The sequence below is a fragment of the Diceros bicornis genome, chromosome 4 (assembly GCF_020826845.1).
Source record: "Diceros bicornis minor isolate mBicDic1 chromosome 4, mDicBic1.mat.cur, whole genome shotgun sequence".
Lineage (NCBI taxonomy): Eukaryota > Metazoa > Chordata > Mammalia > Perissodactyla > Rhinocerotidae > Diceros > Diceros bicornis.
In genome coordinates this window covers 101,840,808-101,895,274 of record NC_080743.1, presented here as the reverse complement: position 1 = coordinate 101,895,274, position 54,467 = coordinate 101,840,808, and the positions used below count along the sequence as shown (strand labels likewise).

The 54,467-nt window shown below is 42.8% G+C and overlaps 3 protein-coding genes across 4 annotated transcripts; all 3 read left to right on the top strand.

Moving 5' to 3' along the window:
* The first annotated feature begins 5,382 nt into the window (after positions 1 to 5,382).
* On the top strand, positions 5,383 to 15,655 carry LAX1 (lymphocyte transmembrane adaptor 1). Of its 2 annotated transcripts, XM_058540296.1 has the most exons (6): positions 5,383 to 5,630; positions 5,972 to 6,167; positions 8,740 to 8,849; positions 9,284 to 9,394; positions 9,954 to 10,039; positions 11,877 to 15,655. In XM_058540296.1, exons 2-6 carry the CDS (start codon positions 6,079 to 6,081, stop codon positions 12,774 to 12,776), a joined length of 1,296 nt encoding a protein of 431 aa, XP_058396279.1. In that variant the 5' UTR covers positions 5,383 to 5,630; positions 5,972 to 6,078; the 3' UTR covers positions 12,777 to 15,655. The 2 variants fall into 2 exon arrangements, with proteins under 2 accessions (XP_058396279.1, XP_058396278.1); XM_058540295.1 differs by having other exon boundaries at positions 5,383 to 6,167.
* Positions 15,656 to 41,350: 25,695 nt separating this feature from the next.
* Positions 41,351 to 46,380, top strand: ZBED6 (zinc finger BED-type containing 6). The gene has a single exon (XM_058540291.1). The coding sequence runs from the start codon at positions 42,276 to 42,278 to the stop codon at positions 45,219 to 45,221; it is 2,946 nt and encodes a 981-aa protein (XP_058396274.1). The 5' UTR covers positions 41,351 to 42,275; the 3' UTR covers positions 45,222 to 46,380.
* A 46-nt stretch (positions 46,381 to 46,426) lies between these two features.
* On the top strand, positions 46,427 to 46,995 carry LOC131404994 (uncharacterized). Its single transcript, XM_058540293.1, has one exon. The coding sequence runs from the start codon at positions 46,892 to 46,894 to the stop codon at positions 46,988 to 46,990; it is 99 nt and encodes a 32-aa protein (XP_058396276.1). The 5' UTR covers positions 46,427 to 46,891; the 3' UTR covers positions 46,991 to 46,995.
* The last annotated feature ends 7,472 nt before the right edge of the window (positions 46,996 to 54,467 follow it).

Genomic DNA, 54,467 nt, shown 5'->3' with positions numbered 1-54,467 from the left:
CTCTAAGGTCCCCACTGGCTCTGAAATGCTACAATTCTAATTAACAAATCAAATAATCAGTGCTGAAATGACCCAAACTTGGGTGATGATGTAACAGCAAGTTGTGTGATTAAATACACAAGCAAGCCTAATTCAGATCCTGTCTCAATTGTCTCCCATTATAATTATCAATCTATGCAAAAGTAATATAGAGTAAAACTTAGTGGTTGTTGTCCAGCATGCTGTGATTGTTGTCTCACTGATTCTATTGTAGAAAGAGCAGTAGTTTGGAAATCCAGAGATCTAACCCAATGGATTGGCATAAAATTAGAGAGGAGAGCAACGCGGCTCATCTGCGCTCTGATGGAAGAGCCTGGACTGGAAAGCAGCAAGCCTGAGTTACCATCCTGGCCTTGCCACTAGTTTGCTGTGTGAACTAAGAGTCCTTCCAAGGCTGACACTCTTCCCATTCTTACTCGAGGGTCTAAAATCACAACTGATAACCATTGGAGAATGTCTCACTGGCATTTCTCTTTCATTGTGCTGTCTCCCCTGGATGTAGCGTTATCGTGCGTGCACTGAACACTACTGCACACCGGGGCGTGCACAGGCAGGCTTCACTTGGGGCTCAGCCACTTACACCTGCAACAAAGACAAATCGTTCCACAGCCTTTAACGCACAAGAAATCTGTTTCATTTCTTTTCTAAATGAAATCAAATCTAGCATCAAACTAGCTAGCACTCGCCAAGATCTGTGAGAGGTCTCTCGGTCGTTTTTTATTGTCTCGTCTCCTCCTCTTGGATACTGGTCTACTCATTTATTCGAGTATTCACTGTGCCAGGTACTGTTGTATGCAGTGGGGGTACAGCAGGGAACAAAACCAAGTCCCTGCCCTCTTTGAACTGTCTCATGGAGGAGAGAGAGTAAACGAATATAGAGCATGTCGAATGGTAACAAGGACCAGGGAGTGAAGTAAAGTGTGAGGGAAATAGGGAGCACAGAGCATGAGGATTGCTCTTCTATAAAGCGGTCGGGGAAGACCTCTGACAGAGAGATGTCTGTGCAGAAATGTGAAAGGACTAAGAGAGTGAGCTATGTAAACATGTAGAGGAAAGAGATTCCAGGCAAAGGGCACAGCAAGTGCAAAGGCCCTAAGGTGGGAGATCTGGATTGTTTGAGGACATGCAGGGAAGCCAGTGGTTGGAACTGGGTGACTAAGTGGGAAAGTGAAAGAGATGAGTTCAGAGATGGAGAGTTGGAAGTGGGGGCAGAACCTGTAAGCTGTTATGAGGTTGGCTTTCATAAAATGGGAATTCATTAGAGGGTTTTAACCGAGGACCACAACGATCTATCTTGCACTTTAAGGGGATTATGCTGGCTCTCATGTGGCTGCAATCTAGGGAGAATGGAAGAACAGAGCAGCTCTGTCTGCACACAGGCCGCATGTGGGCCCAGCCTAATACCAAGGGCCACAGGTAAACCCACGCCCCACCATCATGCTCTCCTATGACACACAAAAGAGAAAACAAAAGGCTTGCTCAAAAAAAAAAATTAAATTAAGACATGCTGCTTGCCACCCTAGCTTGTTTCTGACGCCCTGGTTAATGAAATGATTGAAATGATATTCTACTCACTCACACAAGAAGGGAGCAAAGAAAACCATCCTGACCTGTGCCTTCCCTGTTCCAGCCTCCGACTCCTGTTGGCACGCCAGCTGCCCTTGGTGTTTCTTCTGAGATGCGCTTTGCTCTCGTCGATGCCTAATGTGACTGCCCACCCTGCTCCCTCTGCTGAGGAGCTGCCTCCTTCCTGGAGCAGGGGACAGACGGGCTCTCTTCTGTGGGCTGGGGGAGGGACGTCCGGCTGAGACAAGACTAGGGGCTGTCAGCAGACATGTGCTCATCCAGACGTGCCTCCCAGCTGGCTCTACTCCGGCTCTGTGGTTGCCAGGACTCAAGTGGAGGCTGCCAGACATAGAACTCCAGAAGGACCAAGCAGGCAGAGGTCACCAGACTTAAGGGAAGGGTTCTCTTACTGTCAGCCATGCCAACCCCCCTCCTCCACCAGGGCTTAGCCTAAGTGGGGAACGGAAACCATCCCCTTGTCTGCTCACACTCCTTGCTTCCAAATTCTCCTCACTCTCCCCAAGGGCCTTGGGTGGAGCAGGGGCAGGAAGCAGAGAAGTGAGAGAAATATTTCTGTACTTTCTAAATCTTTCTGTCCTAACCCTGCTCTCTCAGAACTTTAACTTAAAGGGAAGGTATTCGCGGCCTTTGTTCTCTGTTTCAGACTTGTCTGCACTGGAGAAGGCCTCCAGGACACAGATGAACGAGTGGGTGGGGCTTGCCGCCATCAAGGCTCCACCTATCACCCTGCGGTGGTTGTCTCAGCTCCCAAATCTTCAGAAACAAAGCCTAGCTGGAGCTGTCTTTCACACAACGCAATTTTGGCATTTTTTGGCCTAGAAATACAAAAGCGGCTGTTAACCCCGTCCTGGAGCAAGGAGACACACCGGGCCTCAGGTTGTCCTTCCTGAGAGAGGCAGTGCAGGCCTGCCGTGTTCACTTGGCTGATGAGCGCACAGCAGGAAAACAGGCTAGACACTGATCGATTTCCCAGTATCTCGCCCCATTACACACCCAGGTCATAAATTCACAGCAGCAATAAGCACCTAGGAGAACTTCTTAGAGCCCAATTAACTCTTATGGTCAGGCACTGTGCCAAAAGCCAGAGAACAATAAATACAACACAGTCCCCGCCCTGAAGGGGTTCGAAGTCTACTTGGGGAGACAGACATTTAAACAACTAATCCCAACAACTGAGAGGTGCTATCACGCATGGTGCCGTGGGGACACAGAAGAGCAAGAACCCGGCTCTCAGGACGGGAAGGCTTCACGGAGGTGCTGACACTTGGGCCACATTTTTTTTTTAATAACAATTTTGTTTTTTACAAAAATTACACTTGATCTTTGTAATAATTCAAGCAATAAGAGCCCAAAGAAGAAAGCAACAAAATACCTCAAGCCCCACAACCCAGAAATAACCAGTATAAACTCTTAAAATGTGATTTTATTGGAATTTTACAAGAGAAAAAGAAACTGCTGTTAAAATGACGGAACTTGTCGTGCAAAGGCCCAGAGTATAAATGTGACAGCAAGCCGGGTCCGCCTGGAATGCAGAGTGAGTACAAGGCGGCGGCCAGCCGAGATGACCACTGCACGGCGGCAGGGACCGCGTCTGCCTTACGTGCAAAGCCAGGGCCTCTTGTGCAATGGGAGACGGCCCGCAAGTATGTGCTTCGAGACGGAAGTAACACATGGAAGGTCGGCGGGCTAAGCATCAGGCGAGGAAGAGCGAGCAGTCCCTTAAGTATAAAGAAATGAGCCTAATGCATAATGAGAGAATAACATAATAGCAGCCCCATTTAACGAGCTCTTGCATGTGCCCAGTCCTAAGCAAGCGTTTTTCATTGTTAGCCCCGTTATTTCTCACAACAGCATTGCCTACGCACTGTCATTACTGTCATTTTACATCCAAGGAAACACCCAAAAAGGTTGGAGGCCCTGCCCAAGATCAACCAAGTAGTAATTTAGGATCTGAACTCGTGCTGATGTTCCTCACCTAGGGCACCTGTCTTCCAAAGAGGATTCGGAAAGGTTTTGCTGTTAGCAACATCACTGAGTTAGCATGGAGCCCCTGCCCTCAAGGGGCTCTGCTCACTTGGGTGCATAGGTTCTGTCAATTTAAAGCCGGTCTTAATACTTTAGAATCGTGAGTCGCATTCAACTCCTGAAATCATTGAGGCTGGTGAAAGGCAAGTACAAGAGCACGCCGCTCTAAACACAGCGCCGTTTCCCAGAAGGAGGAATTGTCTTCCACACTATGATGAATAATTTCAGACACCTATTTTGTGTTTAGGTTGGTTGGTTTTGGCACCTCGGGAGGGAATGGAGAGCAGGGTGAGGGCGCAGCCGGGGCCTGGAAACCCGGAGCTTGGCCTGTAGCCTGCGAGCCTCCTTTGAGGGGCTGTTTCCCTCAAGTGTGGGGGCAGGAGGAAATCAGAAGACTGGAGGGGAGATTAGTCTGACTCAGGCAGGCTGGTGGATGAGGGAAGTGGGGACTCAAGATGGTCACACACAGGGGGACGTTCTTGAAAAGCATTTTTTTTAAGTAGCAGTCAGAGCTCCGAGGTTCACCCTTCCCGTGTACCACCTTCTAAGCTCCCGCTTCACACACCATCCCCTATTGGCACCAGTGGCTGAGGGCAGGCCTGAGGGCCTCTTTCTTCCACCAGTCCCGGCCACCACCCAGTGTGACAGACTGCTGGTCTTTTTCCCTGTGAGGTGTCCTAGTTGTTACTCAGACCTGATCCAAAGGAGAAGTGGGCAGAGACCCAGGTTCCAGCTCTAGAACCAGCTGTCTCTGAGCTTCCTGCCAGGTAAGGCTACTTGGAAGGAAGGCAGCAAGGACCTGGAATGGCAGAGCTCTGGGGGGCCTTCCTGGGCCAACCTGCAGCCCCCTCCCCTGGGGGCCCTGTGAGAGCCTAGACGTACATAGGGCAGGGGCTGACAGCTCAGGGAGGCCAGGGGCCTTGATGTCCACTGGGAAGAGGTGGGAGAGAGGCATAGGGAGGAGGCATCACCTATCTTCCCTACCATCCACCTGGGAATCCATTTCCTTGTGGAAAGTGAAGTCAAAGGCTCTTCTTCACACCCTCATAATAGTCTTAGTGGCCCCTTCTCTTTGGACTCTCCCAAGATGCAAAGCGAGTTTCAGGAGATTGGTGAGGGGAAGGGAGTTAGAAACAAATCTGGAGCAATCTTTGAAGTTTGGCACACTTGGGGTGCACATGGGGGTGTACAAAAAGCAGGCCTGGGATGGATCTTCTCCAAGAGCCCTGCAAGGGAGACAGCCAGCACTCAGGGGCCACTGCAGGCAGGCCTTCAGGAAGAGATGGCCTCCAGGGCCCCGCTAACCCAGCCTCAGCTCCACTCTGAGGGTCAAACCCAGAGCACAGGTTCTCAAAGGTGGAACACAGACCAGCTCCATTAAAATCACTGGGGAAGCATTTATGAAAACAACCTGTCCCCCTCTGGACTCTCTGCCCATGGAACAGCCGCAGGTGCCAGAGCTCTGCGTTTTTCTAAAAAGCGTCTTCCTAGGCTCCTTAGACCTGCTAAAAAACATGATAAACCTGGAGGTTTATAAAACACTAGACGTCTCAGAAACCCAGGGTGAACAAGCACAGATACCCCACCACCTTGCTCCAGCCTCAGTCACACTCCCACAGAGCACGGCACACCTGGCTGACCCAGGGAACAGGGGCACAGACAAGTTTTCTTCTCTTCGTAAGAGCTGAGCAGCGTTTCCTGTGCCCCACGCTCCGTTAGCACGTTGGTGGTGTCGCTTCCTGTGACTGACTCTCTGTTTCCATTCCGGCACAGTGTTTGCTTTTTTCTCTCTGCTTTGGGGGTTGGAGGAAGAGAAGCTTCTCACGGTGCCTCTCTAGGGCCTCTTGGCAGTCTCGCCCTGGTGCCCCTCACACTTCTACCAGAGGCAAAGACCACAGCTTCTCCCGGAGCCGCCTCGCCGGGGGAGCCCACGCTGGATGAGCCCTCGCCTCTGCAGTGGGCATTGTAGCCGCGTCCAGGTAGAACCAAGCCTGTTGTCTTCGTATGTTGGGTCAACTCAGCCTGACATTTCAGGGGTAGGCACAAAGCAGGGAGTTTGTTGGAGGAAAGAAAGTTCTAGAGAGACAGATTGGGAGCTTTAGAAAGGAAGAAATAAAAACCAATAGACTTTTTTTGTGAGAGACTTTGGTGAATAAAGATTTAAGAAGAAATTTTGAGAGTTAAGAGTTGTACATTAGGGAGGGTTTGGAAGACATGAAAACCAGGAGGATTTCTGTCATTCTTGTCTACTAAAAAAAGTGGTTATAGCACACAGTATGATATGTAAAACACAAACCAATTTTGCCTTTTCTGCTGGGAGTCAACAACTTAGGAAGAGCCAGGAAAGTGGCAGACATGCTGGCTGGCTGATTGTGATTGAAAGGAGGCTTAGAAGGAGGAGCTGAAGCCAGAGAGGTTCCTGTGACAATGGCTGTCACCACCCCAACCCTCTCAGAAATCAGAGGGAGGACGGCGGAGCCCGGCACTCTGCAGGTCACTCGCAGCAGCCTGGACAGGTGAGTGGCTCTGGGTGGTGAGCTCCACCCTCCCTTGATTAGACAGAGGGCCCTGCTCTACCCTGGCAGCTTCTACCCCAGCAGTGCTGCCACCCCTTGCAACCAGGCTCAGGTCCACTGAGACCACCAAACTCTAGGCTCAGAGAGGTTTGCTCAGGACTGCTGGGAGGAAAGGAAGAGGTGTCGAGGAGAAGAGGGAGCTGCTGGGGAAGAGGAAGGCTCTGACAACACAGGATTTTCTGAGAGCTGGCTGCCTGGCCTGGTGGACTTCTCTCCTCCCTGAGGTCCTGATAACTGTCCTCAGTCTTTCCTGTCCCTGATCCCACCAATCATTCCTCAAAAAACAAGTAGGTCCTGCCATGATGGAAACAAAAGGCCCACTTATCTCAAGGATGTGTTTTTAGGTCCTAAAAACTTGCCATGAATGAAAAATGTAATCATAGATACGATAAAGATATGTCTTTAGGACACAAAATCTCACAGAACTAATCATGGATGTAAATTTTACAGCTAAAACTTTCAACATTGGGCTAACAAAAATAAAAAGTCCATCAGCAGTTGAAAGGGTAGGAACACTAGTAGGTATAAATTTCAGTGCTATGATAACAGTACAACTCAACCGTAATAAATTTAAAATCACTCTAGTTTGGGGAAATAAATGTTATTACCATGACAAACACACACATGTCATTTGCAGGTGGACAAGAGCATTGATGGGGGATGAATTAATAAAGCTGTCAGAACCCTGCAGCCCTCACCCCCCAAAAAAACTATTTTTATATTCATTCACTCGTTTATGAATTCACTCACTTGTTGATTTAACAAATACTCATCAAGCCCCAATAAGTCCAGGCACTGTTCCAGGCACCCAGTGAGCAGGAGAGACAAGTCCATGACCTCCTGGAGCTGACAGCCAAGTGGGCAACTCAGAGATAAGCAGAGAAGCAAATGAATGTAGACTATAATGTCCATTGGTCGTAAGTGCTAGGAAGAAACACCAGAGGAGAGTATGGGGACTGACAGTAACAGGGTGTGGCCCAGGAGCACCTGTCTGAGGAGGTGCTATTTCAGGAGAGACCTGAATGAAATGAGGGCCCAAGCTGCGCAGACAGCTGCAGAGGAGGGCTCCAGGGAGAGGGAGCGGCAGGTGAGCCAGGACTGTGCTTTGCGTGGTCAAGGAACAGCCAGGAGTCCTGGCAGTCAAAGTCAGAGGGAAAGGGGTAGGAAATGAAGTCAGAAGGTCACAGAGGCCAGAACAGAAGGTGCTGGAATTCCTCCCTGGGGAGGGACCATGGGTGTCATCCCGAGTGTGATGGGGAGTCATGGAAGGTTGCAAGCAGAGGGGCGCGATCTGATTTACTGTTGAGAGAATCACGCTGGCTCACATGTGAAGATAGTATTTTGTGGCCAAGAGTGAAAGCAAGGAGACCCATTAGGGAGGCTACTGCAAAGGTCCATGGGGAACACACAGTGGCTTGGAGCAGGGTGGTGGCAGTGGAGGAGCGAGAGGTGACTGGGTTTGGGATAGATGCTCAGGAGTTGAGAAGACAAAATCTACTGGTTGACTAGAAGCGGGTCATGAATGAAAGGGAGCAGTCAAGTATGGCTCCAGGGTCTTGACCAAGCTACTAGATGATGGGAAACACCAAAGGAGGAGCAGCTTTGTGGGGGGAGAGCAAGAGTTCTGTTTTAGACATATTTGGTTTGAGATGTCTATTGGGCAGCCTGGTGGAAATTTCCAGTATAAAGTTGGGTAAACAAGCCTAGAACTCAGGAGGACAAAAACCTTCCCTGCTAGATGACCTGGTTTCTAATATTTGGGGGTAGCATGTCTGCTAGTGATTCCTTTTGGAACCTCGATTGGCTGCTTCCTGTTACAGTAGGCAAAGCAGAGCAGGAACTCCAGGCCTGCCAGAGAATTACAAGCAGCGTGGCCTTGCTTGGTGCATTTGCACTGGTTAAATTACACAGAACAGCGGAGTGCTGCTTGGAGACCAGCTCTCAGGTTGGTGCTGTGGGGGTCACTCAAGCACGCAAGCTGGACTCTGTCACAGGGCCACTCCGTAGCTGTAAGTTGAGTAATCCTCTCCTCCAAGCAGGACAGGAAGCCCAGGAGCAGGATGAGGGGAAGCAGGGGCAGATGGACTTGATGTGGCGAGTTTGGAGGACAGTGCGGTGCTCTGGAGCTAGCACAACCCTTGGGCCCAAACAGACCTAGACTCACATCCATCTTTGCCCCTTCCCACCCATGAGGTCTTTGACACGTTCCTCTACATTTCTGAGTCTAAATCTCAGGTTCTTTGGCCACAAGAGAGACAGGACTGTTGTAAAGATTAAATAAATTTCACATGCAAACCCCTGGAATCCAGTAGGCATTCAAAAGGGATAGTTCCCTTCTCCTGTGTCCAATTTCTCTCCATCCAAGAGATGACCCTCTCTTCCACCACACAGCCCACCCCCCTTCAGCTTTCCTTCACAGGCCTCCATCGCAAATCCTGGGGCTCTAACTCCTGAGGGAACTATCTTCTCCTCCACTCCCCTATGGCTGGGCATCGCACTTGTTTCCTCATAGAGATAAAGAGCAAAGCAGCAACATCTTTTCTGGGTTCGCGGGACTCCTCTCCATCCTCCTGGTCATCACGGTTTTCTGCGTCCTGTGGAACTGGAATAAACGGAAGAAGTGTGAGTCCCTTGTTTGTCCAAAGTTGAGACACACTGGGATCAATAATCCAGCCTGGCGTTTAAAGCCCAGTTTATTCTCCAGGGATAAACTATTGCACTGGGGAGGCCTCTGTTTTTATCTGACATGCTGGTCGTTGTCTCGCTCAAGATCCTAAGATCATGGCTCCCTCAAGATCGTGGCTCAAAGGCTCTGTGCTGACTGGAGTTCCATTTTGAGTCATTGCCCTGGTACCCCTGTACCCCTGTCTCCTCTTCCTGCTTCTGTGCACGAGTCCCCTATTCTTCAACTCAAATGGAAAGGGTCAAGTCTAAAAATGTACTTTTTATGATACCTGATGAGAGTGGGGAATGTCTCCAGGGACCGTGTCATCCCCGGGTCCCCACATCCTGTGTAGCCAGCCCACTGTGACTCCACCTCTCTCACTGCCTTGCAGGGCAAGCTCCTTATCTCCGCACTACTGCTGGGCCCTCGCTGACTCTGCCTAGACAAGGACAACGAGCCAAAAATACTTACGACCTCTTGCCCCGCAGGCAAGAAGAGCTGGGTAGGTTTTCCTTTCCCAAGCATGGAGTCCAGACAAATGACACTTCTGCCCCCAGATGCACATCTCACCACCCAGAAGCAACTTTCTCTGAACTTCCAGACCTTTCTGCCCTTCAGAGTACATGGAGAAGGGGATGGATAGACTGCAAGATACAGCTCCAGGGGAGGCCTAGCAAGCTCTAAAAAGAGAGCAGGGGGCCATCTAGGTTTGGGGTTTGAGTTTTTCTTGATGTCAAGGCAGCAGAGGACAGATGGGTGTGTCTAGAGGTGGGAAAGACACTCAGAAGGAGAACATGGCCGCCCGCATTACAGACAGAGACGGTTTGCCCCAGGAGCCCCATTTCCAGCCTCCCCAACCTCTACTCTCGTGTCCTCCAGCACCACAAAGTCTGAGGAGGGCTCAGAACACATCATCCCTGCAGCTCTGCCCTTCTTACCACAGAGCACCAGGCCCCAAACACCAGACAGCACGCACACCCACTCCACCCACAGTGAGGGGATGTTGGGGCTGAAGCACTCAGAGGACGGGCTATCTTCAGGATTGTTTTCTGTCCTCTCAGGGAGACATCAGCCGAGGAGTATCCGTATTTTCAGTACCGAGAGCCTCCTCTCCAGAAATTCTGACAGCCCTCCCTCTGAGCACATGGTAAGAGTCAAGTGAAATGACAAGCCCTTGGGAGAAATGACGTGTCTCTGGCAGAAGAACTGAGGGGAAAGAGGTCCAGGTCTCAGATCTTGTTTCGCCGCAAACAGCATGTCCTTTGGCAGTCGGCCTGCAGCCCTAATAATAAATTGGAAAGACTAGCCTCAGCATCTCCCCACTGCCCAAGGAGAAAAATTTAGAAAGATAGGAGCAAGTGCTTGGGATTTTAAGAAAGGCACCAGGGTGCATGAATTCAAGGACATGATGTTAAAACTGAAATGGATTGTTTTAACAAAGACATGATAACATACTTATCCAAATGGGTGCTGTCCCCTTCAAAGTCATCACCTCAGGAGGGTACCCAAATATTCCAACACTCCAGTTGGTGTGCAAAACACCCTTAAAACCCTGCTTTGGACTTACTTCTGGGGCCTGTATCAAATTGTTTCAATTCTCCTCAATAGCAGAAATATTCCTAAGTCATTCAGCACTGTAACTAGTGTAGAAAGTGTCTGATCACAGCAAGTGTCTGATATCCTTTGAGGTTCCAATTGTTATTAATTGGAATAATTAAACGGAAAAAAACCCGTGTGTCTCAGGATCTGGCTCTGAAGGCAGCCCCCAAGCAGGAGCCCCACACTGTTTGAGGCAGAGGCATCAGGGACAGGAGAGTGATTACTTTGAAGAGCAGGGTGTTCATTTCCATAGATAAGGTCTTGTTTGCTTGTTAAAGAAATAATCCCTTTGGTTTTGTGGTCATCCTTGGGTAAGTGCAGTCATGCTGCTGCTGATGACTCTGTTGTCACCCAGCCTCCTATTACCCAGAGGTTTAGGTTCAGTTACCACGCGGCCACCTCCACACCTCCACGTTACCACTGCCACATTACCACCTTTGCTTCCTCCTCCTCTCGCATGTCCCATCCTTGGGCTCTGCTCCTGCCTCTAAGACTTCCTGGGCAGCAAGTCTGAGTGGCTGATAAAGGGCAGGGAGGAGGAAACCCCACTGCCAAAGCTGGCTCCGGGCTCGGGTGGGCTCAGAGGGGATTTTGCTTCGAGAGCTTAAGTCCCAAACTGACGTAAGCCACAGACATGTTTGGCTTGGACCCTGTAGTGTTTGAAGAACATTTTGAACCAGTTGCCAACATTTAAATCTCTAAAAGATTTCACATTAAAGTCTGGATGTCCAGCTTTCTTGAAAATTCAGAGCTTCTGGGAACATCAGACCAGCATCCCTAAAAAGCTGTAATCTGCTGACTGTGTGTATCAACCGCCCCTTTACTAATAACGTCGGGCATTTTTTAGTATTTTCTATGTGCCAGGAGCTATCTAAACACTTTACTCACAGTAATCCATTCACTCCTCACAAAAAAAGTCATGATGTAGATTTTAAGATTATCCCCATTTTACAGGTTAGCGAACTGTGGCACGGAGAGTTTAGGTAACTTGCCCCAACTCAGCACCGAGTGCTGAGGCGGGATTTGCACCCTCAGTCTCAGCCTAGTCTCTACCATTAGCCACTGTGCTAAATCACCTCTCAGGGTGCTCTGAGACACAGCCCCTCCAGTTCATCATACCCCACCCCCACTCCACATTGTGCCAAAAACCAGTTGCAATTTATCATCACGTTTACACTGTTGCTTTCCTTAGACTCAGCTCACTTCACTCATACCTACCTAGCATCTAAAGCCTCGCAGTTTGAGATCCCAGATCTAGAGCTTTTCTCCCGGGTGGAGAGCTGAGTGAAGGAACTGTCCGATAGCAGTGCTGGGCAGGGAGGAGGAAAGGTTCCGTCCATATTTCTGCTTCCATCCTGTCACTAGCTTTCTTTTCTTACTCACAGCCCTCCCAAGCAGGCACTGCCTTGCAGACGCATAGAGCCCATCCTTATGCCGTGGGGTATGCAGTGGGCATCTATGACAATGCCATGGGGCCCCACGTGTGTGAGAACCTCACTCCTTCAGCACACTACGTCAACATTGGAGCTTCCAGAGATTGCCCGAGCATTTCTTCAGAGGATTCGAGAGATTACGTCAATGTCCCCACAGCAGAAGAAATTGCTGAGTCTCTGGCTTCTACCAGCAGCCCTCCTGGGAACCTCTTTGACCTCCCAAGAGCCCAGGAGCTGGAGTTTCCTGAGGAAAGAGACGAGGGCTGTGGGAATGCCAGTGACTGCCCCAGTTTTTGGTCTCCAGGAACTGAGAGCAGTGATCCACTCAGCGATGGGGAAGATTCTTCTCAGACCTCAAATGACTATGTCAACATGGCGGGGTTGGATCTCGGGGCCATTCAAGGGAAGCAGCCCTGGGCGGCTGTTCAGTGCTGCAGAGATTATGAAAATGTCCCACCAGCAGATTCTAATGGAAACCAGCAGCAGGTGGAGGAAGAAGTGACATCCTCAAACACAGACCGTGTAGAGGGCAGGACAGATGGTCCAGGGACCCACATCCAACCTGTCATGCAGTCAGGGAGATTCTTGGCTTTAGAGGATTATGTAGCCTGTTGGTCCTCTGCACAGAGTGAGAACAGTCAGATGAAACATGGAGAAGAGGTGTCAAACGAGGACTCCAATGACTATGAGAATGTGCTAGCTGCCAAGTTAGGAGGCAGGGACTCTGAGCAGGAGCCTGAGACACAGCTCCTTCCTGATGAGTTAAGATCCAGCCACCCAGCTGGAAAGCCATGTGAAATGGTCTATCCTGCCAGATCCGTAGCCACCACAGGGTCTAGTGAAGACCCTTGACCATCCTGTATTTCAGTGGTTAGGCTGAAAAGAGGCTGAAATAAGTGCGGAGCTAAGAGGCTCACAAAAGCAGAGGTTTGGGAAAGGCAGAAAGAAATTCTTCTCAAGTTGGGTGCTGTTATCTCTCATACCAACCTAAGAATGTTTGCTGAAACCACCTTCTAGGACTGTTAGGAGATTAAAAATGGGAGAGTACTTTAGTGCACAGTGGAAACATGCACTAGTCTAAAATCGTTACCTTCACTTATACCAGCAGGCTGCAAAGCAAAAATACAGATTGTTTTGTAATCCAGGCAGAAGCCAAAAGGAAGGAAGAAGTTGGGATACAGGTGGGGAGACAGTGTGGACAAGCAAATACTGGAGAAGATGTGGAATAGGAACTCGCACTCAGTGCTGATGGAATTGCAAAGCATAACATCCACTTTGGAAAACTGTTTGGCAGTTTCTTATAAACACACACTTGTTGTACGACACCGCCATTCCACTACTAGGTATTTACCCAAGTGAATGGAAAACTTGTGTTCACACAAAAACACACACATGACTGTTTACAACAGCTCTATTCATAATTGCCAAAACCTAGAAATAACCCAGATGTCCTTCAACAGGTGAATGGGTAAATAGACTGTGGCGTGTTCATATGATGAGTTTAGCCATATTCAACAGTAAAAAGGAATGAAGTATCGGTTCATGCAACAACGTGGACAAAACTTAAATGCATTTTGTTAAGTGACAGAAGCTAGAACTATAAGTCTACATATTGTATGATTCCATTTATACAACATTCTGGACAAGGCAAAGCTACAGGGGTGGAAAACAGATCAGTGGTGGCAGGTTTGGGGAAAGGGGAGAGGTTTACAACAAAGGAGCTGCACAAGGGAATTTTTAGGATAATGGAGCTGTTCTGATTGGTACTGTGGTGGTGGATACATGACTCTATGCATTTGTCAAAACACAAAAAACTGTGTAACACAAAGAGTGACTTTAATTGTATGCAAATTTTAAAAAATTAACCAGGCTGTCAGGGGAACCCATGATAGAATATACATTGTGACAAATGAATTTAACTGTATTACAAATGTAATCCCACTGAAGGGGGTGCGGAAAAAAGGACCTGGCCTAATTAACTTTGGAAAATAATGTTTTTACTTGAAACTGTAAGATAAAGACACAAAGAACTGAACACAAACACTGCACTCTAGTTGGTAAATTTATATGGCACAGGAGTATAGGTTAGCAATTCTCAAACTACTTTGAATGTATACTAGGGTTGAACAAAAAGTAAATATGTTATAGATAAGGAGAAGCAAGTTTCTTACTGTCAAAGAAAGAGGTGACAAATAGGCAAGTAGGGAAGGATACAGTGAACTCTGGTGCTTGATTAGAGTTGGAGGTACAGTTTGAACTAGTTTTTAATTTAATATACATACAAATAGATACAGAAATAAATATAGATGTGTGTGTTTCCAGAGGCTAGTATACATATATTTTCTAGTTCTGTCCACTAGAGGGTCTAGAAATACTGATAGCCCGGTAGCAATGAACATACTTAGCACTCAGATCTTGGTTCCTGAATATCATTGTCCAATGAAAGGAACCAGAGCTCCTTGGAGAAATAGCTAGTTCTAGGGCTGGAGCAGGAAAAATATAGGATGAGCTTGACCATCTTGGAGAAAAGGAAAGAAAAGAAAGAAAAAGTGGGGAGAAGAAAAGAAAAGATGAGAGCATGTCAAAGGGAGCCAATTGAAAGAGCTCCCAGAGGCAAAGCTAGAACAATTTGAGCAATAAGAATAAATAAATATAACATAGATTTATAACCCAAAGAACAAAATAAATATCCATGAGTCCACACCAATGGTCAAATAAATAAATAAAATGGAGTAAAGGGATAAATCTTCCTTACAGATGAATTCCAAATAGTAAATGTAGAAGAAATAAGGGGAAAAGAAAATCACCATTAAGACACCACAGAATGATCACTTTGGGCAAGTCCTAATGAATGCTAAAATTAGTGGGTGACACTTTAAGGAGAAAGAAAGTAGTTTCATAGCCTCAAAGAATCTCCTCCCAAATAGTTGTTCATTACTGTGATGGTTTTCACACATGTCCGCAAATTGTCTGATACTTCCTCTGGATCTTAATTCCCCTCCCCTTCAGTGTGGGCTGCATTTAGTGACTCTTCTAACGAAGAGAATATGGAAAGGGGAAAATAGTAAATTTACAGTGAAGAAACTTGGCAGACACCAGCAGTTAAGTGTTAACTCACCAGTAAGGAATAAGTCACAGGGCTGCATGACCAAGGGGAAGAGAATTTTACCTCTGTGATATTCTTCCCCAAATCCACAACCCCAGTTCCATCATGAGAAAGCATCAGAAAGCCCAAATTGCATGACATTCTACAAATACCTGACCAGAACTCTTAAAAGTTCTAAGGTCATGAAAGACAAGAAAAGACTGAGAAACTGTCACAGGTTGGAGGACATTAAGGAGACATGATGACTAAATATAACATGGTACCTTGAATTGAATCCTGGTACAGAAAAAGGACATTAGTGGGAAAAACTGGTAAAACTCAAAAAAAGTCCATATTTACTGAATAGTATTATATCAGTTAATTTCTTAGTTTTGATAAATGTACCATGGTTGTATAAGATGTTAACATCAGGGGAAGCTGGGTGAGGAGTATACAGGAACTCTCTGTTCTCTCTTTGCAACTCTTCTGTAAATTACTTCAAAATAAAAAATAATTTTAAAGCACGGACAAAGCCAGGAGTGAAGACGTGGAGGCTCAACCCACTACTGTAAATGTGCCTTTGTTCCTTCTCCTGCACAATGGATATAACATAAAGCATATGCTGGTGTAATTGTTCTGGGTATGTTTGTTTTCTGCATTGTTTTGTTAACACATATTAAGTCTCCTATCAATCTGCGATCACTTACCCTGCTGGAAATCTGTTTAAGTCCCTTATATTCTCCCTGGCTCTTAGCACAAGGCCCAAGATAAAAGCAGGTTATTGATGACTGATGGTCAATGATGCGGTTTCAGTGCAGTACTTATACCATAAAATGTTGAGCGAGGTTTTTTCTGTCATTCAGGAATTGAGGCTAAGGCCTAGAGCTGAGTACAAAAGTTGTAAAACATCCCATATTCTGAGCTCAGAGCGCCACCCGCTGTTAGAAGTCAGCCAGCCCCCTTCAAGGCTCACTGCAAGCAGGAAAGCTAGTCCACCGTGTACTGCCCTGCACCACACCGCGTCCCTGCCCACGGGAGAGGGCTGGGGGTCGGCGAGGCTAGCCTTGGAGGAGCACGCTGGCCAGGAAGAGAGCTTCTTTCCTCCTTCACGGCCCCTCACCCCGGACGTCATCCCCTTCTGCAGTGTGCTGAGGGCCCAGGAAAAGGAGAAAGAGTGTGCCGCCAGAACTGAGAGAAAGAGGCCTGTGGAGCCGCTGGCCACCCACTGTCAGGCGAGTGTCACCAAGGGAGAGTGACTGGGCCTGGCCATCTTGTTGGCACCACCTCGGCAGGGTGCCAAGGCAAGGGGCCTCCAGGATGAATCTGTGAGGTACAGACCATCTGAAATGGCCTCACAAGACTTGGGTGTATGATTTGGACTAAACATTTGTGTGCCCCCCAAAATTCATATGTGGAAACCTAATCCTCAAGGTGATGCTGTTAGGAGGTGGGGCCTTGGGGAGGGGATTAGATCATGAGGGTGGAGCTCTCATGAGTGGAATTAGTGCCCTTATAAAAGAGGCCCCAGAGAGCTCCCTTGCCCGTTCCCCACTGTAAGGACACAGAGAGAGGATGGCCATCCATGAGCCAGGAAGCAGCTCTCCCCAAACACTGAATCTGTGAGAGCCTTGATCTTAGACTTCCCAGAACTGTGAAAAATGAATGTTTGTGGTTGAAGTCACCCAGTCTATGGAATTTTTTTTCTAGCAGCCTGAGCTAAGACAGTGGGATACAGGCAGAGTGCTGCAGGAGCTGCCTCTCCCATGGCTGGTGCCTGTATTCAGGGTAGATTTTGTCAAGGCTTCCAGATTTACCCTACAAGTGACCAGCATTTAAATTCCTGCCACCCAGAGGGCATGTGTCAGTCTGATACTGACGGTCAGTCAGGGTTAGCCAGGGAAGCAACAACAAGCAGAGAGAGAGAATGGCAACCTCACCCAGTCAAGTAAGGAGAGATTTGTATCAGGTGTGAGAATGAAGATTCAGACAGAACTGAATCTTAGAGACTGGCCTAAGAGAATTCTCATAACTAAGAGATGGTAATGAGATGAAAAATTATGGGATCAAAATAAGAAGTTGTTAAGAGAGCTACTACCTAATAAGAGAGGCAGGTTCAACCTACCACAGTTGGGGGACAGGTCCCAGAAAACAGAAAGCTCGTGTTTATACCCCAATGAGCTGGACACCTCAACAAGATAGTTACACTTATACACATTCTCCCAAAGTGAGAATGATTAATAAATTGTAGATTGTCTCATATTAGGTAGAGAACATTTCTGCTTATTTCTTGTTCTGAGAATTTTTACAAATGGATAGATGAAAGACTTTTTATTAAATTATAATTCTCTCTTTCCCTTTATAGTGTTATTTTCTCACATTAGTAATGCCAGGAAATTTTGAGTTAAATTGAATGCCCAATTGCAGTAATTATCTCATCTCATACTCCTGATAATGCTAAATATGATGAAATATTTTCAAGATCAGGATGAAAAAGTAGATGTAAAGATAACTAATCCATTATGATTCCTTAATTAGTTAAATATGGTGAATTAAAAATTCACACTTGTATTATACTGATTGTGACCTCATTCAGAATACTGTTTAATATCAGATGCAGAGGTTTGCTAGGTCTCCTCCTTCCCTCTCTGTCCTTTACCCTCTAGTGAGCAGAAGACAGAAGTTTGCTGTCCCTCTGGCACGTCTCTTCCCTGAGTATCATGGGGCTTTATCATCACTTCTGGTTTTCCTGTGGGCGTCCTGCAATTCCACTCAATCCTGACCCTATCCATCTGGAGATGACATCAGATTCCACAGGTTAAGAGCTTGGTCCAACAAGACCACCCTCCACTTCAGATGCCAATCACAACCCCAGGTTGTGCCTCTGACTAACTGGCTATAAATCAGAGGTTCCCACAACTCCCTCCTTGGATTCCATTAATTTGCTAGAGCAACTCACAGGACTCAGGAAACCAGTTTACTCACTAGATTATCGATTTATTACAAAGGGTAGTAAGCATACAAATCAACTGCCAGATGAAAAGATACATAGAGTGAGGTCCTGAAAAAAGAAGCTTCTATCCTCTTGGTAGAAGCTCTCTGGCTCACCAACACAGAAGCTCTCCAAACCCTGTCCTTTTGGGTTTTTATGGAGGTTTCATTACATAGGCGTGATTCATTAAATCATTGGCCATTGGTGATCAATTCAACCTCTATCTCCTCTCCCCTCCCCAGAGGTCAGGCGGTGGGACTGAAAGTTTCAACCCTCTAATCACAGGGTTGGTTCCCTGGCAACCAACCTCATCCTTAGGTGGGGTCCAAAAGTCACCATTAACATAACAAAAGTGCCTTTGTCACTCTCATCACTTAGGAAATTCCCAGGGTTTTGGGTGCTTAGTGCCAGAAATGGGCAAAGACCAAATATATACAGTAATCTCCCCTTATCTGCAGGGGTTACCTTCCCCCAGTGGATGCCCAAAACCACAGATAGTACCGAACCCTGTATATACTATGTTTTTTCCTATACATACAAGCTATGATAAAGTTTAATTTATAAATTAGACACAGTAAAAAATTAACAATAACTAATAATAAAATAGAACAATTACAACAATATACTGTAATAAATTGCCAGCATCACTACTCTTGTGTTTTGGGACCACTATTAAGTAATATAAGGGTTACTTGAACACAAGCTATGATACCAGGACAGACAGACCTGATAACCGGTTACTAAGTGACTAAGTGAGTAATGGGTGGGTAGCACGAACAGCATAGAGGTGCTGGACAAAGGGATGATTCATGTCCGGGGCAGAACAGAGAGGAAAATTTCAGGATTTCACCACAGTAGTCAGAATGGTGTGCAATTTAAAACTTATGAATCGTTTATTTCTGGAATTTTCCATTTAATATTTTCAGACCTCAGTTGACTGTGGGTAACTGAAACCTCAAAAAGCAAAACCACAGATAAGGGGGGATGACTGTATTTATTATAAATCACACTATCACAGGAGTGAAAACAGCCGAGGTACTTTTGTGCCGTGTTTCCACTGTTCTTGTAAGAATGAAATACAATTGATTCTTGTTATTCACCATAGTTATGGTCTAGAAAGCCACCACGAACACTCAATTAGCAAATACTGAACCACACTGCTCCTAGGAGGAATATAGAGTTAGGTTCCTGCAAGCTTCTGTCCACAACATATTCATCAACTGGTGAGTACATAGCCTTGTTTTATGTGTGTTTCTGTTTAAAGACATCTTATTTTACATATATTGTTGATTCATTAACATTTGAACTCACAGCCAATGGTACTATAACTCGTGCTTGAATGAGGTTTATCTAGCACACGTGTTTTCTCGGTAAGGCACATCACAGCCTTCTTGCGCTTTGGAACACTATACAGCACTTCAGCACTGGGGGTCATTTGAAACAGTGAAATCACCAACAAAAAGCACAAAAATGCAAAAAATGTGGCACTAGTAGACCACAAAAAGACACTGGTTCACAGTTTGAGAGCTGAAATAAGAAAGCAGAACTTCACCTTGTTCAACCTCAGCTGGGAACATGTGTGTCGACTGATTCAAATTTTTCCCACTCTCTGCATGCGCATGTCCATGAATGACCAAAAGTGTCAAGAGTATTGACTTGGGGGTTACAAATAAATTGTAGCAAATAGGTAAATTCACAAATACAGAATCTACAAATAATGAGGATTGACTTTATGTATGCATGTACAAGCCACAAATTAAAAATTGCGTAATTTTGGTGATTCCACACCTGAGTTAAATGCTGATATATTTACATTTAAAACTGGCACTGCACAATATAAAGATGAGTGGTAAAATTCATGCTAACAATATAAAACCTTAACTTTACTTAAAATGGCATTAAATAGTAAATAAAAAACACCATGACAAGTCAAAAGAGAGACTGGAAGAAAGGAAAAGCTTTATATTTAGCACCTCTAACAGTACTTTCTCCTATTTTTTAAACAAGGGCCCCCACATTGTTATTTTGCACTTGGCCCCACAAATTATGTAGCTGGCCCTGTTCCCATGGGCCTCCCTTCCCCACCCTCAGGTTCACGTGCTCGCCCAAGTCCCTTCATGGGAATATGGGACATTCCACCTCCCCGCTCCAGCTGTTGAAAACACATCTCTCTCACAAGGAGAACTGTAGCTCCCTCAGTCCTTGGCTCCCACCAGCACACTACAACCAAGGCTAGATTTTACAGTCCTGAGTGTCAGCTGGATGGACAATAAATGGCCAGCCCCACCTACACTAGCAGACTCCTATAGGGAAAGACAGGCCCCAGTCCAAAGGTCAAATGGGCAAGCTTTCCACCCTGTTTACTTTTCGCTATTCTATCAGTGCAGAATGTGAGCCTCTGGCTGGTCCCTTCAATTAGTCAATCTATTAAAGTAATAAAATCTTAAACCATGGAGGTTCCAAAAAGAGATACGGGGAAAAGTTTTATAATCTCAGAGTGGTAAAGGTCTTTCTAAATGTGAACCCAAATCTAGAAAGCGATAAAAAGAAAGACTGGTACATTTGGCTACTGTGTTAGTTTTCTGTTGCTGCAAACTTAGTCATTTAAAACAACATAAATTTATTATCTTACATTTCTAGAAGGCAGAAGTCTGAAATGGGTCTCATAGTACTAAAACCAAGGTGTTGGCAGGGCTGTGTTCCTTCAGGAGGCTCCAGGGAGGAATCTGTTTCCTTGCCTTTTCTGGTTTCTAGGGGCTGCCTGCACTCCATGGCTCATGGACCCCTCCTCTATCTTCAGACCACACCCTCAAGCCTCTGCTTCTGTCATCACACCTCCTTTTCTGGTTCTTACTCTCTTGTCTCCCTCTTATAAAGACCCTTGTGATTACATTGTGCCCACCCAGATAATCCAGGATAATCTCTCCATCTCAAAATTCTTAACTTAATCACATTGAGAAGTTTGTTTTACCACATAAGGGAACATATTCACAGATTCCAGGGATTAAGACAGGAACATGTTTGGGGAGAGGGCATTATTTCATCTACCACAACTACAGAACAGATTAATATCTCTGATGATAGAGGAACCTGATAATATCTGAAGCCGTGTTATGAGATTCAGAGAAGTAAAAAGATATATGCACACACAGGCACACACACATCTGGGTTTCAAAAGAAGAGATGAGACAGTAGGAAGAAGGCTTCTAGGCCTGGCACATTCCCTGTTTCCTTGATAAACTGATTTAGATTATATACCAGACATGGTATTAATTTAGGGGAGGTGCTTCCTTTCCTGGAAGTCACAGCAAACACCAAAGCAGAAGCCAGCCATATGCAGCCACCAAAACCCTGAGAGGTAACAGGCAGACACATCAGGGGAAGTCTCCAGTCGGCTAACTTAATTCAAGATCCCTAGGTAACTTGCACTCAGATGCTGAGACTCTCTGACAGAAGCTTGAGTTTGTCTCAGGTGTCCTTGAGAACCCTGACTCTCTGTAAGTGGGGAAAATCCATTCTTGATAATCCCAGATCAAGACATAACTCTCCAAGTGTGTTCTAATTTTGTGAAATCTCATGTGAAAAGAATATGTGTTCAGTTGCTATTGAGTGGAATGCTCTAAAAATGTCAGTTAGGTCAAGCTGGTTGATAGTGTTGTTCAGGTCTTACATATCATTACTGATTTTCCTTCTACTTGTTCTATCAATTACTCAGAGAGGAGTATTCAAGTCTTCAAAGATAATTGTGGATTTGTCTATTTATCCTTTCAGTTCTACCCATTTTGTCTTCACGAATTTTGAAGCTATATTGTTAGTTGCATACACATTTAGGAGTGTTATGTTTTCTTGGTGAATTGACTCTTTTGTCATTATTTAATGTCCCTCTTTATCACTGGTAGTATTCCTTGTTCTGAAGTCTACTTTATCTGACATTAAAATAGCCACTACTTCTTTCTTTCCTTCCTTCCTTTCAGTTAAAAAATATTTAACTCTTTTTCTTTTGAAATAATTTTAGACTTACAGAAAAGTTGCAAAAATAATACAGAGATTTCCCATGTATACTTCACCAAACATCGCCTAATGTTAACACTTTGCATAACTATGATATAATGATTAAAACTGAGAAATTAACATTGGTACAATAGTATTAACTAATCTATAGACTTTATTTGGATTTTACCAGCTTTTCACCAATGTCATTTTTCGTTCCAGGATCCAATCCAGGATCCCATATAACATTTAGTTGTGTTAGTCTCCACCAATCTGTGGCAGTTCCTCATTCTTGCCTTGTCTTACATGACCTTTACACTTTTGAACAGTACTAGTCAGTTATTTTGTAAAATATTCCTCAATTTGTGTTTGTCTGATGTTTTCTTATGATTAGATTGATGTTATTCATTTTGGGCAAGAAAACTGCATAATGTGCCCTTATTAGTGCATTATATCAGCAGGTACCTCATATCAATATGTCTTATTACTGGTGATGTGTAACTTGATCACAGGGTGTCTGCAAGTTTTCCCTACTGTAAAGTGACTATTTTCCCCTTTTGTAATAAATAAATATCTGGGGAAAGATACTTTGAGACTATTCAAATACCCAGTTTCTTCTCAAACTTTCTCCCATTAATTTTAGCATCCATTGGTGAATCTTGCCTGCAAAAATTATTACAGTGGTGGCATAATGATGATTTTCTATTTCCTTCACTCCCTCTCCATTGATTAACTGGAATTTATCTGTAAAGAAGACCTGTCCTTTCTCTCCCACCAGCTTTCTTTTTGATTAGTGTTTGCATGGTATAGCCTTTTCCATCTTTTTACTTTTAACCTATCTAGTTCTTTGTATTTAAAGTACATGTCTTGTATATAGCCTATGTTGTGGTATTTTTAAAAAATCATTTATTGAAGTGAAATTCAAATAACATAAAATTAACCCATTTGAAGTGAACAATTCAGTGGTTTTTAGCAAAATTACAATGCTGTTGCAACCATGATGTGATCTATTAAAATTCAATCTGACAATCTCTTCCTTTTAATTGGTATATTCAGACCATTTACATGTAATATAATTATTAATATGATTGTATTTAGGGCTACCATTTTATTATGTGTTTTATGCTTTTACTTTCTGTGTCTTTTGTTGTTGTTTTTGTTCTAATTTTCCTGCTTTTTTTTATTATTTGAATATTTTTTATTATTCCATTTTAACTTATCTGTTAGCTTTTTGGCTATATCCCTTTCAGTTATTATTATAGGGGTTGCTCTAGGAAATAAAGTATATATACTTAACTTTTCATGGTTTACGCAGAGTTAATATTTTACTACCTCAAGTCATATGTAGAAGCTTTCAACCATCTAGGCCTTTTTACCCTTCCTCCTCTATATCATAGCTGTCATATGTATTATGCATACGTTTGAAAACTCCAACAGGCAATGATATGATTTTTGCTTTCACTCAATCACACATATTTAAAGAAACTTGAGAGAAGAAAAATAAACTTTTATACTTACCTAGCTATTTACCACTTCTGTTGCTCTGCTTTTATTCCTGAAGTTCTAAGTTTCCCTCTGGTATTATTTTCCTTCAGTGTGAAGAACTTCCTTTAGCAATTCTCTTAGAACAGGTCTCTTGATGACAAATTCTCTTAGTTTTCTTTCATTTGAGAATATCTTTATTTAGCCTTTATTCCCGAAGAATATTTTTGCTGAATATAGAATTCTGGGTTGACAGATGTTTTCTTTTAGCACTTTAAAGATTTTGTTCCACTGTTTTCTGGTCTCCACGGTTTCTGAGGAGAAATCTACTGTCATTCAAGTCATTGTTCACCTATGTGTCCCCCATATTTCACTTTTCTCTAGCTGATTTCAAGAATTTTTCTTTACCTTTTGTTTTCAGCAGTTTAATTATGATGTGTCTTTATGTGGTTTTCCTTGAGTTTATCCTATTTAGGATTCACCAAGCTTCTTGAATCTGTAAATTTATGTCTTTTATTAAATTTGGGAAGTTTTTAGATATTATTTCTTCTAACATTTTTCTGCATCAATCTGTCTCTCCTCTTCTTCAGAACTCCAATGGTATAAAAGTTAGAACTTTTGCTATTGTTCCACAGATCCCTGAGATTCTGTTCATTTTTTTCCTAATTGTTTTTCTCTTTATTCTTCAGATTGAATACATTCTACTGATCTATTTTGAAGTTTATCGACTCTCTCTTTGTCATCTCCATTCTGCTGTTAGCCCATCAAATTAATTTTTTAATTTCACGTATTGTATTTTTTCAGTTCTAAAAATTTTCTGTTTGGTTCTTTTTTATAGTTTCTGTTTCTCTTCCAAGAACTTCTTCTTTCCATTTATTTCAGGTATGTTTACCATTAGTTCATGAAGCATAGTTACCATAGCTGTTTTAAAGTCTGTCTCATAATTCCAACATCTGGGTCATCTTGGGGTGGCAATGGTTAATTGTCCTATGAGAATTGATTGTACTTTCCTGTTATTGTGTGTGTGTTGTTAAGTTTCTTTTTATTGAGATATAATGGACATATAACACTACATTAGTTTCAGGTGTATAACATGTTTTGACTTTTTTCCTGTTCTTTTTATGTCAAGTAATTTTAATTTTATTTATTTTTTGTGTGTGCATGTGAGGAAGATTAGCCCTGAGCTAACATCTGTTGCCAATCCTTCTCTTTATGCTGAGGAAGATTGGTCCTGGGCTGACATCTGTGCCCATCTTCCTCTACCTTATATGGGATGCAGCCACAGCATGGCTTGATAAGCAGTGCATCAGTCCACACCTGGGATCTGAACCTGCAAATCCTGGCCCGCCAAAGTGGAGCATGTGAACCCAACCACTACACCACTGGGCCAGCCTCGTCAAGTAATTTTAGATTATGTCCTGGTCATTTTTAATATTGTGTTGTATAAACTTTGTGTCTAATGAAATTCCTCTGAAGAATGTTGATTTTTTCTTTTCGTTATAGCAGGCAATCATCCTGGTTAGGTTCAGACTGTTAGTTCTGCTTCACTGTCTGTGGTCAGTGGCTTACCTCTCAGTTCTGTTCTCAAAGACTTGCTGTGCTAGTTTGGGCCTGTCCCATGCAAGCACAGTTCAAGTGTGAGCCCATGACATGTACGGGTTTATACACAGAATTATGTGACCCCCTTCCAGTTCTCTCCTTCTCGTGAGTCCTCCAACACTCTCAAGCCCTCAGGGTCACCTTTTCTGGTTCCTCTGGCCAGAAAGATGGGATTTCTATTGGAATTTTAGTTGCTCGCACTGCCACCAAAGTGCAGCTCTACAACTAGGGCCCACCTTCAGAGCAAAGCTGAGAGAGGAAAAATATAAGGATCACACACACACCCTCTCTTCAGTCTCCATTTTCTGGTTCTTCTTTCTGGAAAGATGGAGTTTCTACCACAAGGTTAGCCTCTTGTTCCCCCACCACATAGTTTTGCAAATGGTATCTGCCCTCAGATCAAAGCAATGAGAGAAAAGAGAAAAAAGTTTAAAAAAACAAGAAACTCATCTCTATATAGCTCACTTCTCTAAGATTTGACTTCTCTCCACAATTCATCTTCTTTTGTTTACTTTCAAGATCCTCATTCAGTTGCCTTTCATGTAGTGTTCACAGTTTTTAGTTGTAATCCATAGGACACAGAAGTGGGCTTATTTCATCTAGGACAGAACCAAAAACCTTGCTTTTATTATTTTTATGCTTGAGTTATTTAATCAAAAAGAAAAATGTTCTGGCTTATTCAGCCTGATGCAGAATCCGTTTTCGAGTCTCTCATATCTTCTGTCAAATATAATTTCTTCCAGGATTAAAGCAGGTTGGATAATATTCTTTGAAATATGATGTCTGGGATGGTACACAGAAAAGTTGAGAACCACTGATCTGACAAGCTATAGTTCATCCTCAGTTTGTTCTGGCCACTCCGTTAGCCACAGGTCAGCAGAAACACATTCAGTTGGTCACCTCACTAGGGTTTGGGCCAGTGTTGATTTTTTAAAATGACTTTATCAACAGGCTTAGCCTCTTAATTAATTAGAGAATTTTAAAAATCTGTTTTCCCTTGTTTTCTATATCTTAAGACCTATTAGGTTGCATTGTCTGTGTGCCTGGGGATACCAAGCAGTTCTTAAAACAAACAGACTAACGAAAAACTGTATGAATCCTTGATTGACTCCCAAAAGCTCATGTAAGGAAGAGAGCCTATTTTATGCCTTTGCACAGTCAATCTTAGCCTGTGTTCAGGTTTTGTTTCTTCACCTGCTCAGATGCAAGGAAAGAAGGCAGATGATGGGGGAAGAGAAGACTCTCCATGTATCACTAACTCAATCAAATTCAATTAGCAAACACACCAACGCTGGATGTCATCCAATGCTCACTCTCTCATACATGGCAAAACACGGGTGGGTCTGAGTCCTTAAACAGCCAGCTCCTGATGAACCCCTCCTGCAGACTTGGGGAATGACTGAACAGTCTCAAGCCCCCTTTATGCATTCTTCACCAACATACTTCCCCAAACACTGTGGTAGGCACTTTCAAATATCTCATTTCATGAGCAAAGCCTTATCTGGATGTCAATTTGGGGTCCCTGGATGGCCCAGGGCCACTTCACAGTTGAAAAATCTGCTTGGTCTAAAATGAAAGTTGACAGCCAACATGTGGAGTGGTCTGGGAGAAATTTTTTTACCAAAGATACTTGAATTTATTACTTTTGGGAAAAGGCTCCACCTTCAGCTCAAGGTTCTCCAGGAAAACAAGCTTTTGGCAGAGTCCACATTCTCAACAGCCTTTCCAGCAACCTGATATGCCTGCTATACAAGAAAGGACCTAAAATCCAAAGTCCAATAAAGAGAATTTCTATATCTACGCCATATTGTCATCAAGTCCTGCTATAGACTGAATGTCTGTGTCTCCCTCAACCTCATATGTTGAAACCTAATCCCCAATGTGATGGTATTTGGAGATGGGGCCTTTGAGAGATGATTAGGTCATGAGGGTAAATCCCTCATGAATGGGATTACTGCCTTTATAAAAGAGATCCCAGAGAGCTAGCTTGCCCCTTCCACCATGTGAAGACACAGCGAGGAGACAGCCGTCTATGAACCAGGAAACAGGCCCTCACCAGACATCAAATCTGCTGGGAACTTGATCTTGGACTTCCCAGACTCCAGAATTGTGAGAAATAAATGTTTATTGTTTCTAAGTGACCCAGTCTATGATATTCTGTTATAGCAGCCTTAAAGGGCTAGACAAGTCCTATCTTTAATACTCAAAAGAAGGCATTCAATCACAGATGCCCAGGAGTTCCTTCCTCCTCCCACATGGCTGATATCTTCACAACATACGTGACATAAAACTGGTGTGTGAAAGTTATTTAATGTTTCTTTCATTCACTCAGCAAATACTTACAGAGTGCATGCTCTGTGCTAGACACATTTTTAGGCCCTGTGAGTAAAACTGTGAATAAGACAGAAAATCTCTGGGCCCTTATGGAGCATACAACCCAGCAGGGAGAAAGGTAATACAAACAAATGGGGTGACTACAGATTGTGACAAGTGCCATAGTGCCATGAAGGAAATGAACAGAATCGTGAGTTAGGGTGATTGAGGAAGGCCTTATATAGATAGAGCGGTCAGAGATGGCCTCTCTGAGGGGGTGAGCTTTGAGCCAAGGCCTGAAGGATGAAAAGGAGCTAGCTGGGAAGAGCATTCCAGAAGGAATCCCACATACAAAGGCCCAGAGGCAGAAAAGCTCTCAGTGTGCTTGAGGAACAGAGAGATGGCTAGTGTGGCTGCAGTGTGGTGAATGACGGGGGAATGATGGGAAAGGAGGGTGGAGATGGGGCAGGTCATGCAGCATCATTTAGGTCGCAAACAGGCATCTGCATTCTTTTTGTGTGTGTGTGTGAGGAAGACCAGCCCTGAGCTAACATCCGCTGCCAATCCTCCTCTTTTTGCTGAGAAAGACTGGCCCTGGGCTAACATCCATGCCCATCTTCCTCCACTTTATATGGGACACCGCCACAGTGTGGCTTGACAAGTGGTGCGTCGGTGCGCGCCCGGGGTTCCGAACCGGCGAACCAGGGGCTGTCGAAGCGGAGGGGGCAAACTTAACCGCTGTGCCACCAGGCGGCACCCGAGCATCTGCATTCTAATTGCCGTGGGAAGCCACTTAAGGGTTTTAAGCAGGAGAGTGATGTGATCTGATTTCTGTTTTAAACCTGCTGTACAAAGAATGTACTGAAAAGGGGCAAAAATAGAAGGAAGCAAGAAAACCAGTCAGGACGCTGCAGGAGCCACCCAGGAAAGACACGATGATAGCTTAGACTGGGGCTGAGGCTGTGGGTGTGGAGAGGTGGATAGGTTTGAGATGTATTTTGGAGGTAGAAGTGACAAGCCTTAGAGGATATCAGGGATGACTCCTGGGTTTGGGGACTAAGCAAGGAGATGATGAGTAGATGGTATACCCTTTACTGGGATGGGGAAGACTGAGGAGAAACAGGTTTGGGAGTGGGGAATTAAGGGCGCTGCTTTGGATATATTACATTTGAGATACTGTTAGAGAGCCGAGTAGAGATGTCAAGCGGGTAATTAGATGAAGTTTGGAGTCTAGGGGAGTCATGAGCCCATTTTTCTTGTTGTTAGTGCCATCGAGTTGATTCCAACTCCTAGTGACCCTGTGGACAGCAGAGTGGAACCCTGCCCAGTCTTTTTGCGCTGTCCTCCTCTCGCCTTCCAGCACTAATTAGACAATGCTCTGCTTCTATTCATAGGGTTTTCATGGCTGATTGTTTTGGAAATGGGTGGCCAGGTCCTTCTTCCTAGTCTGTCTAGTCTGGAAGCTCCACTGAAACCTGTCCGCCACGGGTGACCCTGCTGGTATTTGAAATACTAATGGCATAGCTTCAACATCACAGCAACAGGCAGCTGCCACAGTATGACAACTGATGTATAAATGAAAAGCAATAGGATATATTGGAGTATATGAGAAAGCCATTCAGTTTAAAACTAATTCAACCTGACCTTCTTTTTCCAGAAAGGCCTGAAGTGGCCTTTTGAGCATGCATTGTACATCTGCTTTAAACATTTACAATATCCCAAAGCCAAGAACGATGCCCTTAAAGACAGGGATGTTGCCTCCCCCATATCAGCATTTCTTTAAGGATAAGCATTTCTTCCTGGAAACTAAGGCTTAATTACTAACCTGCTTTCACTCATCTTGTAACCACTGACCTGCTGACCACTGACTTGCTGTGCTAGCAAAGCATCTCACAACAGCAGTAGAAGAGATATTCCTGTCACATATCATGGATGCTCTTTGTTCCAAGATGGTATATAACCCCTCTGTACACCCCACTTCTTTTTTTTTTTTTTTGTGAGGAAGATCATCCCTGAGCTAACATCTGCCAATCCTCCTCTTTTTGCTGAGGAAGACTGGCCCTGGGCTAACATCCATGCCCATCTTCCTCTACTTTATATGGGATGCCACCACAGCATGGCTTGCCAAGTGGTGCGTCAGTGTGTGCCCAGGATCTGAACCTGTGAACCCCCGGCCGCCACAGCAGACCGAGCGCACTTAACCGCTTGCGCCACCGGGCCGGCCTCTATACACCCCACTTCTTCGGAGAGCTTCCTTCCTTGGCGGAAAAGTTCTCTCAGGCTACTCCTCAAATTGGCTCATAATAAACTCACCCAAATTTTGATTTATAGATTGGTTATGGATTATTTTCATCGACACAACCGACAGACAGGTGGAAACAGTCTCAGGCCGCAGCGGTGAGAATACCGGATCTTAACCACTCGACTGTCATATACCTATAAGCCCTTAGACAGTATTTAAAGCCATGGAAGGAGAAGTGGTCCCCTAGGAAGACAATCAGGATAGAGGAAAGAAGGAGATGCAAGTCCCAGCCTAGGGCTCTGACATTTGGAAGTTGGAGAGAAGAGCCAGGAAAAGAGACTGAGTGCCTGATGCTGTAGGAGGAAGACCACAGAGCATGTCGTCACAGAAGCCATGCAGAGAGAATGTTTCCAAGAAGGAGTGGTCATCTATGGCCAATGATGCCGAGAGGTTGAGTGCGAAGGGGCACGAACATATTCTTTGAATTTGCCAACATGGAGGACATAGTAACATCAGTTTCTCCATCAGTGAAATGGGTTGTTCTGAGGATTATGGATTTTAGAGTGTCTACATCCCAGACGTCATTAGCCTGAATTCAAATAATTTTACTTTTGCAATGATACTCTATCAGTGACTCTCAAACTTTAGTGTTTATTAGAACCACCTGGAGGGCTTGTTAAAATACAGGTTTTCTGATTCAGTAGGTCTGAGAATTTGCATTCCTAACAACCTTCCAGGTGTTGCTGAGCCTCTACCTGTTTGACAAATAGAAAGCTACAGTCTTTTCCAGGGGTTACCTTTTGCTCTTGTTTTTGAGAATCCCCATGTTGCCTACATGTCCACAAATAGCCCTGGTTACTGCTTACTACTTCAGCCTGCTAGTGAAAGATAGACTAAAATACACTTTGATCTAGACTCTGCAATTCCTGTTCCCTACAGCCCGTCAGAGATACCACTCTGACCAAGTCAGCCCTGCCTGCCAACCTCTGCCCCAGCAATGGGCAGCCAGGCACCTGCTCCCAGAGCTAATCATGGGACCACAGATCGACATTCAGTAGAGCAAGAAATATGTCAATAGCACTGGTGTCAGTTTCTTGCCTTAAATCCCAGAAGTCCTGAAGGAATAAAATTCTAGTGAACTGACTTCTGAAGGTCTTAGTGTAGGTTTCTGTAGGTTTCCTCAGACAGGAAAACTTTAGTGAAATGGAAGGGAACATACTCCGTCTCCATTAAACCCAGTCAGAGCCATCCCACGGCAAAGCTGCCTGGCTCTCCAAGTGGTAAGCTCATTCAATTCACACACATACTCTCCTTCAGAGTCACTTCCCTCCACCTCTGCCTTAACTCACTCTCAGGGCACACAAGATACACTGTTGAAGGGGTTCTCCCTTAGGCCTTTGAGTTGAGTCTGGGTCACCAGCCCCAAATCCATTTTGCCTTATAGGGATTTTCCTCCTGGGAACCCAATTGTGCTTTCTTGAAATCTAACTTTGGCTGGGCCTTCCCAATCTGTCAGTCATGTTTTTATAGCCTTAAGTCTCAGTGGGGATAGTTCCTGTTCCCTCTGTTTTGTGGGGTGGGTCAATTTCTGAATAAATTTGTGGCTACAGAAAGATACGAGGAATTTCACCGGAACCCACCAACCACAGCAACCAAGCCCCAAAAGCAAGTAGATGCACTGGGGAAAGGGCATTGTTGAACTCCTCTCAGCAAGAGCTCAAGGCCCTGCCCAGGCCTGTAAGACACTTAGTATGTACATGGTGGGACAGATGTTCAATAAATGATAGCTGTTACAATGATTGCCTGTTTCTGCCTATAAACTCATCCCTCTCCCCAGACCAGTTTCCCTTCAGGCTTTCCCTTACCTATCCCAGGGCCACAGCCCTAATCTTAGCCCTCATTTCTTCACAGCCAGATTGCTCCCAACATCTGACAGACCACCTAATCTCTCTTCCTCCAGCGTCTAGCTCCCCCAGTCCATTTTGTCATTTTGTTCCCTTGCACATGAAACAATGGTTCCCTATTTGTAATCACTCAAACTCTTCTCCCTGGCCTTCAAACCCTGCTCCCTAACTTACCCAATCTTAGCAATTACCGCCCCCCCCACCAAATTCATTCAAACACATATCGAATGCCTTCAGGCAGTGGGGCTATGAAGATGAGCAAGATGTTGCTCTTCGCAACGAGCTCACAGTATATAAAAAGAAGCAAATGAGCAATAAGCCAATTCCTAAACCATGTGACGAGGCACAGGCTGCTGGAACCCAGAGCTCACCAGTCAGTAGGCTGACTGAGGGTGGAGAAAAGGCATTTTAGGCAGAAGAAACTACATGTGCAAAAGCATGAGGGGGTTGAGAAGTAGGACACATTCAGGTTACCGCAGGTTATTCAACATGACAGAGCAAAGAGCTGCAGGGGTGGACTGGTAAGGTTTCAGGATGAGCAGGAAGGCAGGAGTGAGATTTTCAATATGAATAGATATTAATGGAAGTTTGGAATTTTCCTAAATGCAATTAATAGATGTATTATTAATAGAAGCTTAGAATTTATCCTAAAGACAATGGGCAATATCCGAAGGATTTTCAATAGAAGAGTAAATTTTAATTTTAAAATTCAGGTTTGGAATTATTCTGATTCATAGATAAGTCTAAATAAGAGACATGTTTATAACATGTTTTAAAGATCTTACAATACAGAGAGATCATGTGTTTGCGAGCATGGAAGAAAAGCTAAGAGGAGTGACCAGCATAGCTTCAATTACACCCTCCGTATCAGTGTCTATCCTATATAAAACAATATTTAGCTAGCCTATCAGGAATGTAAAACTAAAGCCATTACTAGGATAACTTCTGTTCATTTGCATAATACTGTGCATCTTCAAAGTATCAGTATGAACTCATTCACCACAGCAATGGACAAGCTCAAAGAAGCAAGACGGCTTCCCGTCAGTATAGAACAATCCAAGTGAATTCTGCCTCTTCTCAGGGGATGGATTAAAATTATACACGTTGAAAAAATTTTTCAATAGATAACACATGGTACAAAATTCAAATACTATAAGCCAGTAAAAAGTAAGCTTCTTCCCATGCCACTTGCCAGGTTTCCTCTGCCCCCTTGTTCCTCTCCAGAGGCAACTATTGTTCAGGTCTCTTGTGAACTCTTCCAGAGATGTTTTAGATATACACATGGTAACATTTTATCACGCTGTTTTGCATGTTCATACACATTAATACACAGAAGTACGTGATACAAAGCACATCATTCTTCTTCATGACAGCATAGAACTTCATTGTGTGGCTGTACTACTTTGTACTTAGCCAATATAGTATTTACAGGCACTTAGGTTATATCATATCCTTGTACATACATCATTTTTGCTTATATGTGAATACAAACATAGGATAAACTTCTAGATGTGGAATTTCTGGGTCAAAGTGTAGAGATTTTTTTAAAACTACTTTTTACACAATAAAAGCAACACATATGTAGTAAAACAAAATTACGTCAGGACAAAAAATTATACAATAAAAAGTCTCCATTCCACCTAAGACATCCAGCTCTGCTCTCCTCAGTTAACCACTGTTAATAGATTCTTCCAGAAAATCTTCTATGCATAAGCAAGTCTGTGTGTGTGTGTGTGTTTGTGTGTGTGTGCAGTGTTTAGATTATACTTGCATTTTAGAAAGAGAAATTCTATTGTAGTTCGGAAGGGAGACTAAACAGAGGGCAAGATGGAGAGGCAGCAAAAGCAAGGAAGAGGGTGTGGCAGCAATCTGGAAAATGAGCAACAAGTGATAAAGGCCTAAACTTAGCAGGAGCAATGGGAATGGAAAAGAAAAATGTAGTCAAGAGATATTTAGGAGGCGAAGTCAATAGGATTTCATAAGTATTGGGACATGGAGGTGAGGAAAGGAGAGGAGTCCTTGTTCACTCCCAGGGTTCTGACCTTAGTAACTGGGTGGATGGTGGGTGGCCATCCACTAAGACAAAGCCTTGAGGAGAGGAAGTGATATTGGGGACAAGGTGATGGTTTCAGTGTTTGGTATGCTGAATTTAAAGTGCCTCTGAAACATCCAGTTGAAGATTCCCATAGGCAGTTGGATAGAGATCTGGGTCAGAGACACAGATCTGAGAGTCACCACATATAATTAATTCATAGTTGAAACCAAGGAAATGGATGAAATCACCCAGGGAGAGAATGTAGAGTGTGAAAAGATGAGGGCTGAGGACTGAATCCTGGGGAACATCAACATTAAGTGAGGGACAGAGAAAGAGGAACCTGCAAAGGAACTAGAGAGCAGGCAGCGAGAGAATGTGGAAGGAAACCAAGACAGAATTTTGTCCTTTAAACCACAGGACGGAGAGTTTAAAGAAAGAGAAAATAGTCAATGAGGTCAAATGATTGTAAATGATTTGGAGTTGGACAGACCCGGGTGTGAATCCTGGCATTCCACTTACTAGCAATGACACCTAGGACACATCGCTAGAACTATATAAGCATTTGTAAAAAGAGGTTAATAATATTACTTATCTAGTAGAGTTATTGTGAGGATTAAATTGGATAATGTATATGAAGGTGTTAGTACAGTACCTAGCACATAATAAACTATCAATAAATGCTAATTAATAATAAGAAGAAAAATAAGCACTGAAAAGGATTCATTCAGTTTAAAACTGATGACCCTACCACAGTAATTTCAGAGATGCCGTGTGGATACAAAGCCAAATGAAATATATTGAAGAGTGTATGAGAGGTGAAAAAGCAGCCAAGGAGCTTGGCAATGAAGATAAGATAAGAAATTTGGTGTGCCAAAGGGAAATAAGGAATTTATCATAATGCTCACCCTTCCCCCACCCTTTTTTTAAATAGATGAGGGAGTCGTGTGTGTTACTAGGCTTTGGGAAACAACTAGAGAGAGACAAGTTAAAAATTCAAGACATGGGGGCTGGCCTGGTGGCGTAGTGGTTAGGTTCTCTGTTCAGGTTCAGATCCCGGGCGTGGACCTACGCACAGCTTATCAAGCCATGCTGTGGCAGGCGTCCCACATATAAAATAGAGGAAGATGGGCACAGATGGTACCTCAGGGCCAATCTTCCTCAGCAAAATGAGCAGGATTGGCAACAGATGTTAGCCCAGGGCTAATCTTTCTCAGGAAAAAGAAAAAATTCAAGAGACGGAGTAATGGTAGGATTGAGAAGGGACTACTTCCGTTGACTCCTTACTGTGGTCCCTCCTCCCGAACATCACCACTGGTTCAGCCTTTCTGAAACACAACTTTGCAAATGTCATGTCCTCTAGCGCTCTGTCCTTGTTCCAAAGCCTTCAAGGAATTCCTATTGTCCAAGGTATATTATTCAAATGCCTTCCCAACACTCAAGGCCCTCCACAATCTTGCTCTAACCTACTTTTACAATGTTTTCTCTTCCTATACCCTGTGGACTCTTCTTCTGTTGCATTTCTCTCCTCACTCCTTCAGGGGTCTCCCTAAAGTCGCTTCTTTCCTCATCTTCACTTCTCTCTCACCTCTCTCCTACTGTAGGTCAACTCGAGTCTTACTCCTTCCAGAAAGTATTTCCTGAAACACTGTACTTTTCAGTGACCACCTCTTCCTTTCTCACACTCCTAGAACCAAAGTAGAGGTTGCAGGCCAGTCCATGAAGTGATTTTTGTTTGTTTGTTTTATTTGAATTAGCTTCCAAATTTACAAATCAGAAATTTTCACATAAAAATGTGAATTTCTAGGGGACAGCCTGGTGGCGAGGTGGTTAAGTTCACACCCTCTGCTTGGGCAGCCTGGGGTTTGTGGGTTGGGATTCCTGGTGCGGACCTATGCACCGCTCATCAAGCCATGCTGTGGCAGCATCCCACATACAAAATAGAGGAAGATTGGCAACAGATGTTAGCTCAGGGCCAATCTTCCTCACTGGAAAAAAAAAAAGTGAATTTCTAGCTTCTCTTGAAAAATCAGAAGACATGGTAACATTAAGTCTGCATTCCCTCCTGGCAAGAATGGGCTGCGGTTGAGTGGTGACAGCTGGCCCTTTGCTAGGGCAGGCACTCTCAAGTTTCATTCTTACACCTGGCTCGCCATACTCACATACACAGGTGCCTGGGTCATGTAAGCATTTGAGTTTGTAACCCCAGGTCTAAACCATGGCTGGGCACTTGGCATACACTATCTGGTAGTTATTTATCTTTATCGTGTCTTCCAGAAAAGTTTCACATATTATGCCTATTTGGGATTCCCCACAAAGCCTAGTGCAATGACCTAAAGGAGGATACTAAGTGTAAGGGACATGATGATGATGATGAGAACCAAGTCTGCCTTTTCTTAACCAACCCATCACCCAACAAAACCACACTTATTCCCTTCCAAACTTAAATGCCGAGAAAAAATTCTACATAAGGAAACAAAATAGCCTCAGAAAGCTTTGGGAGTGAAGGGGGGAAGGCAGTCCTAGGAGGACTGATTTCAGTGACACCAGCCCGGGTCTTGCAGCTAGAGCAGGAAGTTTGAAATTTATCCATTGTTGTTAGCAGGCATTTGGGATTCCTGTCTAAGGCTTCTTGCTGGAAGGTTCTGTTGGTCCCTATTTCCTCACTCATGCCAGACAGCTGAGACCCAAAGGCAGGAAGAAAAAGGGGAAGGATGATGGATAGTGGTGATGAACACTGGGTTGGAGAAGGGACTAGCTACTCATGTGGCAATTACCCTCTCACTCTATTCTCTAATGTGGGAAGTATGGACAGAGGGCTCCTCCCAACCTGTGGATCCCACAGAGCTGTCTAGAGCTTCAGAGTTAGGGACAGGTCAGGATTTGAATTCAGATCATACGACTCCACAGTCAACGCACCCTACCACTGCACGAAGAAAGGAGGATTTACCATGGAACTAATGAAGCTTAACCTTCAGGGCCCCTTACATGCACAAGCCCACTTCAAGGCCCTGGGCAGGGCCTTAGCAACGTGTTCATGTGGTCATTATAAAATTTGCAAAAGTAAGATATTTTAATAGCAAATGGTTCAGAGCCCTGTTTCTTTTTACTCAGACTCTCCAATACCTTCCCCTTTTGGGGCAGTTTTTGGGATCTAGCTAAGAGGAAGTTGAGTTTGGATATAATTATTTTAGGTTATATCTATGTGGTTTACAGTCCCTTTCATTAGAGTTAAGTTATTGCTAGACATGTAGGTGTAGAAATGGCTTTCAAGAATACCTCTGGTACCCACTGTGCAGACTCATCTGGCATTATGACCCAAAGTTGTAGGGCCAGAGGTCATATCTTGATACAAGCGGCATGTAGATTGTGAAGGAGAGACAGGGTTTAAAATGTATGAAGCCAGGGGCTTGCCCGGTTGCCTAGTGATTAAGTTCCGTGTGATCTGCTTTGGCAGCCTGGGTTCGGTTCCTGGGCATGGACCTACACCACTCATCAAGCCGTGCTATGTTGGCAACCCACATACAAAATAGAGGACGACTGGTACAGATGTTAGCTCAAGGTGAATCTTCCTCAGCAAAAAAAAAAAAAAAAAAATGTATGAAGCCAGAAGCTAGTCTGTGGAAAATTCTTCCAAACATCACACTGTGAAATTTTAAGTGGAGGATTCAGTTATCACTAACACCTGGTATAGTAGCAAGCATTCAAGATACACCCCAATGGTCTCTGCCTTCTGTTATTCATGCCCTTGCTTAGTCCCCTCCCAAATTATGTCGGGGCCGAGGTATGTGATCAACAGAATACAGAAGAAGCAGTGATATGTCACTTCCAAGGCCAAATCATAAAAAGCAACCCAGCTTACAGCTTCTGTTTTGGTCTCCCTCTTTCTCTCACATTCTGGGGGAAGCCAGCTGACCATATCCTGAGAAGCCCCATGGAGAGGCCCACAGCCCAAATGGCAAGAAACTGAGGTCTTCTGCAAACAGCTGTATGAGTAAGCTTGGAAACAGAGCCTCAAGTCCAGGTCAAGCTCAAGATGACTTGTTGACCTGACCAACAACTTGGTTACAACCTCATGAGAAATCCTGAACCAGCACCACCAGCCGCCCTGCTCCTGAACTCCAGACCCACGGAAACTGTGAGGTACTCAATGTTTGTTGTTTTCAGCCACTCAATTCTGGGATAATTTATTACGTAGTAATAGATAACTAACATCTAGTAAAAAATGCTAGTTCTGTCCTGGTCAAGAATATATTCAGTGGGGCTGGCCCAGCGGCGCAAGTGGTTAAGTGCGCGCGCTCTGCTGCGGTGGCCTGGGGTTCGCCGGTTCGGATCCCGGGCGCGCACCAACACACTGCTTGTCAAGCCATGCTGTGGCGGCGTCCCATATAAAGTGGAGGAAGATGGGCATGGATGTTAGCCCAGGGCCAGTCTTCCTCAGCAAAAAGAGGAGGATTGGCAGATGTTAGCACGGGACCGATCTTCCTCACACACACAAAGAATATATTCAATAATTCAACAAAGTCTTAGTGCTTATACATGTAAGGAACTTGATAGACGTTTCTGTAAATTTGGCAACAATCTTATAATTTTCATGACATTATCAATAAGTTGTGAAGTTGAAAGAAACTTTTCTAAACTTATCATTAATAAAATTATTTTTTATTAAAGATGCCAGAGGAAAGACTGATTTATTTTTTATTCTCTTTATAGAAAATATTACAAAATTGTTGTCATATGAGGGGGCAATCAAAGAGTATTCAGCTAAGTACATAGAAGAATATATTATAGAAAATTACAGAATTTATTGGTAAAAAAAATTATGAGCTTTTTTTAATGTATGTGGTATAGTTATTTTTTCCATGTGTAATTTGTTGTAATTTCCTTTCCTAGTCTAAATAGATATTCACTTTTGAATCTAATTTTGTCTCAATAATTTTGCATTCTTTTTCTACAGGCCTCTATAAAATCTTTGCTCTCACATTGGACATCTTAAAATGTTTTGTCAGTTATTTACTGACAAGGTCTAGAGACTGTTTCATTTAGATTCAAGGTAGGGTGTGAGTAGGGGGACTCTGGCATTGTGACCTTGGTCTGGGTCCTTTACCCCCTTATAACAGACCAGGGCAGCTCACACGCACCCTGAGAATTCCGTTTGTGTCTGTGGAGGGATCCCCACGTGGGCTCTCCCCTGGCCTGCAGACCATCTCCAGACTCATCTGCCCTCTTCCAAGTCCCTATTACTCTGTTATTTTTCTTTTCTCTCTTCAGCGAGACTAATGGAAACTGAAACATGACTATTTCCATCAAAAAGGAACTGGTGAAACTTATTGCAAAACAGCCTTACCATGGTATGCGAGTTGTTAAAAAGAATAAAGTAGCCCTCTAAGCACTTATGATCATTAAAAGATAGTCAAGATACATTGCCAAGTGGAAAAAAAAAAAAGCAAAAAATTGCCAAGTGGAAAAAAAAAAAGCAAATTGCAGAACAATATGTATAGTATTAGCTTGTTCTTATCTTAAAAATACTGTATTTCATTCATTCTAAGATGCACATCCTTTCAAATTTTAATATCTCTGATCAATGGCCTATCAGAGTTTTTTGGCAGTTTTTTTTCTTTTTGAGGTCTGTAAAATAGGATGCATCTTATAAGCAATGATACCTGAGATTTGATGAAATATGATGTAACTATATATAGCATCCCAATCCGACCAGGACTGCAGCTTGGAAAGTCCTAGTCTGGAAAACCCTTCAGCTGTTTGGAAAGCTCTCTTAAATTGAAAAATCCTAGCTGTTGTTGCACAGACAGAAATCGGTTAGCAGAAACCTGCTTGGTTGGTTGACTTGGAAATTACAGAAGTACTGTCTTGTAAGGCAGGGATTGAGGCTGGGATTCTAATGTGTGGCTTCTCAACATCTTAGTCCCTTTTGAAAGGAGATAAAAACCCAAGTGTGAAGAGACTCAGGACCCCTCTGACCTGATATATACGGAGTCGCGGGCTGGCTGGGACTCCCTCACCAAGCTGGGAGCTGGCAGAACAAGCCGGAGAAGAAACAAAAGGTGCCTGGAGTCCCACCTGCTTTACCATCAAGTGTATCCTTTTTTAGTAGCAGAACTATATGCTTTACCTGACCTGAGGTCGCTAAAATGTTACTACCTAAGCAAGTTCTGTTGAGTCACTAACCTAGGGGGCATCTCGGGGTCCTACTAGATCAGTGTAATGTATCTAAGTATATTTGCATACCAAAAAGTTAGAAAGAATATATGCTAGATTAATGAGATTATTTCTCAGGAACGAGATTAATGGAGATTTAAACGTCTACTCTCTGTATTTCTGTATTATTTACATTTGTAAAAGACCACTTATATGTATTACTTTTATAATCGGAGAAAAAGGTAAAGCCATTCAACTGCGAAAATACAGACTAATGTTAGTAATGAAGCCCGGAGGCGCCTGCTGCTGTCTGCCCTTTTCACGCCCCAACCCTCAGGAACTTTTTAATGAACATGAATTGTTTTTCCAACACAAAAATTTGTTTTAAGAAATAAAACTCTCCCCAAACCCAATTTCACTTCTTCAGATAAAAATAAATGCTCAAATCTTTCAACATTACATGGGAAAAGTAGTTTATTTCTAAATTAAACGTACGCACGGTTCGGACGATTTATTCATTAAGCAAACACTTTGGTAAGAATAAACTGAGCGCCTACCGTTTGATAGACACAGTTCTCGCACCTTTCTCGCTTATTACCTCATTTGGCTTAAAAAAAAAAAAGTTTTTTTTCAATCGAAGATGGTTTCAAGAAACCCGTTAACTTCCTACAACGCCTTCCTTGGAAACGAAGGGACCCGCAACACCCAAGCCCCCACCCCGCTCCCGTGACCCCGTGACCGGGCAGCCATCTTAGGCATCGCCTCACAAAGGGGACTACGTCTCCCAGAATCCTCGCGCGCGCGTCACGCTGGCACTTCTACTGGCCGGGTCTGAGCGCGGGGCTGGGAGCCGGGCGCCATCTTTGACGCTGGCAGTCCGGGGTTCCTGCTGGTGGTGTTGCTGTGCGGACGGCGGGCGGCAGCGGCGAAGAAAGGAGAAAGACGAGGCAGCGAGCGGGAGTCGGAGGCAGTGTCGTCGGTTCGGTAAAGTTCTGTTCTCTGGTAACTGGACCCGTTTTCTGATTCCCGGTGACTCGGGGCCGGGGAGGTGGGCGAGAGGGCGAGGGGAGTGGCCGCGGCCTCCCCTCGCCCCGGGTCGCGGCCCAGCCCGGGAATTCCGAGCGGTCCTCGGGCCCCGCTGTGACGCCCCCTTCCCGGCCGCGGCCCTCGCCCCCCGCTCCCGCTCCGTGCCGGCGTCCGCCACCCCCCGGCGCCGGCCCCTCCAGCCCCCGCCCCCACATCCGGTGTCGGCCGAGTGGAGCCCCGCCTGCCCGCTCCCGGGAGGGCAGCGGAGCGCCTTCCTCCGCAGCATCCCTAGTGTAGCGGGCCCCTCTGCCCGGCCGAGCCGAGCGCCGGGAGCCGAATTCACCTGCTCTGGTTCGTCTCCAGGGCCCTCCACAGAGAGCTCCGACTTCACTCCGGCCCCCGCCCCCCCCCCCGCCCGCTCTCGGCACGGAGCCGGGAGCCGAAGGGGCCTCCGCCCTCCCGGGGACTGAGAGACCGTAACGAAGAGCGCCCCTAACTCCCTAGTCGGTGCGGACTCCTATGGGGAAGGCCCGGGTTGTTGACATCTGCCGGGCCTTGGTTCTGGACCTTGAGGAGGCGGTGGGGCTAGTGATAGCGATGTTATTCAGGGTAAATGTTTGTAGGTATTGGGGGAAGGGGAGGGATCGAGCGAGAAGGAATGGAAGTGGTAGTTTAAAGCTCATGTTTCAGTTTTCTTGGCTCATGTAGAGTCCAGCTTATGAGTTACTCATTTACAGGCTGTAAAACTTCTCCAGTCTCAAAATGTCTGAAAACTAAAGTTGGATTAACTCTTGATACAAACAGTAAATTGAAAATGCAGCTTGTGTCCTTGTTTTTTAATTTCACTCTCAAAGCATTTTTTTAGCCACTTACATTTTTAAAAATTGTATTACTTTTAGTTAGAGCTGAAAGGGCTCAGCTAGCATCTGCTGTTAATGACCAGTATGTGGAGTCTGATTTAGCTTTCCAGAATTGACTTTTTGGGTTGTGTTGGCAAATCACAGTCCTAAATGATGAACGTTGAATGATGCACTATGTTTTTGTTCAAGTGAAATTTCCTGAACATAATTAATTTCAGAATTAAGGGAAATTGATGTTATTATGAGGCACCATAAAAAACTATATTTTAAAAGCTGAAGGCATTTCAAACAGATGTAGTTCTTGATGAAGCAGAGAGAACATGGGCCTGTGATTTGGGAGACCTGGCTTCTAGCAGCTACTGACCAACTCTGACTCTGGGAAAGTGGGCCTCAGTTCTTTTTTCTGTAAAGTGAGGAGATTGGACTGTTTGAATTCAGAACTCGGAAAGTTGGAAGGGATCTTAAAGCCCTCTAAGAAAGAGTTTGGGAATGTTCTTCATTGCTGTCACTTTTCCTCCAAAAATAACCTGGCTTGGAAATCATTGGTCCAAAGGGAATTGGACTCCCCAGAGAAATCGGAGAAAGGGTAATACAAGTAGAGAGGAACAGCTGTATTTCTGCTTGAGTAATAAACCCAACAGATTCTGGTACGAATTTTGGAGACGTAAAGAGAATGAGTGTATGTACCTTAAGTGTAGCAGTTTCCTCACTCTCTCCTGGCAGAAGACGCAGCACTTTTAGTAGTGCTGGGATTCGGGGATGTGTTCCGATTAATTCTAATACAGATGAAGAAGATGTGGTAGAGGGAAAGATGGTGGCAGAAGGAATGGATAAAGAGACAAAATTGCCCACTAAAAAGAAAAAGAAAAAGGGTTTGCGAATTAAGGGGAAAAGGCGACGGAAAAAACTGATCCTTGCAAAAAAGTTTGGTAAGGATTTGGGATCTGGGAGGCCTGTTGCAGACGCCACTGCTTTGTTAGCTTCCAGTGCTCCTGAGCAGGATGATGAAAGTCCTTTTGAGAGCAATGTAGAAAAACAGATCTATCTGCCTAGTACCAGAGCCAAGACTTCCATTGTGTGGCACTTCTTTCATGTTGACCCCCAGTACACCTGGCGGGCTATTTGTAACCTCTGTGAAAAAAGTGTTAGCAGGGGTAAACCAGGCAGCCATCTTGGGACATCTACCCTTCAACGACATCTGCAGGCAAGGCATTCACCTCACTGGACCAGAGCCAACAAATTGGGAGTCACTAGTGGGGAGGAGGATTTTACTTTGGATGTACCTTTATCTCCTTCTTCTGCTGGAAGCAATGGAAGCTTTGAATATATCCCAACTGATCCATTAGATGATAATAGAATGGGTAAGAAAAGAGATAAATCAGTATCTGATGTCCTGAGGGCAGAAAGAGGGAGATTTCTCATCAAAAGTAACATTGTCAAGCATGCCTTAATTCCTGGAACAAGAGCCAAGACATCTGCAGTTTGGAATTTTTTTTATACTGATCCTCAGCACATCTCAAGAGCTGTGTGTAATATATGTAAAAGAAGTGTGAGCCGGGGTAGGCCAGGATCTCACTTAGGAACTTCAACACTTCAACGACACCTGCAGGCCACACATCCCATCCATTGGGCTGTTGCCAACAAAGACAGTGGTGCAGTTGGAAATGGGTTAGATGAGCCTGAGCCTGAGAGAAATGATCTCGTGAGCGATACTTTGCATGGAGAGAAGTCTACAGGCAGCCAAGATTTAACAGCTGAGGACCTTAGTGACTGTAATTCAGATGAACCTCCTGTGTTAGAGGTTAAAAATACAAGAACTGAGAGTCCTATTCGTGTTGCAGACCAAGATGCTCTGATCCTTGCAGAGGAGAGAGAAACAGCATATTGTGAAAATTCAGTCTCAAGTCAAATAAGTCAGGCAATTATTCAAATGATTGTGGAGGATATGCATCCTTACAACTACTTCTCAAGCCCAGCCTTTCAGAGGTTCATGCAGATTGTGGCCCCTGACTATAGGTTACCATCTGAGACTTACTTTTTCACTAAGGCTGTACCTCAGTTATATGATTGGGTCAGAGAAAAAATTTTCTTAACTTTGGAGAATGTTCAAAGCCAAAAGATCCACCTGACTGTGGACGTATGGACCCATGACCCATCCACTGATTATTTCATTGTGACTGTACACTGGGTCTCCTTGGAAACTGTACCTTCTTCCAATAATGGCAGGATCTCCAATTTTAGAAAGTGGGCAGTACTTTGTGTAACAGGTTTGGCCAAAGACTGTTTGATAACCAACATTTTACAAGAATTAAATGACCAGATTGGTCTATGGCTTTCTCCTAATTTCCTCATCCCTAGCTTCATTGTTTCTGACAATTCTTCTAATGTGGTACATGCAATCAAAGATGGTGGTTTTACCCACGTGCCGTGCTTCCTGCATTGTTTAAATATAGTCATTCAGGACTTTTTTTGTGAGCATAAAAGCATTGAGAATATGTTAGTGGCTGCTAGGAAAACCTGTCATCATTTTAGTCATTCAGTCAAGGCCCGTCAGATACTGCAAGAGTTCCAAAATGATCACCAACTTCCATGGAAGAATTTGAAGCAAGATGAAACTGGCCATTGGATTTCTACCTTTTATATGTTAAAATGGCTCTTGGAGCATTGCTACTCAGTTCACCATAGTCTTGGTAGAGCCAGTGGAGTTGTGCTCACCTCCCTTCAGTGGACTCTAATGACTTATGTCTGTGATATTCTTAAACCATTTGAAGAGGCCACCCAGAAAGTGAGTGTGAAGACCACAGGATTGAATCAGGTGCTACCCCTAATCCATCATCTACTCCTTTCCCTGCAGAAACTCAGAAAAGATTTTCAAGTCAGAGGTATTACTCAGGCCCTCCATCTGGTGGACAGCTTATCTCTGAAGCTTGAAACTGACACCATATTAAGTGCCATGCTCAAATCCAAGCCCTGTATCTTGGCTGCTTTGTTAGATCCTTGCTTTAAGAATAATTTGGAAGACTTTTTCCCTCAGGGTGCTGATTTAGAAACTTATAAGCAGATCCTTGCAGAAGAAGTTTGTAATTATATGGAATCTTCACCAGAGGTCTGCCGTATTGTAACTTCGGAAGCTTCTGGTCCTTCAGCTATAGTAGGAGCTGATTCGTTTACCTCATCTGTAAGAGAAGGCACCTGCAGTTCAGGATCTATTGATAGCTCAGCTGCAGATAATGTTGCCACTGGAGGCAAAAGCTTCATGCTTGCTTCTGCTATAGCAGCAGTGGATGAATACTTCAAAGAGAAGTATCCTGAGATCTCAGGAGGTGATGACCCTTTGATTTACTGGCAGAGGAAGGTGAGCATATGGCCAGCTTTGACCCAAGTTGCCATTCAGTATCTAAGCTGCCCCCTGTGTAGTTGGCAATCTGAATGTATCTTTACTGCAAATAGCCACTTTCATCCAAAGCAGATCATGAGCCTAGACTTTGACAATATAGAACAGCTGATGTTTCTGAAAATGAACTTGGAAAATGTTAACTATGATTATTCTACGTTAGTTCTGAGCTGGGATCCTGAGAATGAAGTTGTTCAAAGCAATGAAAAAGAAATATTATCCTAATTTCTTTTTCCTTTCTCCATTTAAAATGGGCAGCTTATTGCTATGTTACTGTATCCTAATTGCTATAGTTGTTATATGTAGTTAGACCAATTATTCTTTATATGCACATCTGGGGAAACCTGAAAAGACAAAAAGGGCTGAAAATTCCTCAGAGGTAATGTTGACAAAGTGAAGATTAAAGATTTCACAGTGGTAACGCAATATAGCCGTCACTTGAAATTTTGTTTATACCAATTGAGAAAGAAAAGATATTTTTTAAATAAAAAAATATAGTGCAGCATTGAAAGGCTTTAGGCTGGTAGATTGAACTAGTAATTGGTTTTAAGTAAAAATTTCTCCCAACATGGGAAGTTTGATTGCTCTGAAACCAATGATATTGAGAAAAAAGTATACTAAGCTGGTATCCCCCCCCCCATTTTTCTATTTCTTTAAAAATCCTAATTCGTATTTACAGCTTGGCAAAAACAAAACTCACAAAATTGTTTTATATTTGGAAATTTCTAATTGCCTCCTCATACTGGTCACCTTTAAAATTTCAACTTACTGAGTGTGATAGAGTTACCCTTTATATTTAGGATTGGATCTATATAAAAGAGACACATTGGAAAACAATTAGGAAAAAATTACTTTTAGTCTTTGAATTGCCTTTTTTAACCTTTACAAAATAGTGTAAAAAACAGTAAAATAAAGATTGTATAGGTACTTTTACATAATTTATGGGTAAATGACGTAATAAGAAGTTTACAAAATTGAAAAAGATTGAACAGGAATTGGAATGAAAAGCCCCATGAGCATACTTTGACAAACCCAGTATCCATTTCCCGAAGAATGTTTCTGTAATTTTAAGTGATCTTACTTGTCTTCAAAAAAATACACCGAATGATCCATAATACTACATTCTTAACTATGAGATTGTTTTGGCCTCTATTCTTAATGAAAAATAAGCAGTCAGTATTTTCACGTGTTAGGAATCATTGCCTCACTGGTTAAAATGAGAGAATTGATCTCAGTGATCTTTAAAGTCCCTTTCCACTCTGAAAATATGTTTCTGTGTTTGAGTGGGAGGCCAGAAAATGATGACTTTTAGTAGAAGTCTATTAAAAGTTTCAGATTGAATAACTAATATAAGATCCCAATTTTTCCTTTTTTTCATTTTAGATTTGGGGATATTCCCTGCCCAAAAATTTCCTGGAAAATTGACTAGTATTAAGTGTGAGTAAAAGGTGTCCACTTTTTTTAAGTTTTGATTTCAGTTTTGTCTTGGATAGTATTTGGCAAGATTTAGCCTAGAAATTATGTAGTATTTATTACGTGAGATTCAAATTGCTTTGTTACTGGGCTGGTTTCAAAATTTAGAACTCATTGCTATGTATCAAAATTGTTTTTTGTTTTTGTTTTTTGTTTTTTTTTGAAATTCTTAAATGGTAAATGTACCATTGTGAGATGAAACTGCAGCTCCAAAAGTTTACCCTTTTGCTAACTGGAGTAAATAGATAATTACAGTCTTTAGTTGTAGCCATCAAATAAAGAATTTTAAACTAGGCTGCGTAAGCAAGCCTTTTGCAGGGTCAATATTGAATGTGATGCCAGTGACACTGGTGTTTCTATAAAAGAAGAAAAAGTCTTCCCTTAGATAGAAGCTTTCTGTATTTTGACAGTGCCAGTTCAGGATGGCTATAATGCTGCTCTGCCTTCTGCAGCTTGCTGCACCACTCTGTAGTTACTCTATAACTATACGTCTCTATCTTTTCTGGTTAAACACTCCCTGAAGATGATAAAGATGATGATGATGGTGGTATACATCCATCCATATTATGCACATTGATATGTGTGTAAGGATTTCCCTTCATCTTTATTTTGCAGGCTGGGCAAAATTTAGTTTAACATATTAGAGTACTTCCTGATACTTTGGTATAAGAGTAAGTTCACAATTTTTATAATGAACCCAAATCTAAAGGCTTTTGTAGTGCATTTTAAAAGGGAAAACTTACCCAAATGTTTTATTTCTACACATTTGTGGATATGTGTGTGTGTGTGTAAGCCAGTTAGTATATATGTATATGTATATTATATACATAAAACACTTCATGTTTTTACATACAAGTATGCTTTTATTATACAGATAATAAAGATGGGGGAAGGTTTCTGTTTTTTTCTTAATAGGTGAAGAAATCTTGAAGACCAGAAATTGGATCATATTGAATTTTGGTGTTCTTTTTACTTTTTTTTCTTTTTAAATTATATTGTTCGGCTATGGAAGATGGATTTTTCTTTTTTTTAATCCTTTGAATCTCAAGTTCATCTATAAATGAACTCTTTTTTTGTTTTTTGGTTTTTTTTGGAGGAGATAACTAACCCTAGCTGTCTGCAGTCTGACAAAGGTTATTCGAATGGACTTAATCTCCCAGTAGTTGGGAGATGTTTTAAAAACACGTCCTGTGTTTGAATTGTGGCTGAGAGGTTTCCTTGGCAATGTGAGGAGGAAAATTCTTTCTGCCTCATTATTATTAATTCATGGATTGAGTGTTGGTTCGACCTACAGGCGTAAGATTGGAACTCAGTGAAGACACAGACGTTCCTGTTGAGAGCAACCAGCTAATGTAAGTGTGGAAATGAGTTTTTTCTCATTAAAGGAGTGAACATTTTTGTAATTTAAGGCATAATATTCCTGGATCAGTAAGAAATTAAAGAGCGATTGTCAAGACATTTTTTCTTGTAATTGTTTACAAGCTTTTGGTTTTTGTATGGAATCCCCCCTTTTTGATAATGTGCATTATTAAAAAGGTAGAAATATAGCCAAGGTGCAATCTCCCTGTAATTTCATCTCCTCAGAGAAAAGCACCGTTAATAGTTTATCATGACATAGTTCCATGTGCAAAGGTTTTTTTCACCCAGAGCTTATAAAAAAAAAATACCATACATTTTCCCCCAATACTTGGATGGTTGTGTTAGGGATTTTAGTTATATGGCGTTGTCTGTCTTCCTCCCGTAAGCATAGTAGACGTTAAATATTGCTTGCCTTTTTGCTGAGTGCAGTTATGAATTCAGAATGTTTCTTAGTATAGTACTTTAATTAGTGAGCTAAAGCCTCTTTGCTATCTTTAATTTTATTCCCCTGGAACCTTTTTGTATGAAGTAGAAATTTTTTTCAACTGGTTGGCCAATTTTTTAATTTCACATGCCACTTTTTTCATAAATCACATTTATTCATGGACTCGCTTGAATTGTGCTCATTCATTTGCCAATATTACATTTAAATGTTACCTTTCACATCTACCTGTAATATCAGGTAGAGCAGGCCGTCTCATTCTTTTTAAAATTTTTTTTATTTTCCTCAGTTATTCTAGATGATTTTACAGTCTGTCAAGTTCCAATAATGAACTCTCAGTGAAATTTTGACTTGAATTGCATTCAATGTATACATTATTTGGGAAAGAAGTAAACTTGTTTAAGTCTCTTCTCCATTATCTCTCCATTATCCGGACCTTCTGTGCCTTAGTAGTTTCATAGTTTTTTTGGTTTTGTTTTTAATTCATTAGTGTGAGTCTTAGACACTTCTTCATTTTCTTCCTGTATATTTTGTAGTTTTATTGTGAATAGGACTCTGTTATCATCAGAATGATTGCTACTGGCATATAGGAAATTTACTGGTTTTTTTTAATATCTTATTATTTTAACTATTTTTTAGTTGATTGTTTGGTTTTCTAGTTTGCAAGCATATAACCTGCAGATACTAAACTTTTTGCCTCATCCTCTTTAGTCTTTAAGCCTTTTTTGCCTTATTGCATATGCTGGACTCTGCAGAACAGTGTTGAATAATAGAGGAGAAAGAGTGTTCCTTTTTTGTTTGCCTTGAATGAGCTTACCTCTAGTGATTAAGTGCATTTATGCTAAGGAGGTTCCTTGTAATTTACTGACAGTTTTATCAGGAAGAGATTTGCATTTTAGCTTTTTTTATTTAAGCCAATTTAACTTTTAAAAAAATACCATTTTAAATCCTCTTTTTTCTTTTACCATTTTTTTCCGTTTTGAAATCTTAAGATACCACAGAGTTTTTGTTTTTGTTTTTACTCCCCTTTACTCTATTAATGTAATGAATTTCCTAATGTTAAACCTTTCTTAGTCCTGGAATAAACCTTCTTTTTGATTGTGTGTTACTCTTCTAATCTGCTGTGGTTCAGTTGGCTTTATTTAGGATTTATCAGCTGTATCATAAATCAAATGTACAATGCAGTTGTTTGACACTTTTTTAAAAAGCAGTGGAATAGAGCTGTGACATGGGTTTGTTCATTTTCTGCTTTTGAGTACTTTTTCCTAAACGGTTTTTCTCAAGTTAGAATACTTCCTTAAGTAATTTTTTCAAGAATATGTGGAGTACTCAGATGGTATAGTTTTTGAAACTTTTCATGTCTAAAAACTTCTTCCAAATGCTGAGATCTCCTTGAAATGTAGTTTGAAAGGCTAATTCTAAGGTCATAATCTCTCCTTTAAATTCTGGATGCATAGCATTTTGTCTTTTAGCATTTAGAGGTTCAGATAAGCAGTCACATGTCAGGTCTGATTTTCTTTCTTTTGTCATCAGTCTCCGTTTCCTAGAAGTCTGTATGATTCTGTCTTTACCATTGGAATTCAAAATTTTACCATATTTACAGTATAGTAGAGATGTCTAAAGAAAATTTCTGCCTGGCATTTGATGAGCCCCTTTTAATATAAGGACTCAAATTCATCCAGTTTAGTGAAATTTTCTTGTATTGTTAATATTCTCTCTACCAGTTCTGTTCCTTTTAGAATTTTCATTGTATAGAAATTGAATCTTCTGGAATTATTTCCATGTTGTTTACCTTATATTTCATTTTGACATCTTTTTGCATTCTGGGAGATGTCCTGACGGTGATATCTTATAATTCAGTTATTGCGTTTTTTGTCAATGTTTATTCTGTTATCTATTCTTCTGTTGAAATATCTTTGGGGGAAAGAGGCTAGAAATTGGAGTTTTCTTATTTTTTAAGCTTTCTGTTGTTCGCACTCTTTTCCATAGCAATGTATGCATTCATATCAAGCTATATCCTTTAAAACTTGCTGAGAGAGCCAGCCTGATGGCCTCGTGGTTGCAGTTTGGCATTCTTGCCACTTTGGCAGCCCGGGTTCGTTTTCTGGTCACAGAACCACACCACCCGTCCGTCAGTGGCCATGCTGTGGCGGCAGCTCACATAGAGGAGCGAGAAGGACTTAAAACTAGGATATACAACCATGCACTGTGGCTTTGAGGAGGAAAAATTAAAAAAAGAGGAAGATTGGCAACAGATGTTAGCTCAGGGCGAATCTTTCCCTGCAGAAAAACAAAAAAAATTGCTGAGAGCATGAGGATTTTAAAAGAATTTCTCCTTTTTTTTTTTACATTAATTCAGGGATGGAGTGCTGGAGGGCCAATTATTCATCTTGACCTCCTACTTTCAGACAGCTCTTTTCTGTTGTAATCAGTTTTTTCTTGGCATCTTGGATTTTTTTTTTTTCTTTTTTCTTTTTAAAACTTAAGAAATTTGTAAGTGTGCATCTTGGTTTTTGGTTTTTGCTTGGGGTAGTAGTGATTACTGTCAATATTTTATCTTAGAAATTTTTTTTGCCATTTTATTGACCAAGAATTATATCCTTTTTCTCCCCTCTAGTGAAAGCTGTAGAAGCTCAATATGTAAAATAGATATATGTAGGAGCTGTTCTGTTGAAACAGTAGTAAGGGAGTGCCCATCTACTCAAGTTTCAGTCTCTCCCTGCCGTGCCTACATCTGAGGGAGTTTTGTAGAACCTAATTTGAAGGAAAAAAAAAGTGCAATTCATGCTATTTTGCTGCTATTTCACAAGTACGATTTTGTTGTTTGATCAGTATGTTGGGGGTCATCCTGCAACCAGCAACAGATTCATATATGTTCTTTGGGATGTTGGAATGAAATCGACATCTGAACCTTTTTTTTCCTTTCTAAAAAATTACTCTAAACCTTTTTCCTTCTCATCTGTGTAATACTTTTCCTTTTTGCATATGTGTCATTGTAATTATTTGAATATTCCTTAGAGACTTGATTCCATGTGAGGCAGTTTTTTAAATTAACTTTTTGTGTACTCTAGAATGCAGAATGTATTCTCTGGGTTTGGGGTCGGGGGAATCCTGCTGGTGGATCAGTGATGTGCTATTAAAGGTCTAACCCTTGTACCATTCTGTAGTGGATCAGCGATGGTTGCAATTTCAGTTAGGGCAAACTTAAATTTTTTATTATGTCTATGTTTCATTATATTAGAAAATTTAATGTTAATTCTGAGCATAAAACAAACTAATAAATAGCCACCTACATAATCCTACCACCCTGGCGGGAGCTACTGCTAACATTTTGGTCTGTGTTCTTCCAGACTTCTTCCTGTTGCTCCACATCCTCACCAGCATTAGGTGGTGTCAGTGTTGTGGATTTTAGCTGTTCTAAAAGGAATTTGCAGTCCCCTAATGATGTATGATGTTGAGTATCTTTTCATATGCTTATTTTCCATTTGTATATCTTTGGTGAGGTGTCTGTCGAGACCTTTGCCCATTTTTTAATTGGTTTGTTTTCTTATTGTTGAGTTTTAAGTGTGCTTTGTATATTTTTCACACCAATCCTTTATCAGTTATGTGTTGTGCAGTGATTTTCTCTCGGTCTGTGACTTGTCTTTTTACTCTCTTAACAGTGCTTTCACAGAGCAGTAGTTTTTAATTTTAATGAAGTCCAGCTTATCAGTGTTTTCTTTCATGGATTGTGTGTTTGGTGTTGTATCTAAAAAGTTATCACCAAACCCAAGGTCACCTGGATTTTCTCCTATGTTATCTTCTAGGAGTTTTACAGTTTTGTATTTTATATTTAAGTCTGTGATCCATTTTAATTTTTGTGAAAGGTGTAAAGTCTGTGTCTACATAGATTCTTTTGCACACAGATATCCACTTGTTCCAGCATCACTTACTGAAAAGATTATCCTTTCTCCATTGAAATTGCCTATGCTCTTTTGTCAAAGATCAGTTGACTATATTTGTGATCTATAATAGTTTCCTAGGGCTGCCATAACAAAGTACCACAAACTGAGTGGCTTAGAACAAGAGAAATTTATTATCTCACAGTTCTGGAGGCTAGAAGTCTGCAACGCTGTTGGCAGGGTCATGCTCTCTCTGAAACCCATAGAGGAATGATCTTTCCTTGCCTCTTCTAGCTTCTAGTGTTTGCTGGCAATCCCTGGCATTTCTTGGTTTATAGATGCATCACCCTAGTCACATGGCCATCTTCTCCTTGTGTGTCTTCACATCATCTTCCCCTGGTGCATGTATGTCCCCTTCAGTCCAAGCTCTCAGCATTTCTGCTGTGATGATTGATTGGATCCATAAGTCACACACCTCATCTCTTCAGCATACTGTTGTCCGACCACACACTTGGTGTTCCCTACAGAGCACACTTTCTCATTTTTGGCAATATGAGTAGGCTGAGAATTTTCCAAATATTCTGGTTCCTTTTTGCTGAGTAGTTCCTTCTTCAATGTATCTCTTTCCTCTTGTGTTTTACTGTAAGTAGCAAGGAGAAACCAGGCTATTACCTTCCACACTTTGCTTAGAAATCGGCTCAGCTCCATATCCAAGTTCATCACTTAAAAATTCTATCTTCCATTCAACAGAACACAATTCAGCTAAGTTCTCTGCCACTTTGTAACAGGGATTACCTTTCCTCCACTTTCCAGTAACGTGTTCCTCATTTCCATCTGAAACCTCACCAGAAGCACTTTTGAGTGTTCGTATTTCTAGCAGCAGTTTCTTCGAAGCTTTTTCTATCAAGTGCCTCCAAACTCTTCTGGCCTCTACCCATAACCCAATTTCAAAGCTACTTCCACCTTTTTAGACCTTTTTTTTTTTTTTTTTTTTTTTTACAGCAGCACCCCACTTCCCGGTACCAAAATCTGTAATGGACTGCATATTGTCACATTACATGAATGTACCATAATTTTTTTAAACAGACTCCAGCTTTTGAACATTAGGTTTCACTATTAGAATCAAGATGGTAATGAACTTTCTTATACATTATTACCTTGTATATTTGTTGAATATTCACCTTAGGATAAATTCTAGAAATGCAGTTGTGAGTCAAAGAGTATGCAGGTTATAAGGGTTTTAGTATATGTTCAGTTAGTATATGTTTACTCCTAACCTAGGTTGCTGACTTCAAGGCTGGTTTTTATCATGGCCTGGTATTCTTGGATTATGATTTTTAGTGGAAGATATGATTGAATTTGATTTCATTAATTTCAAGTTGCAGATCAGTGTTTCTGAAACCTGATCTGGTGTAGAAGTTTGTAGAAACCCCTTCCAGGGCCGGCCCCGTGGCTTAGCGGTTAAGTGCGTGCACTCCGCTGCTGGCCGCCCAGGTTCGGATCCCAGGCGTGCACCGACGCACCGCTTCTCCCGCCATGCTGAGGCCGCGTCCCACATACAGCAACTAGAAGGATGTGCAGCTATGACATACAACTATCTACTGGGGCTTTGGAGGGAAAAAATAAATAAATAAAATCTTTAAAAAAAAAAAAAAAAAAAAGAAACCCCTTCCAGATTTTGACATGTGCTCTAGTCATGTGTTTTCACTTTTGTAGAAGCTTTCTTGAACACTTTAATGTGAGGGACAGGGACTGGGGAGAGGGAGGGAGTGTTGGTTGTTTTGTTATTAGAGGTAATTGTTTCACCAGTTATTCTAGTAAGACAGTTTTTCCCACCTACTTATAATTATATACTTTTGAAATAACAACGCTTGTGAAAATATTGGAGCTTTTGTCAGATGAAAAAATCTAAAGTAGGGGCCGGCCCGGTGGCGCAAGCGGTTAAGTGCGCGCGCTCCGCTGCGGCGGCCCGGGGTTCGCTGGTTCGGATCCCGGGCGCGCACCGACGCACTGCTTGGTAAGCCATGCTGTGGCGGCGTCCCATATAAAGTGGAGGAAGATAGGCACAGATGTTAGCCCAGGGCCGTCTTCCTCAGCAAAAAAAAGAGGAGAATTGGCGGATGTTAGCTCAGGGCTGATCTCCTCACAAAAAAAAAAAAAAAAAAAATCTAAAGTAATCTGTGCTGTTAATAATCATTTGTTGAGTTAGCAATGCTTATTTAATTGTATGCTGAAACAATATAACAAGCACCACGGAGAATACAAAAAAAAGAAGGGAGTGGCTATCTTTATCAAAATTTTCGCATTGTAGATGAG

Coding starts and splice junctions, on each gene's coding strand:
- LAX1 (XM_058540296.1), top strand. CDS start 6,079: ATGGCTGTCACCACCCCAACCCTCTCAGAAATCAGAGGGAGGACGGCG. Junction 8,850..9,283: donor CTGGAATAAACGGAAGAAGT/GTGAGTCCCTTG, acceptor ACTGCCTTGCAG/GGCAAGCTCCTTATCTCCGC. Junction 9,395..9,953: donor CCGCAGGCAAGAAGAGCTGG/GTAGGTTTTCCT, acceptor CTGTCCTCTCAG/GGAGACATCAGCCGAGGAGT.
- ZBED6 (XM_058540291.1), top strand. CDS start 42,276: ATGAGTGTATGTACCTTAAGTGTAGCAGTTTCCTCACTCTCTCCTGGC.
- LOC131404994 (XM_058540293.1), top strand. CDS start 46,892: ATGGCTATAATGCTGCTCTGCCTTCTGCAGCTTGCTGCACCACTCTGT.